The 69021-nt window shown below is 41.6% G+C and overlaps 6 protein-coding genes and 1 long non-coding RNA gene across 13 annotated transcripts; 3 read left to right on the top strand and 4 right to left on the bottom strand.

Annotated features, from left to right (window-relative positions):
* Positions 1 to 9473: 9473 nt before the first annotated feature.
* hadhb (hydroxyacyl-CoA dehydrogenase trifunctional multienzyme complex subunit beta) lies at positions 9474 to 13202 on the bottom strand. Its single transcript, XM_037244955.1, has 16 exons — positions 13098 to 13202; positions 12413 to 12485; positions 12282 to 12323; positions 12125 to 12221; positions 12017 to 12061; positions 11852 to 11951; positions 11690 to 11777; positions 11384 to 11571; positions 11070 to 11250; positions 10833 to 10954; positions 10658 to 10737; positions 10538 to 10585; positions 10362 to 10449; positions 10158 to 10232; positions 9922 to 10086; positions 9474 to 9846 (listed from the first exon to the last, which is right to left on the bottom strand). The coding sequence occupies exons 2-16, from the start codon at positions 12477 to 12479 to the stop codon at positions 9811 to 9813; spliced, it is 1422 nt and encodes a 473-aa protein (XP_037100850.1). The 5' UTR covers positions 12480 to 12485; positions 13098 to 13202; the 3' UTR covers positions 9474 to 9810.
* Positions 13203 to 13449: 247 nt separating this feature from the next.
* hadhaa (hydroxyacyl-CoA dehydrogenase trifunctional multienzyme complex subunit alpha a) lies at positions 13450 to 19268 on the top strand. Its single transcript, XM_037244954.1, has 21 exons — positions 13450 to 13547; positions 14079 to 14120; positions 14271 to 14341; positions 14412 to 14545; positions 14638 to 14776; positions 14842 to 14961; positions 15111 to 15213; positions 15402 to 15524; positions 16028 to 16146; positions 16221 to 16277; positions 16580 to 16689; positions 16750 to 16884; positions 16951 to 17122; positions 17195 to 17281; positions 17361 to 17501; positions 17603 to 17671; positions 18040 to 18153; positions 18257 to 18338; positions 18432 to 18546; positions 18617 to 18762; positions 18876 to 19268. The coding sequence occupies exons 1-21, from the start codon at positions 13481 to 13483 to the stop codon at positions 19019 to 19021; spliced, it is 2292 nt and encodes a 763-aa protein (XP_037100849.1). The 5' UTR covers positions 13450 to 13480; the 3' UTR covers positions 19022 to 19268.
* Positions 19269 to 19631: 363 nt separating this feature from the next.
* Positions 19632 to 27298, bottom strand: gareml (GRB2 associated, regulator of MAPK1-like). Its single transcript, XM_037244922.1, has 7 exons — positions 26998 to 27298; positions 25311 to 25451; positions 23632 to 23762; positions 23090 to 23255; positions 21825 to 22669; positions 20752 to 20921; positions 19632 to 20666 (listed from the first exon to the last, which is right to left on the bottom strand). The coding sequence occupies exons 1-7, from the start codon at positions 27107 to 27109 to the stop codon at positions 20084 to 20086; spliced, it is 2148 nt and encodes a 715-aa protein (XP_037100817.1). The 5' UTR covers positions 27110 to 27298; the 3' UTR covers positions 19632 to 20083.
* Positions 23677 to 25923, top strand: LOC119118142. Its single transcript, XR_005096656.1, has 3 exons — positions 23677 to 23806; positions 23880 to 23968; positions 25858 to 25923. It is a non-coding gene; the product is annotated as an uncharacterized LOC119118142 (long non-coding RNA).
* A 324-nt stretch (positions 27299 to 27622) lies between the features above and the next one.
* atp5mpl (ATP synthase membrane subunit 6.8PL) lies at positions 27623 to 29058 on the bottom strand. Its single transcript, XM_037244923.1, has 4 exons — positions 28971 to 29058; positions 28505 to 28628; positions 28210 to 28230; positions 27623 to 27931 (listed from the first exon to the last, which is right to left on the bottom strand). Exons 2-4 carry the CDS (start codon positions 28626 to 28628, stop codon positions 27918 to 27920), a joined length of 159 nt encoding a protein of 52 aa, XP_037100818.1. The 5' UTR covers positions 28971 to 29058; the 3' UTR covers positions 27623 to 27917.
* Positions 29059 to 29505: 447 nt separating this feature from the next.
* On the top strand, positions 29506 to 59218 carry LOC119117611 (nesprin-2). Of its 7 annotated transcripts, none has more exons than XM_037243931.1 (65): positions 29506 to 29607; positions 29903 to 30017; positions 30810 to 31280; positions 31415 to 31522; positions 31997 to 32152; positions 32223 to 32458; positions 32788 to 34771; positions 34847 to 35181; positions 35248 to 35392; positions 35464 to 35664; positions 35925 to 36038; positions 36126 to 36257; positions 36330 to 36512; positions 36590 to 36727; positions 36814 to 36999; positions 37083 to 37205; positions 37310 to 37492; positions 37640 to 37723; positions 37785 to 37880; positions 38463 to 38540; positions 38729 to 38823; positions 38907 to 39045; positions 39118 to 39195; positions 39271 to 39411; positions 39486 to 39671; positions 39966 to 40058; positions 40310 to 40495; positions 40576 to 40746; positions 40880 to 41011; positions 41229 to 41428; positions 41685 to 41817; positions 41929 to 42114; positions 42226 to 42375; positions 42438 to 42614; positions 42731 to 42886; positions 42974 to 43117; positions 43693 to 43863; positions 43935 to 44068; positions 44232 to 44412; positions 44919 to 45101; positions 45264 to 45377; positions 45640 to 45794; positions 45921 to 46053; positions 46136 to 46230; positions 46975 to 47185; positions 47252 to 47449; positions 47917 to 48039; positions 48521 to 48676; positions 50404 to 50562; positions 51058 to 51224; positions 52950 to 53112; positions 53277 to 53467; positions 53533 to 53683; positions 53749 to 53931; positions 54017 to 54154; positions 54276 to 54467; positions 54532 to 54820; positions 55946 to 56070; positions 56158 to 56266; positions 56342 to 56538; positions 56705 to 56881; positions 56974 to 57102; positions 57495 to 57674; positions 57761 to 57828; positions 58031 to 59218. In XM_037243931.1, the coding sequence occupies exons 3-65, from the start codon at positions 31023 to 31025 to the stop codon at positions 58236 to 58238; spliced, it is 11787 nt and encodes a 3928-aa protein (XP_037099826.1). In that variant the 5' UTR covers positions 29506 to 29607; positions 29903 to 30017; positions 30810 to 31022; the 3' UTR covers positions 58239 to 59218. The 7 variants fall into 7 exon arrangements, with proteins under 7 accessions (XP_037099826.1, XP_037099825.1, XP_037099824.1 ...); XM_037243930.1 differs by having other exon boundaries at positions 37625 to 37722; positions 37793 to 37880; XM_037243929.1 differs by having other exon boundaries at positions 37625 to 37723; positions 37788 to 37880.
* esr2a (estrogen receptor 2a) lies at positions 58992 to 68710 on the bottom strand. Its single transcript, XM_037243932.1, has 9 exons — positions 68534 to 68710; positions 64029 to 64748; positions 63377 to 63537; positions 63196 to 63312; positions 62830 to 63129; positions 62506 to 62644; positions 62232 to 62365; positions 60567 to 60750; positions 58992 to 60452 (listed from the first exon to the last, which is right to left on the bottom strand). The coding sequence occupies exons 2-9, from the start codon at positions 64424 to 64426 to the stop codon at positions 60224 to 60226; spliced, it is 1662 nt and encodes a 553-aa protein (XP_037099827.1). The 5' UTR covers positions 64427 to 64748; positions 68534 to 68710; the 3' UTR covers positions 58992 to 60223.
* Positions 68711 to 69021: the final 311 nt, after the last annotated feature.

Raw genomic sequence — 69021 nt, 5'->3', positions numbered from 1 at the left:
CCAGGGGTTATTGGTAAAATGGGTGTTAGCGAGAAAACCAAAAGTGCGCCCAACCTTACGCACGCCACAATATTTGTAGTGGGGTGATGGGCAGCATAGACACACATATATGTGGGCACCTCAGCCTCATTAAGGGAAAGTGAAGGACTCCCTGCTCATCTTTTAAAGATAAAACAAAGTGCTGTGATGTCATACCTCATCAGCCTCGGCCAAGTAGACGAGAAGCACTTTAGCAGAAAGAGCATGGTGTGTGATCGCCTGAACGCGCAGACCTCCCTCTGACTCTCTGTTGCGCTATTTCACTCGCTCTCTCACTCTCTCACAGACAAACACTCAATCGTTGTGGCGGCGAATGCTGGATGAGGGAGGCATGTTGGTTTGGGGCTAAACATGATATCTCCTTTCCCCAGGGCCAGCCAATCAGAACAGCCTGGCAGGGAAAAAACAGCAAAAGCACTCAAGACAAGGACAGGAGAAAACACACACACAAGGCACGTAAAGCTGCAAAACACACTCTTCCCAAACTTCACCGTGCGGCAAAACTCCCTCCGAGCAAACAATCCGTCATGAGAAAGAAATGCATGATACAAAAAACAAAAAAAGTCTAAATGTTACGCAACTTCTTCATTACTTGCCCTCATCAAGCACGGAGAAGTACAAGCGAGTACAAAGACAAACATCGTCCTCACCACGATATCGTTCTTAGAGTTGCACCAGTGCCTGCAGGGCTGTGCTACCTTAAGGTGGGTGCTGACGGGTGTGGGGCACAGGAAGTGAATACCTGGGGGGCAACGGAGAGGGGAAGTGCCTAGAGGTCCAGAGTCACTTGCTCTGGGCTCTGTTTAAGGGGGCATGATCGTGTTTCAAGAGGAAGTGGGAATTGTGGCAAAACAGGCAGATTGGAAGATGGAACCAGCAACATCAATTTGGTGCTGAGATGAAGAAAAGAAATCAGAGGACATTAAAAAGTAAAGAAACAACTTGGCCAGGGGAGCTTTTTGTGTGAGACTCAAAACATTGTTAGAATGTCAGAAAATTCGAAATGGTTTATTTTGTACACGCATAAGTGCAAAATTATTTTAGTATATTTATATATAATTCCACAAAATGTGTTTTAAGCGGTGCCTGGAGATGGCAATATTATTTTCTCCATAGTTGAACAACTAAAATAATTTAACTAATTAACTTGTTTGCTTAAAATGGTGCATACACATAAAAAAAAAAAACAGTAGATAACATTTATTTATTTTTTGTGAATATGGTTCCTGAACGTAATCAATGCAATTTTACTGTATTATCAAATTGTAACCAGCATGTATCATGAAACAAAACTATTTTTTGGGTATTCTTTTTTTTCTTCATTGATTACCAGCAAAGACATCAATAAAGTGGGGCTGGGTTGTTAAGGTGAGGTATTTGCCAATTGTGTGTGGATGAGGGGGCATTGGGGCAGAGAGGAGGGGTTGGACCTGTGGGGGGGGGTGATGGTTGAGTGGGGGTGAAGGCCGGGTGGGGGTGTTGGAGGCTGGTGAGCAGCGGGGGTGAGGAGGACGGTTGGCGCTGGTGGTGGTGGGTTGGGGTGGGGTATCAGTGGGGAATGGTGTCAGCTGCGGAGGCAGCAGGGAAAGCCGACATCTTAATAAAACAGCCTCGGGCTAAATCCCATTAAAGGCCTCAGAGCCTGTTACCACTGCTGGCCAGGTAGCACACACACACACACACACACACATACACACATAACATTCCTCACACACATCGGATTTGGGCTTGCGCGTGCACACATACGAATATATTATATATGGACCCATGTGTCCGTCTCGCTGTTTCTTCCTGTCTGTCCATGTGTGTCTGTAAGTGGAGGGGCGGGGGGGATTTTTCTTTTGTGTGTTTCGCCATCTCACCGTTATGGCTTTCTAGCTTCATAACGCACATCTTATCATTTGTCATCATGGAGTCAAAGGTCATGCTTAAAAAAAAAAGGTCACACTTTTCATTTCCTCGATTTGAACAGGCAGACGTCTTTTCAACCTGCTCTACAGCTTCTCCTGGTGGACGCAGGCAGGATTGTCAATGAGGGCTATAATAATAATAATAATAGGGCTATAATAATATTAGTAATAATAATAATGATAATAATAATAATATGGCTATAGTGGATTGTTTTAAAATCCACACACAGTGACCCCAGTTTGAGGCGGTACTGTACGAGGAATACTTTTTTTTTTATTGCCTTCGTATGAGGTTGGCAAGGTCAAACGGAAGCTAGTCACCATCCAGCGTCTCACGCTTGCACGAAGCAATCTCTTGTGAGCCGCATTTCTAAGAAAAATGCTTTCTTTCATGCACACAGCAGTGCAACTGTCTGCCAAAGAAACTCAACAAGAGATTTGTCAGCCATGGCAATTTCTCCACGGAGAACTACAGAGGCTCTTATGTTGAAGAGCATCTAAACTGTCCTCTGAGTTTTTTTTTAGTATGTTCTAAGATTGTAGCCCCACTGTCTATTTTTCCCTACTTGGTGTGAAACACCTGTTCACACACGTGCAAAGTGAGCACGGAGGCGGCGATCAATTTGCAAAGCGATTCCTATACGTCCCAAAGTTGAAGTTGGGCCTCGGTGTGACAGAACACACAAGTTCCTGTTGTAGTAAACTATTGTTTTGACAGAATGTCACTTCAGTTCTGCAGAGTGTGTGTGAGAGCGCTGAGCGTCGCGCGCCTCCTCTTTATCTCAGGCCTAAGGCTACTGTCACTGAGCCGGGGGGAGAGTGGGAGACCGAGGCAGACAGACAGAGGCGGCGAGAGAGAGAGAAAGAGAGGGAGGTAAAAGAGAGGAAATTGGGGTAGATAATTCACTTGTCAGCTGCCTGATGAAATGCCAATTTAACTGAAGCTGCTAATAGGAGCATTACAAGGGTTCAGCGAGCAAGAGATAACTTGCAGACTGTGTGTGTGTGTTGTGTTTTTGTGTGTAATACCCGTAACTTTTTATGTCTTTCGCTACTAAAAACCAGCTAACCTAATGGGTCAATGGTATAATTATGTTCCATAAAAATAAAAATTCCTGTCCATCACTAAAGCTTGTTCTTCAGGGCAAGAAAATAATTAAAATTAGTAAGTAGAATGATTTTTTTTTTTTCTCCGACAACTAATAGGTCTTGTAAAGTTCATAAAGTGGAATAAGAATATAAAAATGTTGAATTTATGTGTACTTTACAGTGTGTGGTTGTTTATTGTTGTGTCCTGTGATTGGCTGATGACCAGTCCAGGGTTTTTCCCCTCCTCTCACATACACTGTAATAATAATAATAATAACAATGACAATAACAGTAACTATAATAATAATAATAATAGTGATGATGATGATAATAACAATAATAATAATAATAATAATAGTAATAATAGTAATAATAGTAATAATAGTAATAATAATAATAATTATTATTATAATATAATAATAATGATGATAATAATAATTACAGGGTAGGCAGGCTCTCGCGCAAATGCTCACCTAATCAGGACAAGCGCCACAGAAAAGGGATGGATGATTATGATATGAAATTTATTAAAATAAAAAATTAATTTAGTGAATCAGCCTTTACCAAGACAATTTATCTCCAGGAATGTATTGCTTTAATATTGTTTATTTTTATGCTTGTAGTTTACCGTCTGCATGCAAGGGACAAAGTACACCTGACGCGATGCATTTCAACCACCGCAAAATGCTTCAACAATCATAACTCATTTTTTTTAAGTGTAAAGTTTTTGTCGAAAGTCAGTAGTATTTTAGTCCAAACAGGATTAGAATTCTGCTTTGGATTTCTTGCAGCTACATTTGCTGACTGATATGCAGCATCATCACAGCAAACTGTAGCAGTGTCCACCAGCATTAGCGCTTTAAAAGCAACATCTAAGGGACACACACACTCACTCACACAGAGGAAGGGTTAAGAGAGCCCTGAGGCCAAGTGATTTACGCAAGAATGGGTTTGAATACTCGCCGTCTCCTTCTGCATGCGTGTGCGCAAATGTATGTGCGTGTGAGCAGCCAAAGGCTGCATTCTCCAATTTCCATACGTTTATATAATAGATTCAAATCTTTGACTCATTTATTTTTAATTGCCCACTTTTATCTACATAAGTATGACGCACAAACATTATCATCATGCAGTTTGTGCATGTTTGAAACAGAACATTTAGAGTTTTTTACTTTAAGCTTCACAACATGCAACTATTTCTCTTTGTTTTAATGATCTCAATTTCAGTCATGAATAAATTCATTAAAAATAATAACAGAAATACAGTCTCTAATATTTGGCTTAAAAAAAAATCCAAACTCGTGTTGCTTCATTTTTATAATGATAAATAAAACGTTTATTGATGAACTTCACAAAATATGTCTTGATCAATGTCAATTTGTGGTAAATAAAAACAAAATATCTTAATGTCAAGGTCATGTACATAAAATAAAAACTCATTTATTTTGTGCTGAGTCTGAATGCCATCTAGTGGCGAAAACGAGAGGCCACGTCCCTTCTCCATCTGGCTGTTGGCAGCGTCATGACCAGAGGTCACATTCATAGCTACTTCCATGTACATAGCACCCCCTAGAGGCTTAACTTTGAACTTCATAGCTCCATTCAATATTCTTTGAGGGAGATATTGCAAGGGAATATGGAGATTTTCATTGATGGCTGAACAGGGTAAATCAAATTGTCTGGTAGTTTATTACCTATGTTTCTTGTAAAAACATAAAAAATAAGAATTAGATTGGTTTTCTAAATATTAGTGCTTTAATTGTAACACAAAAGCAATATATATATATACATATGAATGAAATAATAATAATGAAATAATTAAGAGATTTTTTTTCAGAGACTTTTATTAAGAAATTGACTATTATGAACTATTTCATTACATTTGTACCTTCATGTCCCTCCTTCACTTCATTAATACAATATACAGTCGAAAGTCAAGAAAGGAAAAAATTGCTGGACTGCAATGCTGCAGTATCTCCAACCATATTCATGTCCCAGCGGCCATCAGTATTCAGCTAGTGAGAGGAAAACAGTGACACTGGATGGGCTCCCAGTGGCTGAGTGCGGAGGAGCAGAGCAGAGGCCTATGGAGATAGACATATGCGTGCACACACACACCTGCGTGCATCCCGTGTGGCACCTAGATCTCCTAATTTAGCCTCTAGAGAGCTGAGACGTCGGGATGTCAATCTCACAGTGCAGCTCTTTTCCCCACTTAACTTTTTATCAGAGTTTTCTCCTCATCACTACCCCTTGTATTTATAGCTGCCAAGCCTGGAGCAGCCACATATTTCTCCCACTGTATGTGTGTGTGTGTGTGTGTATTTACCAACTGTTTATTCTTTTTTTTTTTTTTTTTTGCTGCGTGTGTATAGAGCTGCACAGCTGTTGATATTGCCGGGTTACGGGGGTTTGGTATTTCAGTCAATTTCCACTGAGACGAAGATGAAGCGCATAGGCAAGAGACAGAAGAGAAAGAGTGTGAATCGCTGGAGGAGGGAAAAAATGAGAGGGCTGAGGAAGAAAGAGATTGAAGGGATGGGGGTTGATAGATGGATGGATGGAGGGATGAGGCGGACTTCTGGCCGAGCGAGCTGCTCTGAGACTAATTAAGGTGAGGGCAGTGGCAGAGAGGAGGTAATGATGAAGAAAAGGATTTACTCTTGCCATCCCTGCGTCGAAAATGCACAGCACCACCTCTCCAGACACCCCCTCCGTCCATCACCCCCCCCCCCCTCCCTCCCTCCATCACCTGCTTTGCCCTCCATCCCCATTTCTTCTGGTTTGCCATCATTTTGTTCTTCCATCCGACAGTTTATACAACAAAACAGGGTCGTAGTTCGTGTTAAAGGGGCAACGGAAAGTGCAACTAAGTATCGTTTGTGAAGTCACAGGGATTTTTAAACTTTTGGACACTTTACAGGGGAGATAACATTGTCAAAGCGTCAACTTGAATCACTTTGGCTGCCATTTTGACAGGGAAAGTATTCATTTAGTATTTTCCGGGTAATCCTGCCAACTGTCTCTTCACTACTTCCTGCTGTGAAAAATGTTAAAAAGGCCATAAAACCAAGGGTGGCCTCCAAAAAGTTACTCAGTAAATTCTTAAGCAAAATGAGCTCCCGCCAAAACTTTTTTTTTTTGTCTAGGGAGTAATAGCAATTAAAAAAAAATACCCCGCTTTGGTTTGATTTAAACTGAGCTAACCTTTGACCTCTTCAGTGTTCGTCTCTCACCATGTGCACAGCGGATGTCCTCATTGGACAAGGTCATGGGACGTTTTGACCCTGTGAGATTGGAGTGCTACCACAAGATGCAGGTGAGACGGAGCAGGACTACCTGTGTGTGTGTGTGTGTGTGTGTGTGTGTGTGTGTGCGTGTGTGTGTGTGTGTGTGTGTGTGTGTGTGTGTGTGTGTGTGTGTGTGTGTGTGTGTGTAAGTAAAGTAGCAGCATGTCAGCGTGCGCTCTGTCAAGTGCTGTCAGTCACTCATCCATCCAGCTGGCTAATTGGCTCCTTACCCCTTCTCTCTCTCTTCTTCTCTGCCTCCCTTCTCTCTTTTACTCTCTACCTCCCTCTCTCCCTCCCTCCATCAGCCATTGCTCCTAACTGCGCGCCGGAGGCCAAAATGCAGATGAGGACTGCCTGGCGTCAGGGGGAGCTTCTGCTCTGCTTAATTATCCGAGTGTGTGCGCGCAAGAGCGTGCGCGCGAGAGACGGCGCTAGCTTATCGGTTTAGCGGCCCGCACGCAGGCTGAGTTTTCATTGCTGCTGTTGCTTCTATGCTAAACAGCAAAGCATCCTGGGAATTGCAGTGACAGCTCATTTTGGTTTTCTTGCAGTCTAGCTATGAAAGATGCAGAGCGACAACCTGTCCCTTTTAGAACACACACAAATGCACACCTTCACATATACACACCCCTCTCCACGGTGCTCATGGGAACAGGTCCGGGGCCTGTCACCAACCTCACCCCCCCTCCCCTTCACCCCCCCTCCCTCACCATGGCGGTGACAGGGCTTGTTGACAAACGCCAGCAGTCATCAGGGCACCATGGGAAATCTTCTGCCACCATTTTGTCAGCAGAATGACAGAAGTTGTTAATGTCTCGCCTCTCGCCCTGACACGAGACGCGGCGGCTGACACTCTGACACATGCCATACACACAACACAAACATATTCCTTAACACACACACGCATGCATGTATCCTTAAAACAATATATAGTGACCCCCCCCAATCCTTCACAGACCAGGGACTATTAATGAGAAGGTGGTGTATGGCTCCTAATAACTCAAGCAGTGTCTCCATCTAGCTCAGATCAATACACATTTACAATCCCGACAGGAAATTGAGCCCGGTCAACAAGCCTTACTGCCCCCGTTATGAGAACATGATGAACTCCAGACACGAACAACACAACCCACACACACATAGGGACAGCTTAACTGTACAGCCAATTAGCGCTCCTCAGAAACCACTCGCTCCATTTGTGTACATTTAACGTTGTACCAACAGATGCGAGTGTTTGATGCTTAGAATGACAAAATTCCCTCGAAGAATCTGCAAGGCCGCAGTTTCTTAAGTCCACAGGTCTATTACTTAAGTGAAGCTTTCTGCACTGGCTTTCTTAAAGTGCCAGTTTGTCCGTTTCTACCAAAGTTGCACACTGCAGGATGTGTGGAGGTATGATTCAATATTAAGATCCACTTGAAGCATTCTAGAAAACAACAAAAGACCATGACATTTGTGTAAATGCTACTTGGTGCATACTTGAATTGTTGTCTACAATACAGGTGTCAAACTCAAGGCCCGGGGGCCAGATACGGCCCGCCACATCATTTTATGTGGCCCGGGAAGACAAATTGTGCATCAAATTCATGTGTCATTACTAGAATTGCAAATTTTCCTCACTTTTAATATCTTTTTTTTAAAATATTTGACCAGTTTTTACTGGTCTGATTTGAAAACGAGTTGTCAGTTTGTTTTGGAGCTTTTACTGTATATAATATGAGGTGCTCATACATTTATTTGTATAATGGCCCTCCGAAAGAAGCTATGACTACAATGCGGCCCGTGAAAAAAAAAGTCTACAACAATCATCTTTATCCATTTTACATTTTGTTGTTTGCCCCCGCGACCCGCTCCGCATGAGCAGTCGAAAATGGATGGATGATTGTTTACGTTTTCAAAATTTTGCCCCACGACTGCCCCCCCAAGCGACTATACGCCCCTGCCTATGCAACCCTGCTGGTATGCGCGTGCATGTTTCGAGTGTCACGCGGAGCGCAGGTGTGCACGCGCTACCCCAAAAACACTCGATCAGGTGTCCGTGTGCGCCAGAGAGGATGAGATGAAAGCCCGAAGACTCCACCCGCCACCCCCTTGCAAGTCCCGCATCATCCCCGCATCCTCCCCACGCGCTCGCCGAGGTAGACGCGTAGATTTGTAGTGACAGCAGCGGGTGCCTCCGCCAGTCATCCCCCATAAAAGGTTGGGCGTGATCAAAGCCCCGCTGAGGCAGGGAGGCGGCCCGCCTTGTCGACGCGTGTCTGCGGTGTCTCGCAGGGTTGAGGTACTTTTTTTTTTTTTTTTTGAAGCTTTTAAAAACACAAAACCTCGCCTGTCTCTCTCCCCGCTATTTACATTTGAGCGGCGTTTTGCCTCGGCGGTAAAACATTGGTTTTATTCCCCGCGCCTGCTGCCGGTGACAGGCGCGGCTGCATAATCGACTCTGGAGTCGAGCGTGGCTTCAACTGCAAGAATTAAATCTTTAAATACATTTTAAACGCAAGTGTCTGACTGAAGTTATGTTAACAAGGCTCTTCCCAACCCGAGGTGTGTGTTGAGCAGGCTCCCAGGCGGGTGGAATAAAAAAAAAAAAAAAATGTTGATATAAATGCAGCCATCCGAGGTGAATTAGATAAACACTTGAGCGGGTGAAGCTCAGCTTTACCCCTAAATAGCTTCTCTGTAAAGTCAACTTTTTTAAGTCACCTGCCGTATGTTGTTTAAACATCACCAGAAAGGAGCATCCATTTCCCCCACCTCATTAACATCAGTCATATAGTCAAGACGCAGACAGCTATATTCACTATCAATTAATTTTGCAGGGCTGCTGACATGCATGTTTAAAAATTATTTAAAAAAAAAAAAAAAAAAAACATTTCTTTGAAACACTATAACGTGTAGTTCTTTTTGGGCCAAACTAAATTTATAAAATGAATTAGTTTAAAAAAAATAAAGCTGTTAATATATAAATTAAAATTTGTTTTCCTTGTATAAATAAATAATGCATATTAAAAATCAATTTTGTAATTATGCTGTGTAATAATTGTAATTGAATTTGCACAGCCCTACAATAAGATCACCATACATTTCTACACGTCAAGGATTGTAAAATTAATTTGAAGCAATAGGGAAAAAAAATGCACATGCATTGTCATCACATCCTTTAATTTGGACAGTTTATAAGAAAAAAAAAAACATTCTCACAAGTATAAACAGCATGATTTTAACTCCGTTAAAGGCCTTAACAGCATCATGATTGATACATTTGGCTCAAAGTGCCGACATGATGCCTCTGCCATTCCCTAAAACCAAAAGGCAACATTCCACTGCTATAAATTAACAGCCGTTTTTCCACAATCGCGTCCACACCGAGATTGACTCCTCAAGGCAGAGTGGTGCAAATATATACATTTGGGCTGTAACTAAATGTGCGTGAGTGTGTTGATCTTGTGATGAGTCTGGTTAGTGATGGTAGTTTACATGCTTTACTTGGGGTAGGCTTCAATCACCATGGCGTGACCCTGAAAAACATACATGTGTCAGCAGCAATTAAGAAAAAAAAAAGTTTTCAAAACTGGCTGCTAGCCACGACTCACCAGTCCTCCAGCAGCGCACGCTGCCACAAGTCCAAACTGTCCTCCTTCTTTCTGCAGTCTGTGTGCAACCGTGGTGACCAGTCTGCAACCGGTGGCACCGAATGGATGGCCCAAGGACAGAGAGCCTCCCCAGTTATTGAACTTCTCCATGGGAGGAGTACCCACCTTTAAGGTAAATTATATCGATTGAAGTTAGAAAAGGATTGACAGAGGAAAAAAAAAAAAAAATCATTAACCTTTGTTTTTCTGCCCATGTATGTCTGGGCAAACCAATCCGAGTCCATGGCCTTCAGATTTGCCATAATCTGACCCTGGAAAATAAAACCATAAGCAAACTGTGTTACAACGAATACCAAATAGAGAATATTGATTTCATCTGATACCAAGCAGAGCGAGGATCGTAATTATAACCTTGCGTCAATTCCTCTGTGATGACTTACTGCGAATGCCTCGTGGAATTCAAACACATCAATGTCATTCATGGTCAAGCCAGCACGTTCTAAGGCCTTGGGTGTAGCGTAAGTTGGCCTGAAAAGGGTCGGAGTAGTTCACACTTAAAAATTGGATATGCGAATATTTATAAACAGTAAAAAAAGAAAAAAAAAAATCGACTCACCCCAGAAGTAGTTGATCTTTGGGGTCCTGAGACACGTAAACAAAGTCTCTGTCATGAAGAATACAAAGGAAGCATTAATCAAGTGTTAATTGGGATGAAATGACGCCATTGTGCACTTACCTCAGGTAGGCTTTAGGCTTGTAGCCCATTGCCAGAGCTTTCTCTTCAGACATAATGAGCACAGCAGAGGCACCGTCAGTCTGAAAGCAGGAATAAGTAGAATGGCAGTTTTGGAAGAAAACTTGACTAGACCAGAGGAGCTGGAAAGTTGCGGCAGCGCTTGTGTTGGGCTTACCAAAAAGGACGAGTTGGCGGCGGTGACGGTGCCGTGAGGTTTAACAAAGGCTGCTTTCAGTTTGGCCATCTGCTCCTTGGAGGATGGACGGATGCCGTTGTCCTTGGAAACAATATCACGGCCTAAAAAGACAAACCATCGTGTAGAAAAAAATATGGCGGACCCTTGCACACTCGTGGTTGGAATATTCTTATATTCCAGAAGTGAGGTTAGATACACGTGTGATGAAATATTTACCGGGCACTTTAAAGGAGATGACATCCTGCAGCAGACCTGCATCTTGGGCTTTTTTGGCAAAAGTGTGAGATCTCAAAGCAAACTCATCCTGCTCCACTCTGGAGACTCCAAACGCTGCAGCCAGGCGGTCGGCACTGTGCCCCATTGTTTCGGCAGTAGAGAACTCGGCGACAGCGGGCAGCTTCGGGCACAAAGTAAAAGTGCGGCATTGTCATGGATGTGCTATCGTATTTTTACCATTCTGAAAAATGTTGGCAGCGTGAAATTCCTTTTTTGGTGCAACCCTATTTACAATCAATACTGTGAACACATACTTCTGGTGAGAGGTGTGGCAGACGGATGCTTCCAATTAGACCGAGCCTCTGGCCGAGGGTCTTTGCCCTGCTGAGCGACAACATCGTCTTCCTCATCTTGCGGCTGTGACGGATAGGAACGTCGGACATGAATTCGACTCCACCTGCCACTACCGCGTCACACTGCCCGGCAGCAATTAGGCCAACAGCTAGAAGGAGACAAAAACACAAGTCAGGCAGGCAACTGAAAGAGATAGCTAACTATTTATTTGATTGAATTTCAGATTGAGGTCTGGTTCTAATGCAGTCATAGTGGCTCTGACATACCCGAGGTCATGGCCTGATTGGAGGAGATACAAGCCATGGTGACTGTATGAGCGGGGATCTTGTCTGAGAAGCCTGCACCCAGCGCTGCCTGAGAACAAGGTGAAGGATAACGCTCATCAGGAGCAGCTCTTTCTATATTGATGTGTAAATGAGTGTTAATACCTCTCGAGCAACATTGCTTGTTTTAACCTCCTGAATGACTGTTCCATAAATGATGTAGTCCACAGCATCCTTGGGTAAGCCTGTTTTGTGCAGAAGACCTCTACAAAAAAAAATAAAAAATTATCCCGGATAAAATGATTTTACGCCAAGGTAACACACACTTACTGTAGAGCTGCTCTGGCCAAGTCGTGAGGCATCAGGTCAGCATAGCTGTAAACAAAGAAACATTAACGACTGAAATCACTTTTCTGACAAACTAAGAGTAATACGCACGTAGTTCCAGACATTAGGAAGGGAGTTCGCACTCCTTCCACCAGTACTATGTTCCTCACGCCAGGACGGGCTAGTGTCTTCTTGCTTTTTGTCTGAGCTGGAAAACAGTGACAGTTAGCCTCATGCTTGTGTTTATTCAAACAATGCGAGTCTGCACCTTGAGCGTTTACTTGAGTCGTCATGCTAAGGGATCGTGCGGCTGAAACACAAAGTTATTATGATTTAAATGCATATTGAAGCAAAAATGGCTCAATAAAGACAAATCTCGAAATTGTGATGATGGTTTACCATACTGCACAGCCCACGAGGGGTTGACAGGGGAGCTCCGCATTGACTTCAAGAGCATGGAAGCCATAACGTTCTGCAAAGAAAAGTGCAGTAAAAGGATATTATAGAACATCTTGCACAAAATAATGACAAGTTATACAGAATAGCTGGGAACTACTACAGTGGATGAAATGAACATACACTGAATACTCCATAGTTGACATCGTGCTTATGACGTAGCAACATCGAGTTAGTTTTTGGCCTGTTATACCTGCAAAGCCCGAGTAGCCAGTAATTGAGCAAACGTAAAAATCATTTAACTTAAATGCAGCGCACATTATATACTAGCATGACAACCCTTATGACATTTCATTGACGGTCACCCAGTTAGCCCAACCCTGTCCGACCTTTCCCCTATATTTCTTAACTTGATCACGTCAAGACCAAAACAGGATTAGATGTATTGCAAAGTTGATTGTGCAACTGCAAGTAGTTCAAGCAATGTCTTACAAACCACATGATGTAAATTCGGTTTGTATTTTACTGTACAGCGTTGAGAATGAGACTGTTAGCTTGCTGGCAGCGCTGCCTTCCTTCATCGCCTGATTTTCTATTCATTATTTCAACACATTTTTGCCTGATTACTGTGAACTCAAAATATATGATAAATTAAATCACTTGAATGATAATAAAGGTGAGATTTTACCTGTATAGTACTTCAAATATGTTCGCGTCCCTGTCAAAGGCTTTGCCGGGTACAGTACAATTGGACTACAAATCCGATTTCAGTCTTTCAGGACCCAAGTCTAAATTAGCTGGCCCGAACTATGCCAGAACGTGTTCCACGTTCGCAATGACAATATGAACCTTATATCCCTTATCAGAATTTATAATAAAGAAATATATATATTTGAAAGTAACAAATATATTTTTTGCCATGAAAATAGTAGTATTATTTTCATTACAGAGTATTTATAGCATGGCGATTTATCTTACAACTCACAGTCTCTACGTCACTCGACTGTGCAAAATGTGTTGCGCCCCCTTCAGTGCAAAAGTCTTATTTACAGTTTCCACTTTCAGTTAGACATGGCTGCGACTCTTTTTGCCAGCTGTTTTTCCAGGTTTCCTTCCATAAAATGCATCATTTTGTCAGGTAAGTGACTCAAACACATCTACTAGTTCAAATGCAGATCATCCCTGAATTTCCGATGATGCTGTTTCTTAATTCTATGAGAGCCGGGGTGAACCTTCACCTCGATCAGAGCAACACTAATTAGACGATACGCATGGGGGCGCTGTTGTAGTGGCTAATAAAATGCATTTTACAAATGTACGTGTATAATTTATTCTGTATATGCTTTGATTTGACGATTTTTTTCCCACTAATGAAAATGAAAATTATTTGAAATATTACATAAAGGTTCAACATTCAAAGTGGTTATTTGTGAACAAAAATGTTTCCCCTGTTCAGTATACAATTAAATGATTCTACGTGGATGATAATGTAATATTTGTGCAAAATAAATATTTTTTTTAGCCTAATAAAACACTATACAAATACAAGCATTGCAATTGTACTGTAAAATGAAAGCATTGGTGCAAAAATATAGTGAACAATGTTTAACAGTGACACAAAATGGGGGCAATGTAGAACCAAATTTATGTTCTGTCTCTTCTTTCATAGGCTATTCAAGACGAGTAATCTCTGTTTCCTCATCGCTGGCAGGTAGCTATCAATTTTTTTTCCAATATTTTTGCTTTTGCCTTCTTTTGCTCCCTCTCGGTTGATTTTGTCTTGTGACGCTTACATGCTCATTGGACATAATTATACAAAATGTGTCTCCATATATCTCCTTTCACTGTTTTCTCCATCAAGCACGAACACACGTCAGCTACGAGCTCAAGGATGACGTTGCGGTTATCCGACTCAATGATCCGGCATCCAAGGTGAGCATACAAATGAGACACACTCCACAGGGATTGCAACTTGATGATGATTATTCATGTGTTTGTGCAGGTGAACACATTGTCTATGCAGATGCAGTCTGAGCTGACAGAAGTGATGAGTGAGATCTGGTCAAACGGAGCCGTGAAAAGCGCTGTCCTTATCTCCAGTAAGCCTGGTTGCTTTATTGCTGGAGCAGACATCAAGTAAGCTGCACGTTTTGGACTTCCCGCACTACATGTATTTAAATGTAAAGTTAATATTTGACAATTTACTGTATGTCTCCTTTTTGTCTCAGTATGATCCAGGCCTGTAAAACCAGTGAGGAGGTTACCCATCTCTCTCAAGAAGGTCAGAAGATGTTTGAGAAGATTGAAAAATCTCCCATCCCTATTGTTGCTGCTATCAATGGCTCATGTTTAGGTGGAGGCCTTGAGGTATGTTTAAAATGATCTGTCTTAGGTGAACCCTCTAAATCCAGATTTTTGTAACTTCTCTGTAGTTTGCCATATCCTGCCAGTATCGAATCGCTACCAAAAGTCGGAAAACAATACTGGGGACACCAGAGGTCATGCTCGGACTACTGCCTGGAGCTGGTGGCACCCAGAGACTACCTCAAATGGTATACAAACACACACACGTCAATCAGTCATCACTAAGATCTGCCTCATTGTTGGGTTAGTGGCGACTGAATTACACCATGTTAAGGTCAAGCCTCTCGAGCTGCATATTAGCTGACAATATGTGTGAAATGTTTGTGTGTGTGTGTAGGTGGGTCTCCCTGGAGCTTTTGACATGATGCTGACAGGCAGGAATATCCGCGCTGATAAAGCTAAGAAGATGGGCCTAGTGCACCAGCTTGTGGATCCTCTGGGTAAGTGCTCTGCATGACTTTTTTTTTTTAACTTCTACATTTTATTGGGCTTGCTGGTTACACTCAACAGCAATGAAGGCCAATTTTCCATGAAGCATATTTATGAGTTGAGTTTATGACCCCATTTCCAAAAATGTGTTGTTAATATTATTATAATTATAATTATGGAGTATGTCCAAACATATCAGGTCCTGGTGTGAAGCCAGCAGAGGAGAGAACAATTGACTACTTGGAGGAAGTAGCGGTAAGCGTGGCCAAAGGTATCGCCAATAAGACGGTTCCACTTTCAAAAAAGAAAAGTATCATGCAAAGTAAGTGACTTGGTCATCCAAATCTCATTAGAATATAATGTTTTTTAAATATCATTTAGCTAGATTGAATCAGCAAACTGTTGAAAATACAGTGATCCCTCGCTACTTCGCGTTTCGTTTATCGCGGCTTCACTACATCGCGGATTTTTTTCCCAAATTAAAAAAACGATTTAAAAGTCAAAATAAAACTTCTAAATTGAGGAAACATGTGTCTAACCTTTAGGACAATGTAGTATTGCTCCAAATGTTCGTTTACATTCCTTTAGAAGTCGTGTTAGCACGATCGCGAATTAGCATCTTTCCGCTGACTCGTTAGCCTGCCCAGTACTTCTTGTTGGTGACCGTATTTCGCGGATTTCACTTATCGCAGGTGGTTTTTGGAACTAATTATCCACGATAAACGAGGGATTACCGTATAGACATGATTCATTGTAGAGTGTCTAAGGGTGAATGCAAAAAAAGAAAATGGCCGCCACAGACATCAACCTTCTGTGTGTGTGTAGAGCTACAGGACACAGTGATGGGTCTCGGCCCAGTGAAGAAAAAAATCTACAAGACTGTCAGTGAGAAGGTTCAGAAACAAACAAAAGGACTCTACCCCGCTCCAGCCAAAATCATTGAGGTAGGCAATGCAGAATCTAGCAAACAGCAGTTCAATTAAAACACCAATTTATGTTTGTGTGTGTGAACAAGTAGTCGGTCAAGACCGGAGTGGAGCAGGGAAGAGAAGCAGGCTATCGGGCTGAGGCTAAGGTATGTTTATTCTCATTATTATTTCAAGTAAAATAAAGAGTAGGAAGAAGATAAATTGTTGAAATAAATCCAGGCAAGAGCGGAGACGATTGCGTCATGGGACGTCCCTGAGCACCCATAACAGTCGGGTCCTAAAATATAAATGTATCAAAAAGGCAAGTCGTCTTTAATATAAAATGTGTCTGCCTCCCAGGGGAGCGAGATTCACAATGTTTCCAAGACTTCTTTCTGAAAGCATACCATAAAGAACTTGAGAAATCTCTTCAGATCGTCTTCTAAACTACTCTTCTTTTCTGACGTAGAACTTTGGTAAACTGGCTGTGACGTCAGAGTCCAAAGCTTTGATCGGCCTTTACCACGGTCAAGTGATTTGTAAGAAGAACCGATTCGGGACCCCGGAAAAGGAAGTCAAGTAAGCGCGATTGGATATTGATCTGTTGATGGCATCTCGCTGACATCTTCTGTTTGCCAGGACTCTTGCAATCCTGGGTGCAGGACTAATGGGTGCAGGTGTTGCTCAGGTGTCCGTAGACAAAGGTCTCAACACCTTACTGAAGGACACCACAGTCGAAGGCATCAGCAGAGGAGAAGATCAAGTCTACAAAGGGTACAAAATTCTTGCGCTAGGATAATCCGCAACAAGGACGGAGAGTCATCTCGATTGTCTCGTTAGTCTCAACGAGAAGGTGAAGAAGAAGACGCTGTCCTCTTTTGAGCGCGACGCTACGCTGTCCAACCTCTCAGCCCAGCTGGACTTCACAGGCTTCTCATCCGCCGACATGGTGATCGAGGCCGTGTTTGAGGATATCAACGTTAAACACAAAGTCCTCAAGGAGACAGAAGCAGTGCGTACATTCTGATCACACCAATTACATTTCTCCTTGCTATTTGTTTTCTTCTTCTCCATCTATGTACAGGTGACCCCGCCTCACTGCGTGTTTGCCTCCAACACTTCAGCACTTCCCATTAAGGATATTGCTGCTGCAAGCAAACGCCCTGAAAAGGTCACAATACACTTACTGGCTTTGCTGTATTTTTCTTTTTTTTTTACGACTACCAACATTTTGATGATGTGATGCGCAGGTGATTGGCATGCACTACTTCTCACCAGTGGACAAAATGCAACTGCTGGAGATCATCACCACTGATAAAACATCCAAGGACACGCTGGCCTTAGCTGTGAGTGTGGGCCTCAAACAAGGCAAGATCGTCATTGTTGTCGGGGTAAGACAAATCAAGCGCTGTGTAAAAAGCATTTGTACAAATTTTTATTGAACTATGTGGTTCATTTTTTTTTTTTTTGCTCCTACTAACTTGGAATATAGGATGGTCCTGGTTTTTACACCACTCGCTGCTTGGCTCCCATGCTAGCAGAAGCTGTCAGGGTGCTTCAGGTAACTAAAAAAAATTCAAATGTACCGTATTTTCCGCACTATAAGGCGCACCGGATTATAAGGCGCACCTTCAATGAATGGCCCATTTTAAAATTTTGTCCATATATAAGGTGCACCGGATTATAAGGCACACCTTCAATGAATGGCCCATTTTAAAACTTTGTCCATATATATAAATCCATATATGTGGACACGCCTGCTCAGTATTGGTCCATATATAAGGTGCACCGGATTATAAGGCGCACTGTCAGCTTTTGAGAAAATTGGAGGTTTTTAGGTGCGCCTTATAGTGCGGAAAATACGGTACACAAAGAGCATTTAATTAAATAGCCACTCATCAGTGACTTTTATTTTGATCTAAACACCAGGAGGGTGTGGGTCCAAAGAAGCTTGACAACTTGACAACCAGCTTTGGCTTTCCCGTCGGCACGGCAACACTCGCCGATGAAGTTGGGATTGACGTAGCAGCCCATGTGGCCGAGGTCTGCATGAGTCGTGTGGTTTTAGCCCAACATTGAACTCTGTTCTCCAGGAAATCCACACTTTGAAAAATCTACTTATAATCATGTATGTATTTGATTGTAGGATCTTGGCAAAGCTTTTGGTTCTCGCTTTGGAGGTGGAAACGTGGAGGTTCTTAAGACCATGGTAGAGCGAGGCTTCAAAGGTAACATTTATTGTATTTCGACCTTCAAAAGGATATTATACATTTTTATGTCTGCATCATTTTTGTGTGCTTAAACTATTTTTTTTTCTGTAGGTCGTAAATCAGGAAAAGGTTATTTCATCTACAGCAAAAGCAAAAAAAACAAGCGCGTCAATTCCAATGCCGAGGCAATTCTCAAGAAATACAAACTCACTGCCCTTCCCGCCGTGTAAGGGGTGCTTTGTTTTGACTAGGTCGTCGATTCCTCAGTCTCAAAAAGTCATCTTTGTTTGTTGCAGTTCTTCGGACTCTGACATCCAGTACCGGCTTGTGTCTCGCTTTGTGAACGAGGCCTTGTTGTGTCTTCAGGAGGGAATCCTGAAAAATCCAGTAGAGGGAGACATTGGCGCTGTGTTTGGACTTGGCTTTCCTCCCTGTCTTGGTGGTAAGGCACAAACACACATTTGCAGCCTTACCTAAAGAAATGGAATATTTTAGCCCACGCTATGTTTGCACGACTTAAAATCTGAACTGATGGGTCACATTTGATGCATTCAGGTCCATTCAGGTTTGTGGATTCTTTCGGCGCACCACGTCTTGTCAGCACCATGATGCGTTTTGAGGAAGTGTACGGAAACCAGTTCACACCGTGCCAACTCTTACTGGACCACGCTAAAGACTCCAGCAAGAAGTTCCATAATTGAACCCACCATTCATCGTCATAAAATCAGGTCAGCATCAATAAGTTGTGAAAATTGTTGGTCGTTTTTGTTTGCTCTTCGGGAGTATTTTTGCAAAGTCACAGACTTCTGAAAGACTTTTTCAAAGTCAAAGTTAGCATAAATGTGACACTGGTGAGTCGAGGTAACCCTGGCAACAACATTTTGGTTTCCAATGAGAATCCAGTACAAGAATCCCAATAAACACTTTATTTTAATGTTAAAATAATATTTATTACACGACCATACATTAATGTGATATTTAACTGTCCCGACTCAATAATGAGCTTTTTGATTTGTCCATTTTGTGTCAATCTTGCTCCGTACTGACTAAAAATGAAATAGAAGAGTATAAAAGCCTTAATATTAGTAATCCTGTTTTTGTAGCAGCTCACGAGAATGAATTTAACAGTTTGTACCTTTGACTCCACGATGGTTGCAGCTCGTAACAGGTTCTGAATTAAAAGACTTTTTGACTTTTGTACACTATTTCTACTCCCAATGGAACTGAACTGCGACTTTAATTACAATTTAGAAAGAAGAAGGAATGGACGTAAATCGACTTAAAGCTGTAACACAAAATCTAGCAGCCCAATAACCACATCATTATCTTTAATCTTAAAATAACACATTTGAGTGAGACAAAAGCATCGTGTTCAATACATCATTGCATTTGCTGATGAAGTCAAATTGTGAACATACAGTATCATCAAGCATGATTTAATTGATTTATGCGTGGCTAAATTAAGCATTTCAAAGTGATCTGAGGTACATTTTAGAAACTATCTTTTTTGAGGCAGTCAAAATTTGCACACTACAAACAGAACAAGTGTGTGTTATCCAAAGAAAGAAAGAAACAAAGATTTCTCTCATTATAAAAATGATCGCTGCAGTAAATCATTTTCAGTCCGGAATTTGGATTGGAAACAAGTCTGCATGGGGCAGCCGATGTGTCTGAGGCTGAGTTGGTGGGAGAGGTTTTCGTTCAACTCTCACCTAGTCACCGCGGAAGGCACATTTAGGATTCATGGAAGTTGTGTTTGCGAGTTAGATCTTGGGTCTCCACCCTTGTATAAACTGGGTGATCTTAGTGACGTGGAGTCGGCTCAGGTGAAAGTCATGTGACAGGATGTCCTCGGTCAGCTGAACCAAGAGGCTGCCGTCGATTCGCTCCCTCTGGAATACGGACACCGCGGCCTCCGACAGACCGATGAAGCGCAGACAGGCCGATACTTCCTCCAATGAAAGCGCAGACAAGTCAGCGGGAGGACGCCAAGTCGAGTCGGCGGGTACGGCCGAGCCTTCGTTCACCCCCGTGCTCGTCCCGCCTCCTTCCGCCCCTCTAGAGGATTCCGGACTGTCTGCCAGCTCAGGTGACGGGCAAGGTGACTGGCGGTTGAAAGGGTTCAAAGCACCAAAAGGTGCAAAACGACTTTGCGGGGGCGGAGCTCTCAGTCGAGGCCCGGCGGTGAAGCAGTCCACCCACGGCTCGGCCCAGGCGGCTTGTGCCTTCTGAGGGTCGGTCGTAGCGTCGGCGGGGATGATGGAGACCGGCTCGGGATTGGGGGCGGGGCAGTCAGCCCAGGAACATGGGTAACAGTAGAGGGAAGGATCTGGAGAGTGCGAGCAGCTGGAACCCAACAGAAAAAAACTTACATAAGCACCAGTTGGTATGAATCAAAACAATATACATGCTTAAGTGAAGGGGTGACTACCTGTCCTGCAGTCCTGAGGAGTAGAAGGAAATATTAGGTCTGGGGGAGGTGGAGGTCTTGGCGAAACGTGGAGGGACAGGAGGGCTGGGGGCCGGGCTGGAGATGGATCCCAGTTTAGAGCCGCGAGGAGGGACCGGAGGAGCAATCAAGTAGCGACACTCCTCTCGCACCTAGAGTCACGCACATACATGCACGGAAAAATGAGAAGCACAGCTGCACTTCAGTGTGTGTGTGTAGTTGGCGAACGTCAGACTTTGGTGACCTTTACACTTCCGACAAAATTCGTAACTATGCTCTTTCCACGCACATGCCTGCAACGTACACAGTTTGGCACAGTCCATTTTAAGGAATGAGGAACACAGTGTGAGCCAAGCTATAATTCACACAGCAACTTGAGATCCCACACACCTTTTCAATTTTGTTGTCAGCTATCATGATAGAAAGTGTGCAATTGAAAAAAAGAAAAAAAAAAAGTCTTCTAATGGTAAAGGGGCTTGCTGCATTGTAGTAAAATAGATCCTACCTATAAGTAGTTGGTGTGCATTAAGATTATGGAAACAAAAAGTAATTGAAAAGACATCTTTAATGAATCAAAACAAAAACTTACTATGAAGCAAAAATGTCCTTCGACTTTTCATCTTTGTCAATCAATATCATACATGAGCTGTCAGGGTCTATTTCAAGTGTATTTATTTTGGTATTGTAGAGAAGGAAGGTCAAACAATCGTTTTAGAATTGAAGTTTGATTCATTACGCAATACTTTGTGACCTATTTTTGACTCGACAAACACCCCATTAAAAACTAAGACTAAAACGAAACAAAATTAACAAACTTGTTCGAAATACTAATTAAAACCAACTAAATAATAAAAGGTGGAATCAAAATTACCTATAATGAAAAGTTAGTATTTATTTATCAGTATTTAAAACATTGTGGACATTTATGTGCTTTGAGTATATGGCAAGTGTTTTGTCTGTGTAAATGAGATTTAAAAGTGCTAATAATTCATGAGCAGCATCCTCACTCTTAAGAAGCGGATGCAAAAAGCAGCATGTGTGGAAGGGGAACTCACAGCATCAGATTTTGGAGGTACGGGCGGTGGAGCTGCCACAGTTGTCACCACGGTGCCCAAGGAGCCTTCCAGTGAGGCAGATGAATGGAAGGAAATGAGATTTGGTTCCTTTCCTAGGCCGTCCGTATTCTGATTGGTCCAAAGCTCCTCATAAGGTATCTCCTCAGTGGGCCTCATTTCAGCCTCCGTCCACTCAGGGGTCACATATTCTCTTTCCTCACCGGGTCCCTCCCCAATCTGGACCCCGAGAGAGTCCCCGCAGCGCTGCGATAGGCTGTCCGAGACCCCGCCCCCGTAGCCGCACATTGACAGCTGTTGCAGGGAGGGCGCCAACGAGTCCTGCGCCGACACACACGAGCGTCGGGGGCTCGCGCACTCCTCCGTCATACACTCCAACTCGGGACGGGTTTCCCTCACAGCTCGAGAGTAGGCGTCGGGGTCGAAGGCGTATCGTAAAAGTAGGCTCTCCAGGGCCGCCCTCTGCACGGAGGCCTCGGCCACGTCGAAGCGGGGCATGCAGCGTAGCAGCAGGAAGTGGGAGGGCGACACTTCCTGTCGGCGAAGTACCATACAGAGCACCACCGTCTTGCTAACGATATTGAGCAGCTTGAAGCGGTGGCCTTCTCGTACCGCGTGGCGATCGTAGGGGTTTCGCGGCGGGCGCGACGGTACCGACACGTTGACGGGGAGGCGGACCCTCTCGATGATGCTGCGCACCGTGTGCTCTCCGCCCAGCATGCCTTGCTCCAAAGGGGAGCGTGTGCAAAAGTGTCCACGGCAGGCAAAAGGCAAGCTGACGCTCTGATTGGTGCGATGGTTCATACAAACCAGGCAGGGAGTTTTACCTGTCCACAATCAAAAAGATGCAATTTCACTGGCGGGCGTGCACCAATAACTGCTACATGACGTGAAACTGAACCAATCAGGAAGCAGCTTGAAATTAATAGTCTCAATTGTACTATTTGACTATGATTATTTGATGTTGAAAAATCACACCCTTTGGAAGCAAAGTACCGTGTTTTCCGCATTATAAGGCGAACCTAAAAACCTCCAATTTTCTCAAAAGCCGCCTTATAATCAGGTGCACCTTATATATGGACCAAGATTGAGCCACTACAGCAGGCGTGGCCAAAGTCCGGCCCGCGGGCCAAATGTATATATCTTATATATGGACAAAGTTTTAAAATGGGCCATTCATCGAAGGTGCGCCTTATAATCCGGTGCGCCTTATAGTGCGGAAAATACGGTATATGATCCTTCCTTACTTCGGGGAGTCTTTCCCAGTCGTCTCAACAGCGCACTCAGTCCTGTCTTTTCCTTCGTTGGCGTGGCACATAGAAGCTCGGCCTTCCCCATGAGTGACAGCTCATCTCCAGCCTGCAGAGTGAAGCTGTAGGGCTCACTGTCCTCGCTGAACTCCCCTGAAACCACCTGCGTGACAAATGGGAATGAAAGCCGTTAAAAAACAAAATCAGACTGATATACCAATCCATATTTTGTAATATTCATAACTCTCTTGACACTGGGGAAAAAAAATGAGCGATTAAGGTTGTGTTGTCATAACCATGGGAGCCCCCCCAAAACAAAATCAGCAACCATATATCTTTTTCCAAAAGCCTGTTATAGATCAACGAACACATTCAATTTTATGTATCTGAGTGAGGTTGTTTGTTCCAACTTTACTCCGTAACCTTTTACAGCGTTGTAATTGTGCCTGCGTATCAAATGTTTTGGTCAGTGAGTGCACATAATGTCGAAACTGTAGTCAAGTCTGCACATTCCTAAAGAGAAGCAACGAGGCATGAACCTTGACGCTGAAAGTGATTGTTTCCATGACAAAGACTCGTTCGGGGAACACTCCAGCAACTTCTTCCACACTTGAGAAATACTGGATGGGATCCCTGATGTCTCTGTCTTCATCCAACAATTTGAACTTTCCTGCAGAAGGACATGAGCAGAGAGCGAGATAAAGAGACACAAAGGTAAGAAATGTTCTTGTTCCTTTTGAATGCCAACATTCTTCCTCTTACAAAAACACATCTGCTGCACACACAGTTTTGGGAGCACAAAGACACCTCAGCGACCTCTGACCTGGCACCAGCGTTCGAGCCAATCAACAGTCTACAGGGTTGTCATGGCAACCGGTAAAGTACCCCCATTCTCACGCAGAGCAGAGACACATCACCATGGAGACACACACACACGCACACGCACAACCCTCTGGCTTTCTTTCACTTCCTCATCCCCTTCTTCATCTTGAAATCTTTGCGACTCAGAGATGGGAAGCAGACGAGGAACGTGGTTTGTTTTGGTTTGATCGCCGCTACTTTTTCCCATCAATTTACCCGTTAAGAACATTTTAAGATTTCTTTCTGACTCTTCGATTGACGTAGAGGATAATCTGAATGCTGTGTGGATGTCGTATTGAATCCTGCAAGAGATGTGATTCTTTTTTTTTTTGGTCTAAGAGGCAGAGCAGAATACCAAACTTGAGCATCTTATTCAGCATCGAAACATCTTAGTCCCTTCCTTCACTCACCCCTAGTGCTTCCAAATTGAAAAAAATACAGTAACGTCAAAACACGTGTATTCACAATGTAAGCTTTGTTTGGAAAAGGATTACAAAAGATGAAGTCCCGCTAATCCATCTTCTCAACCGCAAAAAAAGCATTAAGGGCCAGGAATGGCTGAGGCGCCACTTACTTTCAGAGACCCATTCATGACATGGGAGCCATTCAGCTTTTCTGTCCTTTACACCTCAGTCATCACTTGAGAAGGAGGGAAGAGAGAGAGAGTAAAGGGAGAGAGAGAAGGGAGCATCCTGTTGTCTAACCCCGAGGGGAAACCTATATTGCACTCTTCCTAAGCATATTTGGACTTCCTGGATGAAGTCATCACACAGACATGAGCTCATCAGGGTGGCTTGTGAATCAGCCAGTTACCTGCCATATTTGGAAGTTCATCTAAATTGCACAACTGAATTCATGTCATCTAGCTTTTCAGTGTTCCAAAGTTAACAACTCATATGAGCACAAGTTTGCAAAAAGAAAAACAAGGTTCTTTCAATTTGTTTCAAATCAAATGCTCATCTCAGAGTACAATCATTCTCCTTCACTTGACCCCCCCCAAAATGTTCTCTCATTCTTCCAAAAAGGAGTCGGGGAAGCGGGAGTGGTGTAAGGTGACATCAGTGCTCCATCAGTAGAGGAAGCAGTGAAGAGGAGCTCCAGTTACACCGTGAATAATACAACTGGTCCAACAATCGGAAGAATGGGATTGGGGATGAGCTTCGATGAGGTCACACTGAGTAGACACAACCAGCATTACAGTCTGGAGTGAGGGGGAACTACCAGTGTTGATTTGTTGTGTGGAGAAAAGTGACTGCATCCCTCAACCTTTCCATTGTATTCTCTCATTGGACAAAAGAATGCAAAAATATCTCATTGATGTCAAAACCACTGGCAACAAAAGTCAGCATCCTCTCACCTTGGTACTGTAGAGGGATGTCAATCTTGGGCCCGATGACGTAATGACCTTCTTCTAGGCTATGAGCAGTCACTGTGGTCCACTGACGACAGGAGTGGAGCAGAACCACATCCTCCTCTGACAAACCGTCAACACATTCACCTGAGAAACATAGAAAATGGATGTCAAACTCATTTTTTTGGCGGGCCGCATTGTAGTCGTAGCTTCTTTCGGAGGGCCATTATGATAAATGTATGAGCACCTCATATTATATACAGTAAAAGCTACAAAACAAACTGACAAATAACTCCTTTTCAAATCAGACAAGTAAAAACTGGTCAAATATTCAAAAAAAAAAAAAAAAAAAGATTATTAAAAGTGAAGACAATTTGCAACTCTAGTAATGACACACAAATTTGATGCACAATTTGTCTTCGCGGGCCACATAAAATGAGAAAAACGGGCCGTATCTGGCCCCCGGGCCTTGAGTTTGACACCTGTGGATTAGGCTAAAAAAAAGTCTGTTGCCTTCCATGTCCTCATGTCCTTTGCATTTTATGAAATACAGACCCGCATGATCATCTTTGTGCTGCCTGGCTGCAGAAATAAGTGAAGTTCCGGTTGCGCAACAACAAGGTGCGTAATTCGTACATTTCGATGGAGCGTGACACGCATGAGTTGCGCGCTTTTCTAAACAACGCTAAACTGGAAATGTTCCCATCGCGGTCTTTAGTATTCAGCGCATCCACTGACACGATGCATCATTTGCATATGAAAAGAATTGAGCGGCACTTTAGCAGCACAACAGATACTTTGTGGCTTTTTCCGGACAGCTCTGGACCAGAACAAGTTGGGCAGAACACCCAAGCCGCTCGTTCCCAAAGTCAAGTCGCCCTGATGTGCAGGCTACACATTGACTTTGGAAACAAACAAAACATACAAACGAATTTCATACGTCTCCTTAAAAAGGCGCTTTAATATTAACTCGAAGAAGCAAAGAACGCTTCCTTTGTCACGTCAAAGTAGTAAAAGTGAATGATCCGAGACGGAAATGGATTTTGGTGTATTTTTTTATTGTTTTTAACTGTATGAAGTTCAATAGTTGTTTTGCATATTATAATAAATTAAAATGGGGAAAACCATGCAAAATACCGCCATATATGAAACTATTTATAAAAATAATCTGAAGTTCGTTTTATTTTGTAGGTCTTTACCGGAGACAAGAAAGATTTACGCCAACATACCATAATTAAAAAAAAAAAACTCTTACATTTTAACTTTACACTTAACCTGCATAGTTTTTCCAAAGTCAACATCATATATAGACAATTTAGTCGTTTAGTTGCAGAGTCATATTTCTAATTGCAACACATTATACTACAATAATCTGAAATTCGTTTTATTTTGTAAGTCTTTACCGGAGACAAGAAAGATTTACGCTAGCATGCCATGATTAAAAAAAAAACTCACATTTTAACTTTACACTTAACCTGCATAGTTTTTCCAAAGTCAACATCATATATAGACAATTTATTCGTTTAGTTGCAGAGTCATATTTCTAATTGCAACACATTGGTTTGCTTTCTGTCACCTGAATTGCTTGCAGGAGTCAGGCTTGATTGGCCAACGCACTTGTCAAAAAGTCGCAACAAACAAAGTGATGTTTCCAAGACCTTGCAGCACCTGCGTGGCTGTGAGATTCTCTTACCGTGGGCCAATCGGACCAGAGTGGGCAAACGGAACTTGCTGACCACCGCGTCCAAAGGCAGCGCGAGCGGGCTCCAGGAGATCTCCGACAAGCTCGCCGACAACTTCTCCATCCTCCCGGGTCATCACTGTGCCGGAGATGAGGAGGAGGATGAAGTTGGAGGCGGCGGTTGCTTGGATGAAGGTGAGGAGGATGGATGTGAAGGTGGTGGAGCCGTCGAAAAGAGTTTCGCCATGTTTGAATGAGGGAGAAAAGGAGCTGCGGAGCGTGAGCGAGAGATGAGGGAGGGCGCCAGAGATCTTTTCCCACCTCCCCCCTCACATGCATACTCAACAAGCAGCGTTTTAAATCGTAAAGCCCAGTTTAAAGCATATAATTCTAATTCATTGTAATCTCTTTGGCTTGGGAAAAATACTATTCACACAGGTGTCAATAGTACTCTCACTTTATTTCAGCATGAGTACAGATATTAGTAAACAACAACAAAACATTGATAAATGCATTAACTCCATTACTTAAAGGGGAAGTCAACTCAAAAATGTTCATTACAATAATGTGTTCTATGCAGCCTCACTAATCCAAACACAGTATTCTGATTAACATTATATTTGTGGAACTTTTTTTTCATCTCAATGAGTGGTGTTTTTTTATGGAGCAGTTTGAAGCCCAAGTTATTTTGCCAAACAAGTTTTAGAGCTATTTTGGTCCTAACCATGGTCAGTAATTGGCATTCCAGTATGATAGATTATTTCTAGTGTTTCCATGACTTACCAGTAAAGGGGAAAATATCATTCATGAAAACAAAAGGTTTGTTGGTTCACTGACAATTTTATTAGTTTCATATTAACAAGATGTCCAATGTGAATGGGGGCAACTTTACAGCGGGGGAAGGGGGGTGGGTGGCTTGAGGTGTTCAAAACTTAATGAGCAGGCTCTGCAAAAAGAAAAAAAGACGACAACTTGCTTTAGTAGTTAAAAGAATACATCAGAAAATTTACTTGCATCAAAATAATTTAAACTTTTGTGATAGTGACATCTAGCGGACAATCAACGTTACTGCACAATACTTAACTGGGAGGAATAAAAAAATAATTTAAAAAAACTAACATAAAAATAATTTTTAACATGTATATTGCACCCACATGTCACTTGCCACAAAAAACACAATATATTTTTTTCAATAAATGACAAATTAGAAGCTACTGTACTTACTGTCCTTCACCGCTTTCTTGCCTAAAATAAAATGAAACAAAATTGTTAGACAGTAAGACACAATATGCTCCATCACAGACACATTGATGGCAAAATGATCAGATTTATTACAGCTCTGGGGTCCCTGGGAGTAGTAGTTTTTGAGAAAACATTTGATCAAGTCCTAATATATTGTTTGTAAAATTGCATTTGTATGTACTCCAGTCAACAAATGACAGAAACTTGCACAGTCAGCCAAAAAGATTTCCAGGCTGTTTGTGATGCTTATTTCCCCATCAGCAAAACCTTGACTCACCTCCATAGGAGACTTTGTAGTAGAGGTATGTCATGATGCCAACACCCACCCACATTTCTTGATAGGCCTTGGTGTAGTAAGGGCCCATTTTGGCCCACCAATTTGCAAACATGCGTCCAGCCATCTGCAGGAGGAAGCAATAACAAAAAATTAAGCAAATTTAATAACCAAAGAGGAACATTTAAAATGTTTTAATTGAATTTGATTAGGATTTTATCTAGATATCTACTTTATCCGTTTAGAAAGACATCATGGAGAATCTGAGATTTAACATACATTACTTTGTTGCAAAACAATCTCACTGTTTTGCAGATGAGAAGCTAAACTAGCTTTAGGCTAACGAGACGAGCTAACAAAGCGCATTAATGGCTGTTGCACGCATTATCTAACGAGACTTTCACGTCATCGTAACTGTGAAGCACCAAGGAAATTAGCGATTATTCGAATTACAATATGCGTTTAGTACCTTCGTGTTTGTCACAGAGCAAAAGGAAGGTCAAGATAGCACAAGTGGCCCGACGTCAAAGTCGTGGTGGTAAAGCTTCTTCTACGCTAAATTACGGAGTTTACAGCTTGGGGTTGTATACAGCGCGCCACCTAACGGCCAATTCATTAACTTGAACACTTGACAACTATTTTGAATAACCAGCCATGGCACACCGTGTTAGGTTTGAACAAATTCGAGGCACAAAAGTCCCACAAAATGTATGAAAGCTGAGACAAAGACTATTTCAATTTACTCTCAAATTTAAAACAAATATTTTAGACGATTAATGAATAAAGTATTGAGGGAACCATTTCTTTAAATGGTGTTGAAACAAAATTTAAACACCATTCAAGTAACCTTTACCAGGTCACATTCTCACAAATGATAATAATGTTAAGTTGAAAAGGATTAAATTAAAAAAGAGAAGAAAGTAGTATGGCAAGTTTGACTTGTTTTTCAAATTGTGTTTGTGCCGGCCGGGCTACAAAAACTGTATTTGTGTGCCTGTGCACAATGAAGTGTGGATTTCAACATGCTCACGCTTGCAGGCTGCAGAAAAGTGTTTGGAGCAATTTTTGCATGCTGCCGTGCTCAAAGGGGAAATACACCAACAGAGGTATTTAAAAAAATATATCGGATAAATCTAATGTAATGTGCACACACAATTTGGAAAGCAACACATTGAGTAGAGAAAGCGTCTCAGGCAAGTAAGACGAGTGTGTTATTTAGTCATATATGGGTGTGTTCACACGCTATCCCTTATTTGTTTCCACTTGCTCACTAAGGAGTGTCCATTTGTTGTTTTTGAATATTTTGGACAAGCTACGTAGATCTGCAACGCAGGTGTGTTCAGCAACCGCACAAAGTGAATTTCTTTTGTCTAATAATTCATTTGCACCGATATATTTAAGGCACAACTTGAAAGATTTCTGGAGGAGATGATTTGAACCAGGAAATTCAAGACTCCCATCAGAAAACAAAGCAGAAGTGGAAGGCGGCTCTGTAGTCAGTCCAAGCTTGTCACGGGTGAGTTAGTTGAAACAGACTTGGACTGATTTACATTTCAAAAAGGTGTGTGTTCATTCTTTAATAAATCTAACATGGAGGATTTTGTGCACTACATCCATGCAACTCTGGAAGTGATGCTCACTAAACTGCTTATATTTATATTTAATAACTTCACAATCGTCTTATTGCATATTATTCAGTAACGCCTCTTTGTATTTTGACTTTACAACGAGAAGTAGCAAACAAATTAGCACGTCTGAAACCAAGTCGGCGTTTCACCTGGAAGTAAGTCCACTGCAAAACCACAAGATGGCGCTAGATACTAATGTCCAGTTTATACAGTACAATTTGGGCATACAAGAGATAGTTGCTACTTCTTAATCCTTGTAACATTCAACTGAACTATGTTATGTAATTGTAGATTTAAAGATTGTATTTTTTTCTTAGAATTGTGATGTACGGTTAAAAGATTTGCAGAATCAAATGTCTCCCAAAACAAACTTTAGAAGACAGAATTATCGAAGACCTTGACAGGCACCTCTGGTTCCAGAACCGCAGCATCTGGTTCTTCTCAGAATTGAGTAGCATCGCATTTAAAGTTTATTTTCCCTTGCATGGCTTTTCGATGCATACTCTGACTCCCCCCCCCACACACACATCCTCAAAATAATCCATATATGTGAATGCTTGTTTTTAAACGTGTCCTCTGATCAGCAAATAGCCAGTCCAGGTCTTTATCGCAGTCTTTGGAAATAGATCAGTTTTGAAGTATGAGGAGATTTATGTGTCTACCATGTGTTCTATCTGTAGACTCAAGTCATTTGGCAACGAGAGAAACAGAAGTGTGTTGACAACATGACTGATGGGGTAAAGAACCCAAATGCATTGCACAATTTGGATGCGCTGAATACTGAACAAGCTTGCACTTGAGTCCAAAAGGACAAAATCTGTGATGAGCTTGAATCAGAAGTGTCTCCTGCGTCTAGCTGGGATCCATAATCCTCATCAAGTATAAACACTACAATGTCGAAGTCCAAATCAAGTGGCAAATCATCAATCTCAGTCTTGAGAAACGGCCGGTCCTCTGATTCAAGTGGCCTCCCTGCATATTTGAATCTTTACACATATCCGCATTCTAAACAAGGAGAGATGAAAGATAACGACCACCCTAACGAGCGAACACAGCGGAATAAATATTTGATCCCCAAAAGATTCAGTGGTTCTTCTGGAGCTGAAGAGGAAAGTGAGCTACTGTCTTTGGAGGCCAAAGAGATGGCAGAAGTAAGTTTTATCATTTTTTTTCTTTCTCATCTTAATTGTTTTCAGTATTTTTAAAAGGATACAAAAACTGAACTGAAAATTTTACTTTGCAATTTCTTGTGTTCACTGTTGACATTTCTTTTTTGTGCATTTAGATCAGAGAAGAGATGAGGTTGGAAAAACCCGCATGTGAACATAGCTCCTCAATGCAGGAGCTTTTATCTGAGGTCCAGGGCATGGTAGAGAGAAACAACATTATCAATGTGAGTATTAACTTTTATATACAACATTATCTCAAATAACTTTTATATAACCTCGGTAAGATTTTAATTTGAGATTCTTGTGGTTACTCGGATGATCGCAGTGTAAAAGTACATAACTCAAAGTGGAAGAGTTTAATTAGCGTCACGGAACAGTGAGCAGATAAGACCTTTTGATGGTTGTTTGTTCCCATCGTTATCGGACGATGCACTGGTTTTCCTGGTGCTTCCCAAGAGTGAAAAAGTGGGGAATGTTTTTGCTTCAATTCTGTGACATTGGTCAACCTGTAATTTGTTCATAATCCAAAACGATTTTGCCATAAGGGATAATGTGAATACAAATAATTTGTTCCAGGGTTACACTGTCATCATTAAATTATATTCAATTGCTCAGGATGTAACTGTTTAGAAACGACAAAACTCATCATGTATAGAAACTATTTATGGAGCTAGTTGCATTTCAATTTTATGTTCTAGAGGACAACACACATGGATTTGAACTGGTACCTTCAGTCGTCACCAAGTGAAGCAGAAATAAGACTGGTTCGAGCAGTTCAAAATGTGCTGGCATGTCGATATCTTCCAGCACAACTGGATGTCGCTGCTATGTCCAAACAATTGGAGAAGGCAGAGGTATGTCATTTCACATCGTATTTGTCTACCAATTCATCTTGGATGCCAGCAATTGTCTGTTCTACTGCAGGATTATAATCGTTGTGTGCTGGATCAAGTTACTACGATGAAAAGTTCTTCTCAATGTTGTGATCCAAATGTCTTGAAAAGACTGGAAGCCCAATGGAGTACAGCACTGCTGGATGCTTCTGCCACAGTGCAAGTTAAAAGCGCTCAACTGGATGAAGTCAAACAGTATCACAAACAGCTGGAGAAAGTTAAAGCGTTCCTGGAAGACGTCGATGCAGAGAAGAAGAAAATTAAGTTGTGAGTAACTCCGTGGACGCAATGTCATCTATGCATCTCAGTTGTTCCCACCAATGGGATTTTATAGCATGTGATTTATTTATTTATTTATTGGATTCATTTATTTATTCCCACCAATGGGATTTTATAGCATGGGATTTATTAATTTTATTGCATTTATTTCATTTATTTATTTATTGCATTTATTGCATTTATTTATTTATTGTATTCATTTATTTATTCCCACCAATGGGATTTTATAGCATGTGATTTATTAATTTTATTGCATTTATTTATTTATTTATTTATTGTATTCATTTATTGATTTAATTTGTTTGCTTCATTTTTAGAAGCACCTTGGGAAGCAGCGCTCTCCAAGCTGAAAAACTCCGCGTCTTGCTGCAAACTTTAAAAGAAAGCGAAGAAATGTGGCAAGAGCTCCGCGCATTAAGTCGCCAGTTGGCCGTTCACTTGAGCGATGCGGAAAGCTCAGGTGCTCTTCTCGCTCAGCTTGGAGATGTCCAAGATGAGTGGAGACTTTTGAGTGGAAGTATCAGGAGAGCATTGTATCAGGCAGCTAACTCTTCCTGTCAATCATTTGCCCTCATGAAAGAAGCTCAACATCTTAAAAACAAGATTGAGGTTATCCGGGAATCCAAACCCAAAAGCACTTTAGAGCTTTTATGTTTGAGCGAAGACCTAAAAATGTGTAACCAGCTGCATGTGCATCTCCAGTCCTTCTCAGATGCTCTTTCCTGTATTGGCCAGAAGGAGAAGAACAGCATTAAACATGATCTTGAAGAATTGCGGACCTTACTGGCAACAACCAAAAACAAAGCTTCTCTCTTTAGCACTGATGCTAATAAGCAATTCCAAGAATGGATCACATGGGCAAAACAGATGGAATACTCCATCATCATTGGAAAAAAGATGTCTCTTTTTCCAGAAGAAGCTCGTATCCAGATTGACAAAATGAGGAAATATCAGACAGATATCAGGATCAGGTCCAAGATACAACGAGAAGAAATGAGAGAAGAAAAGGCCGACATGGACAATGTGGACTACGCCCAAGCATTAAACATAATCAAAGATCTGTATGAAACTCTCGCTAAAAGCTTGGAGAACATTCTAGACACCATGCAGAAGAATCTAGAGAAGATAGAGGAACTGTTGGACCACCTTGATAGCATTGATAGGTGGCTAGTAGAAACAAAAGCAAACAGAGACTCCCGTGCTTACGTTGAGAATGTTTCAAGAGTTGACATCGGCTCACTTGAGAGCAACCTAAAACATCACCAAGAAGTTGCTGATGATATCGAGAGTCATCTAAGTCTGGTAGATTCTTTAGAGAAGAAGTGTAAGGAAGTAGGAGAAGATCTGAGCCCCGGAGAGAGTCGTCATCTCGTCAACAGACTCTCGGCCATCCGGACGGAATTTGATGGCCTGCTAGCACAGGCGAGTGCAACCGGTTGGCATTTGGAGGAGCTGATTCATGAGCGAACGTCTTCTGGTGAAGAGTTGTCTACCATCGAGGATAGCCTGAAGGACATATCTTCTTGTTTGGACCGACATCATTTCCCCATGACGCAAGAAACCATTTTAGCAATTTCACTTGTGAAGCACATGCTAATGGAACATCAGTGTCAAGTTCAAGAGATTCAACACTGCCAGGAGATGGAGCGAAGCTCTCTGCTGTGCACCATCGGGGAACTGCAAGACAGGTGCAAAGTTCTGAGTTTTCATGCTTTGGAGCAAGATAAATATCTGCAACTGAAGAAGCAAATGGAGGATTCAAGGGATGTTTCTGAAAAGCAAATCCAGCAGGCTAATGATAGAACAAGAAGTTTGGGCGAGAGATTCAAACTTTGCCAGGCACTCTCGGTTGACCTACCACTGATGAAGACGCAGTGTCAAGAAGCGGCGGACCAATTAGAGGTGATTGCTCAAGAGCTCAACCCAACAGAGTTGGAAGTCGAGAAGCAAAGTATTCACAGCATTGTGGAGATGTTCGTTTCTTGGGAGCACACCGCTACACATGAGATGAAACATTTAGAGGGAAGGCTTCTTCTGGGATTGAGCTTCTCCTCTGAGCTTCCTGCCTTGATGGAGTTCTTTCAAAGAACAGCACAAGAGTTGCAGGGGATGCTACCGGTCAGGCCAGATGAAAGATCCATAGATGTCGAATTGCAAAGACGATGGGCGATGTGGAGAAACACCGAGTCCGGAATGCGAGTCTTGCACGCTTTGGCTTGGAAGGAGAACATCGACTGGAAGAGTCACACTGATTTGCAGTTACTTCGAGATTCTATCATGCAGGAATGTCATTCACAGATGGTGTGTAGACAATCATTTTTTTTTTGGAGCGGATTGTGCACTTAAACCGATTATTCTCGAATTTCTATTCAACAGGAACGTTTATCCAAAACTCGAGAATCCTTGAAAGATTACCAATGGGCTGCTCAAGGAGCTATTAACTTCCTCCACAATGCCCAACTAACATTTTTATCAGCTCCTGGTGGCTTTCTCGACTGTACGGAGGAACAAACTCAAACCCAACAAGCCATGGAAGCTCTCGAAGAAGGATTCGGCGCCCACATCCAGCATCTTGTTGAATTGGTGCCCCGACAAGTCTGCCTTTCCCGTTCAAAAACTCAAGATCTGCACATTGGTATTCTGAGCCAGTTGTTAGTGGGAAGAGCCATCCTGGAAGCTCAGGCTCATCTCAGATTGGAGTCCTTGCAGAGGTACTGGCTTTTGTTTTCTTGTTTGGATGTATTATTTTTTTACAAGTAACAACAACTGTGTTTTAGATGTGAGCTTCGCCAACAGAGCCATCGGGTTTGTCACCAAGATGTACAAAAGCGTCTTATTGAATTTGAAACAAAGCTTTCAACTTGTGCAGCAAAAGAAGTGACCTCCTATGATAAGTGTGTTGCGCAACACAGCCAATCCAAGGTAAGGCGAAATAAAATATATTAATTGCCCCTTTAAAGACACTCAAAGATTCTTTATTCTCTCCATAAAAGGATTTATTGGAGGGTGTCTTCGATCTCGCCAGACAGATTGAAGATTTAAGAGAAAGATGCCCCATGCAGGGATGCGGTATTGGAAAGGATGGGGAGCTTGGCGCCCTCTGGCGGCGTTGGGTGTCACTGCGGCGCCGTGTCGGTCTGCTGATGGCACAAGCCGATCAAAGAGTCGAAGAATGGAAGGATATCACAGTTATTGTAAGTTGTCGAGATTCCAGGCCGAGGCTTCTGGCTGTTTCTAGTAAAATTAATTTGGTTATTTTGCCACATGAGAAGACAAAATATTTTTTTATTTTTTTACACAATATCTGTTCTCAATCTCATCACGTCATCCAAGTCCTTAACACAGACTCATCCTGTTCCATTATTCGACAAAAAGTGCTTGCAGGAATTCAATTTAGACCTCTTTTTTTTTTTTTTCTTGGCCTCCATTTTCTCTTTTATCTTCACTCTGAAAGGAGCTCACAAAGGATCTGTCCAATCAGAAGGTTGTGCTAAAGGGTATCCAGGACAGCGTGCTGGAGAAATCTACTGAGAGTCCAGCTGAGTCTGTTGAGGAAACTGAAAAGAAGGTAATGGATCACATTGAAGAGCATCCTCAATCATGTCATCATTTCTTACAATATTTCTGTAATCATCTAAATTTGGCTTCATCGCAGTTAATGGAGCAGAATGTGTCCGTTCAAAAAGTGGCTTGTCAAGTCACAGAGTTGATTTCTGGCCTGGAGCAAGTCAAATTATGCCTGGAGCAAAAAAGCTGGACTCTCACTGAAGCACAACAGGTTCTTAAGGTGAGCCAGTGAGGACATTTGTGGTATTGGCGCAACTACAATGCAAGATCAAATTGTTCCTCTGTTCTCCAGCACGTGTGGGACAAGTTGGACTCGTATCACAGTCGCTTGATGCTCCTAGAGAGTGAGGTGCAGGATCTTGTGGAGAAACAATCGGACCAAGCTCACCTATTCATGGACCAACTGACACGACCACTGCGGCTTTACCAAGATGCCGTGCAGATGGCAGAGCATCGTACAGCTTTCCTGAACAAGGTCTCTTCTGGAAAGACTCTCAACCAAATTTCCGAGCGTGGGAATTTGCATTCATTTGTGTCTCATTTGTGTTGTAGATCCCCGCCTCCCTTCAAGAATTCGAAGATCTCTTGTGCGGCGCCACCTGTTGGTTCCACGAGGCCCAGGCATGGCTGAGTACTCCGTGCTCTTTCCCGACATCCAAAGACCTCCAGAATCATGCAAAGTCACTACAGGTTAATGACGTCAAGCATTTATAAAAACAAAAACTAACTTTTGTTTCCCTTTTCAAAAACATATTTTCTTTCTTTTCTATCTCCAGCTGGTCCTGGATGACTCGGCAAGAATCAGGAGCACACTGAAAGATTTCCGGCATGTGTTAGCTGAGATTTGCATTGTGTGTGATCTCAGTGCACAGGAGGAGAGGATGGACAACACGGACCTCCAGGTTCAAAAGATGCAAAAGAGCATCCAGGAGCTGATGGTGCAGCTCAAGCGGGCTGTTGAGGTATCCATCGTAAGCTTTGGTGGTTAAGATACCATACTTGGTTTCCAATGACCAGACAATCAAATCTTAATAATCTTTTCTAGGTAGTGGAGGCCTTGGAAGAGGAGCTTAATACCTTAGAGGCGAACATCCCAAAAATCAGAACTATTTTATCCTCCATGGACAATTCCAGCATCACAGTGAACGAGCATCTTCGAAACCAACAGGTGACGTTTTTATTTATATATATATATATATATATATATATATATATATATATATAATTTTTTTCTTACATTCCACTTTTTCATTTTTTATTCGGATCGTAAAGGTCATCCTGGACAATGTCCACTCAATGCAGAAGACATTAGAGGACATGGACAACTACAAAGAAGATTTAAGTCTCCCGCAGGAAACAAAGGAGAGTCTTGTGGTGTTCTCTGGAATAAAAGTTCTCCTGCAGGTGCTGGGGGACTTGGAAACTCTTACCCAACAACAAGCCGTTCTTCTGGAGGTAAATCATAAATGCTATATTTAAAAAAAATAAAAAACTGGATTGTTGGATTTACTGCTGGAAATATTTGGACCTAAGTTTGTCTGAAAGTATTTTCAATCTTAATGTGTTGGTCAATTTTTTTCCCCCCAGACTAACATTTTGAAGAAAACTTCAAGTGAGGGTCTTGGCCTCAAACCCTGTGTAGATGTATCAAACTTGGATGGAGCTCAACAAAGATACTTAATCAAGGTAAAACTGATTAAGGCATGATTGTGTTGTATTCAATTCACTTTGCTCTTATCACTTAAAGCAGGAGGCTTTTGAGGAGTCGAGTTCAGAAGACGATCTGGATGATGAGAGCTGTCACTCGTCGTCATCTGACACGCTAACATCCAGTATTCCTGAGGTAAACCTCCAACAGATGTTTTCATTCCAAAATAACACATTTGATGAATTCAACTACAGTACCGTATTTTCCGCACTATAAGGCGCACCTAAAAACCAAAAGTTTTCTCAAAAGCCGACAGTGCGCCTTATAGTCCGGTGCGCCTTATATATGGACCAAATTCCTAAATTTAAACTGATCCGAAGCATTGTGTCATGAAATCAATCATAAGTGGCCCCCTGAAGCCTATGACTCATGAATCAAAAAGACTATGGATCATTATTTTGTGATTATAAAGTCATTTGTTGCGTCTGAAGTTGAAATAAAAAAGATAAAATGGAGAATAATTTGATTTGGATTAAAAATCGGACATGGTGCGCCTTATAGTCCGGTGCGCCTTATATAAGGACAAAGTTTTAAAATGGGCCGTTCATTGAAGGTGCGCCTTATAGTCCGGAAAATACGGTACATGTTGAGATCAGGCTGTGTGAGATTTGTCTATTGTACTGTCACATACAGCTGCTTTGAATGGACCACTTCTCAGTACGCACACACACACACACACATGCGCGTGTGCAAATAAATAAAATGATTGTGTGTTAGGACCCAGATGACACATTGTATGCTTCTGAGGTGCCAAGTGATGACATCATCGTTAAGGAATCACTGTCTGATGCTAAGGTAAATAATCTTTTGATTGTGAATAAAATTTTTGTTCGAGATAGAAACATATCACTTCACTAAGTTATGTTTTTTTATTTTTACAAAATATATTACCACATTTTGCAGTGATTTTTGTTTTATGAAAAACTACCAGCAACTCCTCGCAAAGAGATACATTTTTATTTTATTTTATTTTTTTTTTCAAGGTCTTCGCCCAAATTTCTGAGCCAGTTTCTGAAGGGGAGAAAAGTACCGAGTCGTCTGAGCTTGATTCCAAGAAATTTCCTTCAATGTCTATCATGTACAATCACCATTACATTTTATAAACACATTGCATTCTAAAGTACAATACATGTTTGAATGAATCCATCATCTCCATGTAAGATTGGCGCGGTCCAGCAAAGATGACACGGAGCAGCAACGGTGGAGCCTGCTTCAATATGACATTTTTCAGAAACTGGAAACCCTCCAAAAACTTCAGGAGGAGCATCAGAATCTGAAAACCTACTCCAAAGTTGCAAAGGTGAGCACGAAAACCAAACAATTTCATTTGAAAGGAATCCCAATTATTTTTTGATATCTATATTTTCGATAGGTTCTGGAGGGAAAACCTGATTCAGCTTCAGATGTTCTCCAGCATGCAAATGAGTCTGTCGCCACGCTGAGTAAAATAGTATGTCAGACTTTTAAAAATGTCTTTGCAAAGATACCAATTGTTTAATCATGTTTATCATGTGATATCTTTTAGATGATCTCCACAGATGATCCAGAGAAATTATATTTGGCTACCCAGCAAGTTCTTCAGTGCATGGATGCTTTGACAGACCTTCTGTTGACTCCCGGAAGTGTCGAGGATGAAGAAAGCCAGCTAAGAATATTAAAGCATGATGTGAATAAGATCATTTTATTTTCATGATTTTGCAGGAACCTCTCGAATGGTCTCCTTTGTTCATTTCTGTGTAGTGTGTATCAATGGCGCTGGTGAGTCTATCTGGCCTGCTGCATGATGTTGAGGTGAAGATCAGTCCCGAAGCAGACGTTCTGTGCTGTTTAACGTCGCTGCAGGAATGTCTGAAAACTGCCCAGTTAGTCATCTCCGATTTCAACGAGCTCTCATTTGACTCTCTCATTCTCGAAAGCCAACGTCAGGTAATGCTTCACAGATCTTAATGTTTTTTTTTTTTTTTTTTTAAAGTACTCGTGACCTTTAACTGATAATTACCAACTTGGTGGGCCTAAAATTGAAATTTTTCCTACCATACTTTGTGGTTGTTCTATTAAAATGTCAAATGAGTTTAGATTGACATTTAAAAAGATTGTATTGTAGAAAGTTCAATTTGAATCCTCCATGAGTGTATTACATTTTGATGTTCTGAAGATTTTTGTGATTTTTGTGATGCAATATATTATGATCATTTCTTTACTATATTTACTCACACTCAGGAGCTCTTCTCAAACCACTTATGTTTTATGGAGGAACTTCAGCTTGGTCATCGTGAAATTTTCCCAAGTCAAAACGAAAATCCCACTCTGGAGGTAATTGAATGTGATTTTGTATTATTTATTGTCCATGATGGGCCATTTATTATCTTATAATGGATTTTGTGATACGGTTTGCTTTTGAACTACGAATAAATATAACAGTAAAGTGACCAAAATTATTTCATAATAGCTCATGTAGGTGTAACTTTTCTAAAATAAAATTAAATAAATAAATGAATGAATAAATAAATAAATAAATAAATAGAAAAATAAATAAATATAAATAAAGATTCTTTGTTCCTTAGGAATGTGTCCTTGGCAGACATGTAAGCGGAAGTTCAGGAGAAAAGGCCATGATCCAGAAAGCGACTCACTCCTTTCTTCATGGAATAAGGATCCTACTGGATCTAGGTGAAGAATGCATAGCTGAAGGGCAGAAGAGACCCGTTCAAAATATTAACCAACTCCACATTAGTCGCCAAAGAAACCAGGTCCTTGCCTCCTTCATTACATTATATTGTCATGTTTGACTAATGACGTTATATTGACTCTTTTCCATTACTTCATCTAGAAGTTCCAGCAGGTTCTCGGAGCTCAGCTGACTTTTCTGCAACATCTATTCCATCGAAAGCCAGAAGCAATGCGGGGTCAAGAGGACGAGCAAGCACAGCTAGATGTCCGGGGCAAAGATTTGCTACAGCAGTCGCTCCAGCAGGAAGTGGCATTTCAGTGGAGGCTTCAGGTCTGTTATTCCAAAACCATCCAAAGTCCCACCTAAGCCAATTCCGGGATACAAATGAAGTGAAATTTGAGCTATTCAGAGATGCCTGTTGTCTGTTTTCTATTTATCAACATAAATATCGGACCTTCTGCAGGAGTGGAACCGCTGGGAGGATAATTGCGCTCGACTGGGAAGTCTGCTGGACAAGCTTGAAGTCCGCATCAGCAGTACAGACGCAGAAGATGACGAAGAGTCCCACGTACAACGTCGTCTACATACCTGTCAGGTAAGTGAGCTTCCAAAATGTCTTAAGGTGAAGAATGTTGATGCTGTCTACATGGATTGCATTGCAGTTCTTTTCCTTTTTTTACACATCATTTAGTAATTACAATTTACTACCGCTGCTGCCCAGTGGTCCTGCTGTTTTATAACCAAATAACAGTTTGAATTCTGGCATAGAAACTACTAGCCAAGAGCAATGTTGATTCTCGCTTTCCGTGCAGCAAACTTTGGTCCAATTGGAAACTAACAGAGGTGCCTTGGGACAACTCTTGGATCAGAAATGTGAGCTGCGGACAGATCCTTCATTTGGACGCTCAATCAGACAGACAGGGGGTGCTCTGGAGCTGCGATGGCGAAGCATCTGCATCCGCATGGAACAGGAGGTCCGGCGCTGGAGTAACATCTTGGACGGCTGGGTCAGGTGGGCTAGCTTACAATTCCAGGATATCCTGTTATATTGTTTTTAAAATGATCGTCTTACCTCCACTATGGTGTTTGATCCATTTCGGGATTGTAACTCACACCGCACTGTATCTAGCGGATTTATCTGGAACATGCATGATATCACGCAGAGTTAAAAGAAAGTTCTCTTGTCATTATTGGACCTCTCCTCCCACTTAAGAGGGAAGAGTCATGTTCTGCTTCACGAAGTGAACGGTCTTATGTCCTCCCCACAGATTCCAGACGGACTTTTCTTCTGTCAGTAAATGGCTCCTTGATGCTAACAAACACCTGAAGATTTGGTCAGAGCTCACTGATAGCTCTCATGTGAGCCAGGAGAGTGTTTGCAGGGCTTTGATTGGGTTGTTGGTAAGATTCTTATTGCGATTAAATCCATGAATTCATATGCATTTTGTCCATCTTAATAAAAATAATCAATAATGAGCGTTTTATAACAAAAGGTTCAAACTCATCCTGCAGGATTTCTCAGTAGAGATGGAGGTCATGTCGGCGTCTCATAAGGAAGCGGCCTCCAGGGAAGCTGCACGACTGCTCCGTCTGAGGGAAACGGAATGTCCTGGCTTGAGAAGGTGCCTCACAAAGATGGAGGAAAGCTGGTGCAAGATCACATTCAACCTGACAAATGCACAAGAGCAGTTACACAAGGTAAAAAGTGGCAATTTAGCAAAAAAATGTTAGATGATTTTGTTCAGCTCAGGGAGTGAAAATCACTTCGTCATCATTTGATTCAATGCTTAAGTTTGTGTTGCTAATCAGAAGCTGCTTCTGATGTGGCCACCGATGAAGCTGCTGACTGATTTGGAGAATTGGCTCAAGAAGCTGGAGGTCCAAGTGGAGCAGGAGCAAGAACAAGTCCACAAGGCCACAGACGCTGCTCAGATCAGTAGAATCCTGCAGCGCTACAAGGTACTCATAACATCTCAAGCCTCCATCCTTATTCGAACTACTGTATTCTAATTTTGTTTCAGGCATTAAAGGTCACTCTGGTTAACGGGCAGCAACTTCTGGAATTCCTCTCCCAAACCCGTCGTCAGGTGATGGGAATGGACGTCCAGGCTCATCTTCTTGAGCGAACAATGTACGAGGAGAAGCTTGGTGCCCTCAGACAGCCGTGGCTTCACCTCCAAGGGGCGCTGGAGAAGCAGGTCACTTTCTTTCTGGATGCTTATTTGGCGTAACTATTTATTTGTGTATGTATGTATCATTTTTGTTCACCGTATTAAATGATTTATTTGATTTTTTTTTTTTTTTTTTTGTGCAGATACATGAAGCTCAAGAGCTCCAGCACTCCTGTGCTACCAGAGAAAAGCTGCTGCAGCATCTCCATCAGTCACTTGAACAGCAGAAAAAACATCTCAATCAGTGGAAATGTCCGACTTGTCAAACACAAACTCAAAAGGTTCTGCATGAGTGGGAGGTATACAAACAAGATGCAAGTCCCAAAATTATTCGTGCCTCGCTTTCTCACTGATCGAATATTTTTGATTTCTTTTTTTTCTTCCAGACTGTTGTCGGAAGAATAAAGGAGGTGGCTGCAGCTCTGCAGGGGGCGAATTCCACACATGTTGAAAAGGAGCATCCGTGTGATGTCGTTTTTTGTGACCAGGCTGAGGCTGTCAGTCTTGCTTGTGAGGATCTCAGTCTGCAGGTAGGAAGAACATTAATGATGAGGTTCAAGGTTGAAATATACAGTATTTTTGAACAAAAGATATCCTGGCACAGCAGTATATTCACTTTGCATTATTTGCAAGATTGTAGAAAATTAATTAATATCTGTCATTGGCCTAAATTAATAATAATAACAATAATAATAATAATAATAAATTGAGGCAAAAGGGATGAATGGCTGAATTGAAAACAATCCATTTTATATGTCTAATAATTATTAAATAATAATAATGTATAATAAAATTAATAATAATAATAATGATAAATTGAGGGAAACGGGATGGATGGCTGAATTCAAAACAATCCATTTTACATGTATAATAATAAATTAACACATTTCTGTGATAAAGTCAGAAAAATGAGACCAAAACATTTCCAAACACAGGGAGGGAAAAAAAAACAAAATGACTGCTACTTAATTCATATTTATGAATCCCACTGAGTCATTACTTAGTGACCTGATTGCGCACTCAAAGACCAAAACCACAGTTGGCAAAATAGAAATTGAAATAACAGAAATATAGCTACTCAGTTTGGCTTTGTGCTGATTCTCAGATCCGAGCTTTGGAACCAACTTTACAGCAAAGTGTCAAGGAATGGGCGTGTCTGGAGAAGAATCTGCGGGAGGTTTCTCTGCAAACCAGCAGGGTTCACTCTACCATGAAGCTTTATGGAGCACTTTTGTTTTCACTGAAGCAGACAGAAGCTTATCTGGAGCTTCTGCAGGTGATGTCATGACTCACAGATTATCTTTCCATGAAGACAATTTTAAATATTTTGGGATGCATGTGGCACAGCAACTCCAGAAGATGTGCAGTCAAGGGCAGAAGCTTTGGGCAGACATCAACAAATCCCTTCAGATTCTTTTGAAGACTCTTGATGGTGGAGCAGCCCAGTTACTGAATGATCGAATAGAACAAGAACAAAAGCGGTCAGTAATATGGACTCTTAATAACAAAAACAAATGCCTGCCTTTGGCGACCATTTTTTTTCGAACAGAAAGGTATCAACGTTTTTTTTTTTTTTCTCCACATCCGCAGGATGAAGGAGTTGACTTGAAGTTATAAATTCAAACTGACTTTGTTTTGTTCCAGATGGGAGGACATGTTGGAAAAGTTGAATGAGGAACTCCAGAAGACTGACGAGACTCTTCCCCTCTGGCAAAAGTATAATCAAGCCTTTGATAATGGCTCCCTTCAGCTGGAACACCTTCGAAGTCAGTTCTCCTCCTTTTCACCTCGACAGGAACCACAGGTCGCCGTCCACTCAGCCGAGGTCAGTTCATATTAATCGTCAAATTAAATGAAGAATTTTAAGTGGGGGTTTTCAATTGAACAAACAAGTTGGATTATTTCTATTGGCTAACAGGTGGACGGTTCCTGAGTGCAATCAATTTATTTGAATTATTAGAACCTTTTTTCTTTTTTTTTTTCCATTCAGTTCCAAAGAATGATTGAATAACATGCTTGACTCATCATGCACTCACGCTGGTTCAGAGCATGAACTCATGGCTGTTATGGTCTAATTTTGCTGCGCTCCATCGATTCAACCTCATTTCGTACCGTCCACGCGCTGCATTAGAGGTTGTTTTGAAAAACAAGCTTGAGAGACATGCGCTTCCAAACGTTCACATTTTCCATAATCGCAATATTTCAACGAATGGAATTAAAACAGATATGAACATTTAGTTTCTAAATGTGCCCCCTGTCAATAGTGTCATCAAAATGTTTAACTCCTCTGTTTACTGTTGATTGTGTTTACTTTGTATCATCAATGAAAAGAAATTGCTGAATTTTGCTGAGGACCTGCAAAACCATGTGGCAGATGTATTGGCTTTATCTAAGCCTCTCATTGGATGTCTCAAACCACCGGTCCAGAAACTGGTCCAATCAGAGAGCACTGGGCTGTCACTTGAGGTCCAACTGCTAAACCGGGCCATGTCCGACACCAAGAAAAGTCTTCAGGTATTGTCCGAAGAACTGAATGGAAGTAGAAAATACGTATTTGAGAACTTTCCATGATCCATTCACACTCAAATTGGATGATAGGGAGTTTTTTTCCAATTAAGATCATATGCACATTTCCTGAAAAACTGAGACTAACTCTAATCCCGTTTCTTCCTGCAGGAAGGTTTAGACAACTACAAACTATTTCACAAGCAGCTAGAAGCCCTTGAGCAGCAGACACAAAACCTTCTGCATGGAGAGAAATCTAACCTGAATGACAAAGACATTGTGAAGGTTGGTTTGATTACCGTAATTTTCGGACTATAAGTCGCACCGGAGTATAAGTCGCACCAGCCATAAAATGCCCAAAAAAGTGAAAAAAAAACATATATATGTATATAAGTCGCTCCTGAGTATAAGTCGCCCCCCCACCCAAACTATGAAAAAAAACCGCGACTTATAGTCCGAAAATTACGGTACTTGCTTTTTAAAGTTTTAATCCACGAGATGTTTTTCATCACCGGCTATTAAAACGTTTTATTTCTTGGCTGAGCAGCAGGAGCTGTTGAGACTTCTCGAACTTCTGCCATCGCTAGTTGATGTTAGCGAATTGAGTGGTGATGTGACTTTAAACAAGCAAGAGAAAGACAGACTGCACATGCTCAGCAAAAAATGGACCCATGGTGTGAATCACATGTGTTTTTTGTACAGGTGAGAAAGTTTAATCAGCGTGACAATGAAGTGAGGGAGAATAGGAGGATGGAATTCAATGCTCCAAAATAGCTTTTGGGGCAAAAGTATCTTTTTTTTTTATTTGTGTGAATGCCGTTTTATCAGAACTCTGCAACGTGAGCATCAGCACTCTCAAGACTTTCATCAAAAGTATCAGGAGGTAATATTCATCCTGGAGGAGCTGGAGTCAGAACTTCCAAGTGGCTTCAACCACCAAGAGATACTTGCTGTCCATCAGGTACAAGGTTGCGCAAACGGTGCCCAGATTGTCAAGAAGACATTTTACAGTTGTTGTCATTTTTTGTCTCTCACCCATAAAGAGGCGTCAGATTAAAATAATTACTGGACACGAGCTTCTCCAGAGTCTGCTCTGTAATGCAATCAAGTCCCTGGAAAAGGAAAAATCAGAAGAAAGGTAGGTCAGAACAATAATATATATATATATCTTATATATATATATATATATATATATATATATATATATATATATATATATATATATGTGTATATATATATATATGTGTGTACATATATAATATAAAAATATAAATATAAAAGAAATATATAAATAAATAAAAATATTTTATTTATTTATATATATCTATTTATTTATTATGTACACATATATAATTATGTTTGTGGGGTCCGACACCATTATCAATAAAATGAAGCGATCTGCCATTTCCAGCTGCATTTGATTTTTTGCTCAATGGGTATAAGACACTGGATACGACCAAATTGTCGTAACTTGCAGATGTTTCCGGTCTTGGAAGAGCTCAATGTCCCTCTCCTTGATCCTTCTATAAATCCTGCTTGTGGTCTCTTGATATTTGGACAGCCCAAAGATTATCAGTGAGGTCTAAAGGAAAGTTTTTTTTTTTTTCTTTTCCTCTGCATGTTGGAAGTGCCAAAGGCTGTTAACAGTCGTAAAATCCAACCGGTTTTATGCTCATTTGGGGATTGGTTGAAGGAAATATGACTAATGTGCATGTTGTTTCTTGCTGTTTTATTAGTGTTTTTATGTTTAAGTCCTAAACTATTGATTCTAAAACCCTGATATCCGTTTTTACTCAATAATGCGACTAAATTCGGGATATGTAAACCATTGCAATGTTTTTGTTTTGGGGGTTCCGTACCACAACTTTGACTTCTACTCCAGATCTGAGCTCTTGACGCAAGCGGTCCATCTGCGAGAGAGGTGGTTCGGGTTTTTGATGCTGGCTGGCCAGCACCGGGCCTCAATGAGAGAACAAATCTCCCAGTGGACGATCTTTAAACGTGGCATGAAGCTTCTGAGGAACACACTGAGAGTTGTTGACACCCTGCTGTCAATCACTACATTACCCGCCACATCACAACATCATTGCCAGGTTAGTTAGTTCGAAAGTGTTAATTAACTAACCCCTAAAGTTGACATTCAACATTTCTCTCTCAAGTGTATAAAGGAAGCTCTGGAGCACCACTCAACCATACTCACGGCGACATTGGAAACTGGCAGACGTTTATGTGAGGTAACGTCGGACTCAGACAGTCGAAGTCGACTGGAGTCGGATATTCAAGCCGTAGAAGGGGCCTGGAAACACACGAACTCGTTGGTCCAAAAAAGAAGGAGCCTCGTCAGCGCTACACTTGAGGTAATTCCATAAGTAACACAATCCTTCCATGGTGTCATTTGCATTCAGTTAATGATGTGACGGTGATTGTTTAAAAGACCCGAGAGTCATGTGGGGAAGTTGGAAGAGCACGCACAGAAGTTTTATAAGAATAGATGCAAGCTCTGGACTAATGGACATACAGTCATGAGCAAGGGTTAGTGTAGTAGGAGGGGTGGGGTCAGCTTTGCATGACCCATATCCAGGCTCCTGATCCCATCATAAACACACACAAATGCAGACACACACACACATGCAGGCATGGCGTGAGTCCGAGCACAAAGCTCCTGCCGAGAGGGATCAAAGTACAGCGCAAATCTATCCGTGATCCACATCCCGAGACAGCTGGGTCCTTTCATTCCATCACAGTGGCTCGTGAAAAATGCAAAATAGCAATGTGACAAAACGGAACAAACTATTTTAATTCGAGTCGTGCATCTCTGTCGTAGAACTGGTCACGGTGTCAGGACGACATCGACGGAAGAATGTGTGAAGTGGATGAGCTGAGGACCCAGTTGAAGAGGCCGATGCCTGTGAAGATGGACGAGTCTGAGGAAGAGGAGCTCATACAGGTGATTGAAGTATTGATACACTCATCGGAATGGAATGCAAATAGTTGGTTTGATCATCTGAGTTGCTGCAGTAAAAAATATTTTTTGCTCAGGGGCTCCCTCTAAATAAATTATTTCACGTAGTGGTAGGTCATATGTAAGGACTTTTGAACTAAAGCATTACTAAGTATTCAATTATGATTAGAAATAAAAATACATCCAGAGTGGTGGTGCAATTTCTTTCCCCCCTGTGCTCAACCTCCCCCGAATTAAACTGCCAGAGTACTTTTGAGTTTACTCCCCTTCCCCTTGTTAAATGCCCTCATGGCTTTGCTCCCCTCCCCCTTTTAGCCCTCGACCCCCGTTACCCTCCCCCCCTGTCCCATCCATAGCCCTTTTAATCCGGATGGTCACAGCAAGAACAGGAGCCAGAAAGTGTGTATGTACATTTTTATGGCCGCATGACTTTTTTTTCTTTACCTGTCGTATTTGTGCCATGCAGAAGACAGACGTCTCTTTGCGCCATCTAGCCGGTGGATTGAAAGACTTGACCTCCATGAAGACTGACCTGTCCCAGTACGTGGCGGCGGCGGATTCTGCTCTGCTGGAACAGCAACTTGAACAACTTCACATCCAGTGGGAGGAACTGTGCGCCAAGGTGAGGAAAAAGCAAAAGATGACAGGACAGTGTTGGTGCAGTGAGAGGAGGAAAGGAAAATTGTTTTAATGCCTCACACACCCATTTATGTGATCAGAGTGTGTGAAAGGGAAAAAAAGTTTCAGTAAGCTTGTAGTTTTCAGCTTAAAACTTTAGATGACTTTTCTGTACAATCAGATGCAATAAAAATGTTGACTGACAGGTTTTGCCATCAAAATGAAAACCTACCCTATCTTTTTAGTTTTTCCCCCTTGGCAACTTTTACAATGAAAGTTTTTGCAGCTCATTTAAATGTTTTCAAAAAAGTTGCCTGGCAATTTCATCCATTCCCTGGTCAGCATAAAAAATGTAATGTTTGGTTTTTTTCCCCCCACACCACAGCAGTTGCCAGGAAAAAGGCTGACTATTTTTTTTGTTGTTGTCCGATCCAAATTTTCAGCATTTAACAAGCTCAACCTGCTTGCTGACTAATCACATGGAGCGTAGCTGATCCTGCACATGCCGTGAAACTTGCTCTACTGCAGTCTGGGTCAAATTCCTACATTTAAATCTTCTGGCTCCAACACAAACATGCGCTTGTTCTTGAAAAACCGTTATGTCATCCCGTCAATGAACCAAGATCATTGCGCAATGACTTACTCTACTTAAAAATGGATCCCGTCACCTTGGCAGCAGTAATGAGACTTGATTCTAAGCCATCTAGTTAACAGGTTGCATGTTGGGGGAAGCCACTGGAATGGCTCCGACAACCAGATGGCATAAAGTGATTCAGGGGGCAGCGTCCATTGTTTTCATTGGGAAGCATAAACAACAACTCTGAATGCCTCCTTAATACTCAAGGGTCCAGGAGACCCACAAATCATGTGTTAAAACAGAACCGGGGCTTATTTAAATCAAATAAATGCCACCAAACGGTAAAATATAGCCCCTTTCAAATAACCTAACAAAAGACCATCACCGCCTCTGCTGTGCCAATATGATGTTTTTCGTGACCTTAAGCTGTCATGAGGAAAATGGACCTTGTTAATCAGACAGACCCGAGCGAAGATTTTTTTCCCCGTTCGGGATTAATGAGAGATTAAATGATTAACAGGAAAGACAGTTTTATATTATATACCAAAAACAATAATGGAACATTTTTGTTTTGAAAATTGGTGATGGATATCTCAAATGTATTTCAGGAACGACAAATAACATTCATTGTGCTAAAACTGTGTTGCTTTTTGTTTCTCATTTTAATTGATTGACCAAAACATCAGTCCAGAGTTTCAATTCTTTTTTTTTCATTTAAACATGTAAAGGCAGACCAATCAAAGATCATAGACACAAAAGCAATGATGCAGCGATGATGTCACGGCATCGCCTCCCAACACAAACTGAACATCCAGTCGCTTTAGAATGATGTCATCCCTAATCTAATCACAGTCACAGCGGGGCATGATTTCAAAGTATGTTTGGATCGCTGTCATACGATTAGTGTTATTTACAATCCTCCAGCATTTGGTTTGACATTTCGGTTTGGTGACATCATCTCATCATTCATCTGAGTTAGTTATGTTTATGTAATCAATTTCAGACTTGAGCAATATTTGTTCAAGCTGTGTGCAACTACTTCTTAGCATTGCATATCCTAATAGACAAGTTGACATCTTTTGAAATGAAATATTTGACCATGCAGTATTTTAGCTACGCATGATCTCACCATCATTACATTTCCCAATTCTCAGGTGTCCTTACGCAGGCAGGAAATTGCTGACCGCCTCAACGCCTGGACAATATTTAATGACAAAAACAAAGAGTTCTGCGATTGGCTCACCCAGATTGAGAACAAGGTGTGCTACAGCGCAGATCTCAGCATTGAGGAAATGGTGGAAAAGCTGAAAAAGGTAATTTGGAGACATTTAGACGGTACATTTCGTCCTTTTTGAGTTTGAATGTGGGGAAAAAAACACAAGCTTTTTTTTTTCGTCTGTCATTTTTACGAAGTCTTTCAATTAGGTCATAGAACAAAAGCTGATCAGTCTGGTCAAAACTGTAAATGCACATTGCTGGCATCCGTATATATGCAACATGCTCGCTCGATGGTGATTGGAACAGATGGCGGACTGGAATGGAATGGCTTTGTTCACGCACGACAGTTGTCCTTTCAGTGGCTCACTGAGCCTTTTGTACCTTTGTGTCTCATCACCGGGCGTGTTCATTCCGTTTACAAAATGTGGAAAATTCAAGGTGTGTCGTTTCGGATTGCCGGGGAGAAGGAAATTAGCACCGTTTGAAAGTTTCTTACTCAATCCTCTTGAAGGAGCTTTTTAATTTGTTCTTTCATTAAAGGAAATGGATTAACCCTTTTATTCAGGACCGTTTTTATAACTTTTCTGTAGGATTGTATGGAGGAAATCAATTTGTTCAGTGAGAATAAAAGCCACTTGAAGCACCTGGGAGAGCAGCTGCTATTAGCCAGCGACGAAGCCAAGCAGACTCAAGTGTGCGGCTCCCTGCAAGAAGTTAACCAAAGATGGCACAACCTCTTCAGCCACATCGAGGCCAGGTGAGTGCTCGACCTGGATGTCCGAGATTCACCATTGACTCCAATGGCTTGAGCAGCAGGAAAATAGGAGTGAAAATGCAATTGACGTGCTAATTTCAACAAGGCTGCAAAAAAAATGGTCGTCCATCCACCTGCTGTTGCTCGCCCTGCTCTGCAGCTGTCAGGAAAACATGACTTGTAATGGTCACAAAGTAGGTTAGACCCCCACCTTATCATAAAGGAGACCCCCGCAAGACATTGTCTGCAAGAGCAGCTGCTTGAATCAGCCCAGCCACACCAACAAGACAAAAACTTCTAGCTGGAATCTCAGACAGGGCCATATGTCCATCTCTTTTTCTGTGAGGGGAGGGTGGGCGAAGGGGCGTGGCCTGTCAGCATCAATTATATCAGTGATCCTGATAGCATGATTGCAAAAGAGCATTCTAGGGCACACCCTTAGCAAATTATGAATGGTAACAATGCTGTATTGTTTAGAATTCGCTCACCGAAGAACAGAAAGTATTCAAAATATTCCTTAGCATTATCACCAACCGGGGATAGCTGTCCATAAATTCTTTTTAAAATGCTAGAGTATTATTTGTTTATGTTTGGCACCTCGTTAAATACAATGTTTCATCCAATAGTACCAGCAATAAGATTGATAGTAAAATATAATTGATTTCATCTTTTGTATAATGCTGTTTAAATTGCAAACAAGTCGGATTGACCGGATTAGCATTACCAAAGGAGTTCTCGCTAAAATGGAATTTTGTGTAAAAAAAAAAAAATAATTATGTTAGAGAAAATTCAGACTGGCCTTTTTTTTTTTTTTTTTAAATCGCGTATACTTTAACACAATGCTCAAGCCCTCCTGCAAACTTGTTCTACTTTGTCCACCAACCTGATCTTACAGCTTTCCCCTCGAGCCATCCTGCTCCTCAAACCTCTTCTCAGATGGACCCCTGACCGGGTTTTGTCTCTTTGTTCAGCCAGCGCATTAAGCTTCTGGCTTTTGTTGAGCTGTCTAAGGTCATAGAGGAGCAAATGAGAGCAAGGAACAATTTAGTAGACCGTGATGGTGCTGCAGAGGGGGAATTTACACCTACTATACTGTCTTCAGTATTTCACCACCATTAAACCTGAATGTCAAGTCGAGGCAGTGTGTGCATTGTCATTCAAGATCATATTTCAAGAGCAAAATGTTGTTTTTGTTGTTATTCGATCCTCGGCTTCCCTGTGAACACGTCAAAGTTTCCTCAACCTATTTTCTCCCATATGTAAATGAGATATCACTTGTTGCTATAGCGACAATATTCATTCATCATTGTGTGAAAATAGTACTTTGACATACTCCACAAGGGAAACCCAGCTTGGTTGAGGTTTCATGCTTGAAGCTCAGCACGTGTTAGGACCCTTCTCCCTATTCCGAGTTGTTTTTAGTGTTCATTAATTGAGCTGAAAGCATTTCCAGCTCCACATCGACTTAATGGTCCTCAACACGAGAGAAAGGATCAAATGGGGGAATTTACTCCAAAACTCCTGAATGGGGCACACTTCAGTCCCGGGGGAGAGCTTCTATTGTCCAGAGCGTTACTATGACACCAGTCAGGGGGTCTGTTGCCATGGAGACTGCTATGGTAATGGAAGACACCTGAGAATCCAAAATGAAAAGCCGCTTTCAACTTTTTTTTCTTTAGGCGTGTCAAAGAAATGGAGAAACTTGAGGTTCCATGTGTGTGTGTTTAGAGTGACAAAGTTGAAGGAGACTCTGTTGCGAGTGCAGCAACTGGATAAAAACATGAGTAACCTGCGTTCCTGGCTTTCACGTGTGGAGTCTGAACTCTCCAGACCCATTACCTATAGTGTGTGTCATCATCAGGAAATACAGAGAAGGTTGGCTGAGCAGCAGGTAGGACACACTTTGAATTGATCCCTTTATTTCGACACTCTCATCTTTTTGTTTAAGTATTCATTGTGATCTCGCCATTGTTTAATTATGGGAGCGGTTGCTTCATGCAGCTGTCTTTCTTCTGCGTGTTTGTGGACTCGTCTGCCGCCCGTGTGTTTGCTCAGGAGCTGCAACGGGACATAGAGCAGCATACGGAAGGCGTAACGTCCGTCCTGAACCTGTGCGACCTTTTGCTGAGGGACGAAGATGCCGCAGGTATCGGCGACGTGGAAAGCGACTCCCTGCAGGAAACTAGTCATAGCCTCGACCAGCGCTGGAGGACCATTTGTGCTATGGCTCTAGACAGGCGGCTCAGGTAGGAACTCAGAGATCACCTGGTTTCGATGCATAACCCAACTTCTATCTCATGCCTCCTTGTAGGATTGAGGAAACATGGAGATTGTGGTGCAAGTTCCTGGAGGATTATTCACAGTTTGAGGATTGGCTTAAAATGGCTGAGAAGTCTGCTGCCAATCCTAAAACGGGAGATGTTCTTTACACAGTTGCCAAGGAAGAGCTGAAGAAGTTTGAGGTAAGTTGAGACTTGTTTGACTAAAAAAAAACGACCTCCTCAATCCAAATTCGTGTGTCTTTTAGGGTTTCCAAAGGCAGGTACATGAGCGTCTGACCCAGTTAGAACTTGTCAACAACCAATACCGCCGTCTGACCCGGGAGAATCGTACGGACCGCGCCAGCCAGCTCAAAGCTATGGTGCACGAAGGCAACCGGCGCTGGGACGTTCTGCACCGACGAGTGGCTGTCATCCTCCGCAGGCTCAAGGTACAAGTTCAGGAACAGGGACGGACGGGATGGATGAATATCTGGAAAACAGATCTGGAAGTTTCCTCTTTTCTTCTTGTTCCAGCATTTCACCAGTCAGAGAGAAGAATTTGAAAGCACTCGGGAGAGCATGTTGGTGTGGCTGACAGAACTGGACCTGCAGCTCACCAACGTCGAGCACTTTTCTGAGAGCGACGTTCATCACAAGATACAGCAGCTTAGCGTGAGGGTTCCGTTACAATACCTTAGCTTGCATCACGTTTCGGTATTTTTCCGACATGTTCATTTTTTACAGTGTGGTATTTTATCCAGTGTGGTATTTTCATGCATCTTCCTTCACGCAGAGTTTCCAGAAGGAGATCATCTTCAACACGGAGCAGATTGATGGGCTGATAGTATTTGGCGAAAGTCTCATCCAGAAGAGTTCACCTCAGGATGCTGCGTTGATAGAGGAAGAACTGGAGGAGCTTCACTCCTACTGCCAGGAAGTTTTCAGCCGACTGGTTCGCTTCCATCAACGTCTCAGCCAGCCTCCGGTGAGGTCGATTTTTATGATTTATCAAATTGTCCCGTATTAGAGAAATGTATTTTTCAACTCAGATCATCGCAGAAGAACCAGAGACCTTTGGCAACACTTTTTCCTTGGAGTCCAGCTTAGAGCTGATTGGACGGCCCTGGCTTGGGCGGAGCCAAGGAAGCCTCCCGGCCACACCTTCGCACCTGCTGACCTTTCCGCTGGAGCAATCGGGGCGGGAGACACCTGTGAGTGTCGACTCCCTGCCATTAGAGTGGGACCATACCGGAGATGTCGGAGGGTCGTCCTCCCATGAGGATGACGAAGATGACGGAAGACACGATGAAGAGGGAATTTACTTCAGTGCGTTGTCAGGTGGGAAAATAAAAAGATTTTTATGATGTAGCCCTCCACGATATCAGGTGATGCTTTAATATATGATGTAATCTTGGCATATTTCTATTTTTTTTTTTTTTTTTTTTTTTTTTTTTTTTGCATATGGTTGCATTTTTTCTCTCTCGGTGAGATACAATCATTTCCTTCATTTCTGATTTTCTGATTTTATTTGCTCAGATGCCGCAAAAAAGTGAATTAGATTAGGATTGAAGAGTGTGCACATCTGTTGCAGGCTGCTTCCCGAAAGATGTTGCTTCTTTATTAGACTCATATTTTATTTTTTTTTATCCCAACAAATATTTTCTGGCTCATTTGCGTCTGCTGTCTCTTTGCTTCTTGTGGCCGCTTGAAAAGCCAAGTAACATTTTCACTCTCATTTTTCTATTCTGTGACACATTCTTGATTGAAAAAGTAGCACGAACCGGGTCAACGTGACGCTTTTATATCCTTTCACTAACTATAAACTTGTTTTTCATAATTCCTGATGAGGTTTCCTACATGTTCCTTCTAAATTGATTTTCGCTCCACCTCTCTCTTAGCTGCCAGTACTCGTGAGCTTTTATACTTCTGAGTCCTCCCTCTCTGTCAAAGTCAAAGTCAAAGTCAGCTTTATTGTCAATCCCTTCATATGTCAAGACACACAAAGAAAACCGAAATTCCGTTTCCTCCATCCCACGGTGACGAGACATACAAGTAGGCGACACAAAACGAAAACAAGAAGGCACAAACCATAAATAATAAATAATAAATAAAATAAAATGAGCGATGAATAAATAACAGACCAATAACCCATTAAATAAGGTAATGATAATAATTATTGAACAGCATCAGCCTCCATTTACTGTCCCCTTTTGTTGTCTTTTTCCGCAAGCTAATGTGCCCACTTTAGTTTTACAAATGTCATTTGTCTATTTTACTCAGTTTAATTTTTTCAGCTGCAACTTCACAGGCCATATTTGTTAACACTAATGAGACAAAAGCTTGAATAAAAAATGGTTGACAGAAAGGTATTAATTTTGTTTTTAAAAGAGGTAAAGATATTTTATCTAAATGGACTCAAGTGTATTATTTTCTATGGGTTCACTCTAAATGATTGTGTTTCAGTATCAAGCAGGTCGATGGGCGCCTATGAGTCTCCGATATGGCGATCACCAGAAGATGAAGAAACTGACGTTGGTGTAGGCAACGTTGAGGCTCCACCCACTCTCACCAGCACCCCTATAAACCAGGTCTATTCACAGATATTTTCCCACTAGGGCCAAATATGACTTTGTCGTGTATGGACGCTTGAAGATTTTGTTTTATCTTCATTACAGCAAATGTTCCAGTGTGGTGACAACATTCATAGAGTTTCTCTGATGCTAGATGAAGAGAAGCAGCCAAAGATTGGCTTGACTAACTTGGATGTCTCAGACAGTCAGTCGGGTGAGCAAAGCCTGCAAAGGATTAAACGACAACCCCCCCCCCCTCTCCTCTCAACTGATGTATCTGCTCTCCCAGGGGTGATTGAACGCTGGGAACTTCTCCAGGCTCAGTCCAGGAACGAGCAAGACAACGACCCCCAGCAAAATGTCACATCTGACCTCAATGATGTCATTTCCTGGTTAGACAATATTCATCCGGAACTAGACCGCCTCCACCAGTCGCATCCAAGCAACGGGATTGTTGACATGGCAACCAGAGCTAAAGAGATGAAGGTAAAATGTGAGGTCCAAAATGAAATAATTGCAAGCACGGCATCATGGAAATTGCAGACCTGGATCGTTAATTTAAGTTTATTTGTCGAGCCACATTGTGGTTTCTGCAATTAGTATTTTTAAAAGCAATGCTTTCATGGTTTTGTATTTCCTTTTTTTTTTTTAGGAGATGCAGAAAATGTTCACACACTACAAACCTATCATGCTGTCCGTCAATCTGCGTGCTCTGCAAGTCCCAGAGCAGCAGGAGAAGCTCGTTGATTTAAACCAAGCCTGGAGTCGAGCTTCTACACTTCTTCACCAGTGGGAGAACAATTTGAGAAGGACTCTGATGCGCTGCCAGGTGAGAAGTAGAAATTAGTTTTAATATGTTATCTTAATAGTCGATCAATAAAAGGCAAACTACTCCAAATTTAAAAACAATCCCTCATGCAGGAGTTTCATGAGAGCCTCCATTCTCTGCTGCTATGGCTGCCATGTGCCGAGAACAGACGCTACGAAGTGGACATCCTGGATCCAGAGACACCTGTCCAAATTCTTAAACCGCACCATCGCTCCCTCACGGTAAGTACATCGGTTACTCTCTGGAAAATGGACGTAAATAGACTGCTTTAAGATTTTATGCTTTAGCTTTCACTGAATTGAAGACTAATAGATAAAGTCAAGGACATAAAATTGTAAAATGAGATCAAGACGTGTAGCATTCCATCAACATAGAGTAGATATGCCAATTTGAATTATGCTTTGGACCATCATATGAAATGTTGCCGTTAGTTGTTGGCAGGATTCTTGGTAGTATAGTCCAAGTGACCTTAAAGGAACTGTTTTGTAAGTAGGTTTAGCTTCCCGTGACCCTGAACAGAATAAAGCTGGATGGAAATAGATAGCAATAAAAATTCTGTCCAACAAAATGTGTTTGTAATTTTAGTCAGATGTTGAACACTTGTGCTCTTCAGGCTCTGGTGGAGGAGCTTCTGGAGAGGCAGACCCAGCAGGCCTCCTTGCATACTCTGTGGTCTCAACTCCAACCAGAAGATGGGGACGAGGCTCAAGAGAAGCTCCACGTGACAGGCAGCAAATTGAAGTCGCTCCTAAATGATGTGACCAAAGACCTGAGGATCCTACAACACCGCCTGGTTAGCCAATTCCAACATCTTTTCGATTTGATTCGAATATGGTTATTTCTTCTGACATCTGAAAATATTTATCCATTTAAATGCAGGAGTGTGAGACTTACAGAGGTCAAAATATTCCTAGGGATTCTTCTGAGGATGTCAAACAAACAAAGAGGTACGAAAGTATCTCCTCGATGAGTGTTTGTCGTATGAGATTTTGAAATTGTTAATTAATGTGGGAAACATGTTTGAGCATATTGTTAGCATTTAACTTTTTAACTCTTGTAAAGTGACCTGAAAGGCGCTTCTAAATTAAATGTATTATTATTATTACAGTTTGTTAAATTCATTCCTATGTTTTGGTGTGTGCCACCCAGAGGGAAGAGAGACTCATCGCCACCTCGATCCTTTTTCTGTCGGGTCCTGCAAGCTGCTGTCCCGTTTCACCTCCTTCTCCTCTTCCTGCTGTTCCTCCCATGTTTGGTCCCCCGGACCGAGAGAGACTCGAGCTGCACCGTCGCCAACAACTTTGCCCGATCTTTTCATCCCATGTTACACTACACAAACGGACCCCCGCCCACCTGACTACTTTTAGAAGGAACAAAGGTAACGTTTTCCTAACACTGGCATCATCATAGTGATGAAGGGGTAGTTTTACAATGAAAAATATCCAAATATATATTTTTATGTATTTATTCTTGAAAAGACACACGGATTAAGTAGGAACAGAAGTATTGGGTCATCAAATACTTCACAGAATCATTTTTCAGTGATTTCTGCAACATTATTGGCATTAAATCTATCAAGTCCTAATTGTACTAGTTTAGAACATATTGTCTAAATTAATTGAATTAGACTTAAAATGTTTGCTAAAACTAAGTACAGAAATAATATAATGGTCTTGCATTTCTATGATTAACTTTTTGTTATGTCTATATATTTCGGTATATTAAAGAGCTTTAAGAGTTGTAAAAGGATTTTTTTAAATTATTGTCTGCATAATGAAGCAAACTCGGGAAGCTTACAATAAACTGATGTTTTTGCCAATGACACAATCATTTATTGTTGAAGTGTACTCTATGCGCATTTCAAAACAGACATGTTTACATTTATGAACATTTACGAAGCATGACTAGTATCTGTGTAACCTTTGACTTTTAAAAGCCGATCATATTGAAAACAAGCACTCTCCTCGCTGCTTACAGATATGAGTACTGTGTTTGTGAGATGATTCATGATTAACACATCGCCCAGCAGTCTTTTCACTAGAAATGTTACTAAGCAAGGTGGTCAAATAAGTAACCGCCAGATATAAAGCACTGATTATTCATGTTAAAATAGCACAAAGCAGACAGGCTGAACTGGTACATATTTTCAACCATGGCATTTTTTTTTTTTCTTTTCACTAAACATTCCGTGAACGTTTCATTATTTTTAACAGTGCATACAACAGCAATAGCCACATATAAAAATAATTGTGTTTTTTTTTTTTTTTTCCCTTAATCAAAATTCTAACAGGTAAGTGCAACTTTGTCAGAAATACAGTAGTGGTTATAAACTTAACCAAAAAAAAAAAAGTGAAGAAAATGCATTGAGCAAACTGGCAGAATTTTGATGGAAATTCTTTTTGAAATTTGTTCAGGCGGTTTTGTTTCTTTTATCACCTATGTAATAAAAGCTGAAAAAAAGATGTCTGAAGGACTGAGCTCTCTGCTACCGTGCACAATTTGGCATGTCATTGTAAACATTAAATGATAATTGAATGAGTGGTAATTTCAACCTATTGCATATTGCAATTAATGAGGTCGCCCTCTGCTGGCCATTTGGACAATCCTCCAGTTTTAAGGCACTTTGCATATTGGCTGATATTTGTCACTTAACTACATTTTGTGGGTTCTATCTAAATTGTCTTGGGCTTTATATTCAGGCAGACTCAATAAAAATCATCACGATTTCTTCTATTTTGTGTATCTGGTCCCAAATTATTTTATATAAAACAAATGGGTCGTCCAATTTTTAAGATTGTCTGAATTCATAGTTAAGGCAAATGTTAGTCATTCTTTTATTCCGTTTATCGAAATAGCAGGATTTAAGGCACTACCTTCAGTTTTATATAAAAGGGTCCTATTAGAATGTTCTTTAGAGGTAAACACGAAAGCACAGCAGCAGGAAAGATCGATCAAGACTAACAACATGGCCCAGAATAAAAGCGTCTCCAAGATGATCCCTGCACAGACCAATTGTGAGTTAAATAAACCGTCTTGTTATTTTTGTCTTGCACTGTGTATCGTGACTGAAATTTGATTATCTTTCCACAATAGAACCAGTTGTCATCTAATTAAGAACAAAGGTGGTATTTAATGGACTCGATGCGGTAAGGCAATAAATACAGGACTGCATGAGTTACATTTTGGATGATGTGCAAAGAAAATCATGAGATTGTACATTCAATGACTGAATCTGACTTCAGTCTTTTTTTTTTTTTCTTCTCTCTTTAAACCAGATTTTAGGCCAAGTGATGCAAATCATTGCATGTGAATGCGTTATAAAGCCAACTGGTGACTGAATGGCTACTGGGCATCACTGTTGTTGGTAGTGCAGCAATTTGAGGAGGCGCTTGTGGAACCTTCGTGATTGTTGGGAACCTCCTCCTGCTGCTCCGTGGCCTCCTGCTGCGAACCCCTCGTGGGCAGCCGGGAGCTGTGCACGATGTGGGCGTCCAACATCTCCAGCAGCAAGTCGTACAAAGGCACCATGTTCTTCATTTTCATGCAGTGGAGATGGTCCATCCCCTTGTTGCTGCGAGGTAAGACACAAATCATGGTTGGACACTTTGCATTCACACCCACCGATACTAAGAACCGATACTTGATGATGCTATTATGTATTTATCTCAGGTGTTTAATGGCTCACCTGACATGGCGGATATGTGAGAGCAGCATGAGCAGGTGAGCCAGACGGGTGTACTGCTGGCGGAACGTGAGGCCGGTTTTGGCGATAGCCCACACGAGGGCGTCCGTCACGGTATCGAGAAGACGCAGCAGCTTGGAGCGGCTCTGCAGCTCATCGCTGCCCTCAGAAGAGGTGAGGCACATGTCTGGGAACAAAAAAACACGTGTGACGGGAACGATTTTATTTCCGAATGGATGCTTTCTCCAGATCATTCCGAAAGGTATGACTCCGTGGTCCACCATAACAACATCGCTGATTAGATGTGAGGAGCGCTGTTTAAATATAGAGCAGTGCAAAAAAGGGATTTGGACTATTTGACCTTGATCGCGAGAGTGCTGATAAGCAACAAGCACTAATACCACAGCCATCTTGCAGCAGCTATCATTTTTAAAATGGATGGGATCGATTCAAGATCACATGACAAAGATGATTCCATTTATATTTGGCCAAGAGAAAATAGCCCACCTTTTTAACCTAATTTGAACCTGAGTAGCAAAGGTTAAATATTGCCTCTAAACAGCTTCAACCCATTTGATTTTTATGTCCACATGGAGATTCGTTCAAGCCCAACATCTGTTTTTGGTCTCTGTTAAAACTCCCGCGGGAACACTTCCATCCTTTCAGCAGCAAAATACATCAGAGGGTCTTCAGTCAGTCAGTCGATAGCTACCTGAACTCTTTTACTGTTTCATGGTGAGTGAGAACATTTAGCGCGTTTCCTCTGCTTTTAGCGTCAACAGATATGAATACAATCTTTTTAGCACTTTTTTTGATCACACAATATTTGTGTCAAATCATTTTGATGATTATTTACAACTTGGAAGGATCTGGAGTTATTTTTTATTTCTTCCCCGCTCGCAGCACTGAAACACATTAAACAGTAACTATAAAATGAAAACAGCCCGTTTAATGACTTCTTTGGGCTTGTAAAATAAAATGTTGAAACCAAGAATCTCATAAACTGTGACTTTTGATAAATTGTTTTCCATAAAAAAAAGCCTTCACTGAAATCTCTTGTCATTCAGAAGTTGTATAAATGTCTCTCTTTCAAGAATCGGATTTCATACGCTTGAAAATTGACTTTTTATTTGTGTACAAAAGTTGGGTCTCTGGCTTGGCTGCCAAGTCATCAAGGGGTAAAATAAAACAAGCGCATAAATCTTTTTACGTGCCTATTTCTGAAAATGTGTAATTGAGCGAGCTGTTCTGCTGCTCCATGGGCGGAAGTATTTTATCTGAACATTTTCTCATCACCTCCAAGAAGACCCGTATTGTTCGCCCGCTGGGCTGATTCTCCGAGAGCTCTTTCAAATTAGTCCAGATATATTCATGAAATCTTTTTTTTTTTTTCGACGTAGCACTACATGTGCTTTCCAGTAACACAAATTCATTTTATTTTCTGACTCACAGCTAATACACCAATGATGAGAAATTATGAAGCTGTGCTGGGGGAAGATGGTGCAAAAAAAAAAACACAAAGCCTGTTCAGGTTTGTGAGTTGAGGCACCTCAGAGCTTGTTGTAACTTGACCACATCACACATAAAAACATTCGGCGAGGGTACGGCTGGACACGTATGTAGCAGCGCCAGTGTGTGTGTGTGTGTCTGGCTTTTGTGTTGACTCACTGGAGTTAAGGAGGATCATGGCCTTGAGGCAGACATACTCCTCCCTCTGCAGCTTGAGTTCTCTCACCCTGGATGTGGCGGCGAGGAGCATGTCAAAGATCTCCACAAAGCCCTGGACGCAGCTGCCCTCTTCTCTGCCGCACAAACACAATCATTGTTATTTCCGCTTAATAGGAAAGTAAAAACTTTTTGGGGGAACAGACAGTAAACGTATTGTAAGCATTCAAATATTTCCGTGGAGCTTGTTATTTGGTGAGAACTTGGAACAAAATACCTGCTCAGACTGAGGTCAGGTGAGAAGATGAGTTTCCCTGGATGGTTGACTGACCTCCACATCAGTCCTATCATTAGCACCTCCAGCCAGCAGCACTCCAACATGTGCACCTGGTCCAGAAGACTGAGCTCCACAAACCCTGAAGAGGTCACAGTGGAGCATGTGTGTAACGCTGACATGCCGAACATCTGATGAGGGCCATTTTTTCGGATATGGGAAGTCAAACAACTGCATGAGCATATCATTTTTAATTTCTCTCTAAGGATTGGTGCTCGACTATCCAAAACATCTGTTCTGGTTCCCGACAGATCCAGACACACCTACCTGGGATCTTCTTGGCCCAGCTGATCATGTGAACCAGCTCCTTATCAGCGAGGTTAGTCAGAGACATCATGACGTTGGCTTCGGTGAGTGGTCTCCTTATATCCTTCATCAGGTAAATCTCAGGTGGCTCCGCCTCCATTATTTGCTGTATTAGCTGCTCCGGGGTCAAAGCGGGTGGGTTGAGCTCGGTAATGGCCGCCGGTTCCGTTAACGCCGGTGCTCCGTTAGTCTTGCTGTGCGAGGACAAGCTCACGCGCCGCCTCTGCTGGTTCCTGTAGTTTCCACGCTCTTTGCGCATGCCTGACAACACAAGATAAAAAAAAAATGAGAAAAATGTGATATAAAAGATGTTCAAATGTGGCTTACCACATTTGGTCATGCCAGCTTCATAGCACTTGCGAAGACGACACGCCTGACAGCTCTTACGACGGTTCTTGTCGATGGTACACTGATTGGTTGCCGGGCAGATGTAGTCGTTATGGCCTGAATCGGAGATGAAAGTCAAGTCCAATATTCCATGACTGACAAGTGTTTCTGTTTGCTTCACCTTGAATGCTCCTCTTAAAGAAGGCCTTACATCCTTCACAAGACCAGACGCCGTAATGGTAGCCTGAGGCATAGTCCTGGCAAACAGCACAGAAGTGGAGGTCTGCTTTCCCGCCCGATGACACCACGACTTCCTCGCTCTCCTGGGAACGCCGGCGCTTGCTAACAAACGATAAAAGCTTACTGTGGTGTACACTACAGGAGACATGCAAATCAGGTCAGAGTTCAAAATGAATATTCTCCACGATTAGAGAGTTGATCTTGGTAGGCACTTGTTGCAAAGCTCAGTAGGACATAGTGGCAATTTTGGGATGATAAGAAACCTGTTGTTTAAAAATACGACCTGAAGAAGAGAATTGTGAACAGTACTGTGTTGAATTCTTGGATTGGATACCGTTTAAAATCATCTGAATTCTTGCTCTGGTGGAGATTGATCCAACATTGTGATGTTTATAGACCTGACAAAGTACATATGCAGATTGGACCTTGGACAGAAGCTATCTCAATCACTTCAGAATGGAAACTATCTTAGTATCAAATCAATAGTCCAAAGTTAAAATCAATATATATAATTATACATATATGCATCGTATTCTATATATTTATCAGGAAGGGTAATTGGTGACAGAACAACAAATGATGTCATGTCCTACCTGGCAGTCAACTCACAGTCACCTGGTGATAACTCCACCCATGGACTTTGACCAGGCTGGCTCTGCTGTGGCCGTGCCTGGGAAGGGTGCAGCGGTCCGGGCGGGCCCATATGCCCGTGACCTGGCCAGAATAAGGAGGGCCTTAGGGACTGGTGCACAGGTGAGCAGTCTGAAAGCCCTGGCCCAGTGTAGAAGATAGTTGGACTGTAGAAAGGGATGGTGGTAAAGTCATGGCTGAGGTCGGTGTAAGGGGAGGGAATACAGATGGGCTGGCTGGTTTCGATGGACAGACCCGGCGGGGAGGAGGCGTTGTGGATGGGGGAGAGGATGCGGCAGCCCACTCGGCTGGAGTCCACCTCCTGGAGCTGAAGGAGGGGCTGACCCTTGTCTGTGGCCATCCCAACTACAAGAATGTCTTTCTAAGAATGGAAATCCTACATCATCCATGTAGGATAATACAATCTAGGATGCAATGCCGCTCTAATGTAAATCTCCTTTACTGGTTAACTTGACAGACTAATTCTAGTTGTCCAGTGACTTGGTTGGTCTTAACTATAATCACTGCGGACTTCCACTGTTAGGATGCAGCCTATACATAATGAAGATGTGTAGCTTGGGTTGATAATCCATAACATCCGGGAATTAAGAGAATGCCGTAGGAGGGACCATGTTTAATGCTTAGACCAGCCATGAAGACTCACAGAGGCAGAAGGGGCATCCCTGCAAGAAAAACAAACTTGTTTAAAAAAAAAAAAGCCATGAGAGCGTGTTGTAGCAGAACATGTCACAGCACAGTTGACCTTTTGTACCAAACGGATAACCAATGCAATTTTTAAACTTGTGAGCCATTGTCCTCAAGTGCCCCAAGGGACTGTAAATATATTTCTCGTTGCGTTGCGTATTGTAAACAATATTTTGCACACGCTGTCAAATACAAACTGCTCATTTCTCAAAGTCTTAACACTGTTGACAATACATTAAAAAAAAGCGCACCTTATTTGTTTAACCCTACTCTTGACTTTTCCTTTGGAATTTTTTGTCTTTGTTAAATCCTAGTCCTAGCTTTATGTGAGGAGGAACTTGAAAGTAAGGAAATTGATTCCAAAGTGTAACCACTTTGTGGGTTTTTTTTTGTTAGTGAATAAGCATTAAATACACCCAACACTTTGAGGTCTCTCAATGAAAAACGATACAGTCTCCGGACCAAGTTTAATGGGGCCCTCCTAAGCCTACTTTACAACAAAAAACAGTAAAATTGTAATATAATTATTATTAATAATATTAAAAGCTGCATTTTCTTTGCTGTAGAATCCTTTTCTGTGTATTCAAATCCATTTCAAAGCCACAAGCAATCTTATCAAAGTGACTATTGTTAAAGGTCAAACATCTTTTCTGCTCTAATGTTCAATTTGCTTGCTACTTTGCATATTTTACTCGTCATTAGCCAGAAGAGGAAATATGATTTATAATGTACTTTAGACAAACACCTGTTAGATCGATATGCAACACACACACATAGCGGATCCCAGGAAAGTAACGAACATGTTCGTTTGCTTTTACAACATCTGATACAGCAATACCCGGCAGAGTTAATCATTCCTGGCTGGCAGCTGTCTCGTCTTCACTCCCGGTTGGAGAACATTCTTTGCTCCTTTTTGGCATGGCTTTCATTTATTGTCAGTTTATTCCCACTCGTGTGAAGGTTAACCACGTACTGAGGAGTGATCTATCTATTCGAACTTCACACCATGTCAGTATCGTCATTTGATAAAATGTTCAAATCTATTATACATTGACGTTAAGCGAGAGAACGTTCCCAGAACACGGTGACCCTGTGAAGTGTTCACCGATTAGTAGTAAGGAACACTTCTTCAAAGTTGCAACAACAAAACGAAACAATGGGAAAGACAATGAACCAGCTTCAGGTTAGAATTATAATTTCAATTTATTGTTCTTATTTCAGATGTGCATTTGTTCTCCCATAATATAAATAACAAAGAAAACAACATTTTGCAGACATCAATCTTATATATTGTATTAGTTATTATTTGTCAGGATTCCACTTTGAATGTAAATTTACTGTGCCTTTGTTTCTGCAGTATTTTTTAGACTTGTGTACTGTACACACATGTAAACAGAGTGATATCTGATACAAGTCACATGAAAGTTCACAAAAGAGAGCCAACAGGAGACAAACACGACAGACTGCATAGTCTGCAGGCTTAACACTCCCCCCATTACATATGTAGAACCTTATAAGCTTGGATTTTTTTTCATTGGGGCGTAAATATATTTTTGCTGTGTGTATTTCAAAATAAAACTCTAATTTTGGTGATGATCATGTGATCATTTCATACGACAGTGATCCAGTGGCGGGGGGTCAACAACATTTACTTTGAAAACGATCCAATTATGGTAGACGGATCAAAGTGAGCCGGTTCAACTTTACCTCAGTCACCAGGGAGTTTATCAAGTCACCAAACAAAGTGAAAGAAGTACGCGGAGTTTGAAATTTAACACCGACTAACAGCGAACTAATTTAACCGACGTTGGTCTGATCGCAGAAGTAATTCAATACCAAAGCTTTTTGCTGTCATTGACTTTCCTGTGCGTTTGCACAAACAATAAGTTCACAAAAACCGCAGTCTTGTTCCATTACGTTTCGAATAAACTTAAGTCTGATTCCAACTAAGTGACTACTAAATCAAATGAGTCACACTAGACGAACAACAAAATAAAAAAATAAAAAACCACGGCAGGACTGTGCTTCTTAAATCACCATTTGGGGGTAAACGCAGATGTGGAGTTTACCCGCCTTTGCTAGAAGCTTTGACCTTGACTTTAAAGCTGCCTCCCCTCTTGACAAACATGCATTGTGTGTCTGGGGGGAGGGGGGGGGCATGTTTGTACTAAACTGTTTATAGGCAAATAATGATAAATATTAAAAAGCTAAAGTTGCAAATTCACTGGTATCTAAATGGGGGCTCATTCCAAAGTTTTAATTAAATATAATATATCAAACTTGAACACCTGCATGCTACATTAATTACATTTGCAAATATTTCACAGACGCGCTCACTCCCACCCTTTGCACAAAAGGTCAGCGCCAAATAAAGTCAAACTATAAATGACATGCCTTTTCCCAGCCATTAAAGACAAGTCCATGCTTTGAAGACAAAAGCTCAAGGCCGATGCCGTTTCCCATCCATCCCTCCCAGATAAAACCTCCCCGCCTCCTTAATATAGCGGATATGAAACGGCTGTGCACCAAGAAGCTGCACCTTCCTCCGTTAAGGAGTGAATGGTGGTCCGTGCCAGCCAGTGGGAGTAAATAGTGGGAGAATTTTAATAAAAAAAAATAACTGCCGTGTTGATAACCCACACAGAAAGTGGAGCTTGACGCTATTCCCCCGTTATTTGTTACTGTTGCCAACTTTGTATGATTTGGGTCATGTTTTTGAAATCTTCTCAAACCCCCAACCCAAATGTAGATGTGGATTTTAGAAGGGTCCTGGCTGGTTCAGCAATAGCAGTTGAGTTCATCTGGGGACTAAATAAATGCATTATTACAAGATAATAATGGGATTCTATTTTATTAAGTATTTATTAAGGGATTTTATTAAGTCTTTTAATGACAGATGGTGGCTTTCGATTACAAGACAGGATTGATTTGTTGTACGCGCAGGGCGCTACTAATTCTTTAAACGATGATGACAATCATTAAATTTCAGCAAACTGAGATTACGGAAAGTACATTTACCTTTGTACCAGCTGTCAGTCCCAAATAATAATTTCCAAACTGTTAGAATTAATGATAAGACAAACTATCACGTGACATCAATTTCCTGCGGAGTAAGGGGCCGTGAGAATAATATCTGCATCAGCGAGACATCGGGGAAAAAAAATCAAACAACCACAGTCGTGCAAAATGCCCACCCTCCCAAAAAAATGCATGAATAGATGCATCATGACAGTTCCAACAAAGAGAACAAAAATATGAATTATCTCCCCAGCGTGCTTGAGTGATATCAGGCTGCAGTTTACACTCGATAAGTCCTGATTGAAATGTTCTCATAAGGCTTGTTTAATTTTAATGACCCCCACACCTTCCGATTGTTATTGCACTCAAGAAGAACCACGTGTGCAGTAAACAAACGTTTTTCAAACGCGACTATGTGGCACTCCTTGCACTCAGACGACAACATTATTAAGGTGATAAAGACCAGAACACCTCATAAAGTATTATTACTGTTAACTCTGAAAGATTCTCTGCTCGCACTGGTGAGCTCTTGCAGGACTGTTATCTATCTGTCACCTGTTTAACCAAAGAGTGGCGTTTAAGTGTCATCGGAATAATCACGAACGCTCCGGGCCTTCATTTGTTGCGTGAGCAGAAAATGTTTGACATGCAGTGGCTGTAGATTCCCCGGGACTTGAGCGGAACCTTGCCCGTGCAAGGCGGAATTGTAATGTATATTAAAAATAATAATAATAGCAACACTCACCTCCGCTGCCAGATGGGGCAGCTGCATAAAGTTGTTGCGACAAGCTTGACCACGACAAGTCACTCCGCAAAATACTCAAGTATGAGATAACATGAGCACTCGCCGAATGATTGCGTTCAAAACAACCAACTGGCAAATCCAGCCCGAAACCAGAGGGACTTCACTGGAACCTGGTCAAAGGAACCATAGTAAGTTGCGCAAGATCCGGTTCGTCCCTCCAAAATAAGGTGATTATTTTGTTTTGTCAAGTGGTCCTAACTAATTTGGTTTGTGTGTGGATTCGTTTTGGATACAAAAAAGAACACATCTCAAATGAGCGTGCTTATTTTCTTAACTGTAAGGTTTCTTTATTAGTTGCTCTTTCTATGACCACGAAACCTCTGAAGTAGACCACTGCAAGATAACCATTTATTTTAACCCCACAAATTTAAAGAAAAATTTAAAAAGCCTGCTACCTAAAAACACATCCAGTCTTCCTGATATTTGCA

This window comes from Syngnathus acus, chromosome 24 (assembly GCF_901709675.1).
Source record: "Syngnathus acus chromosome 24, fSynAcu1.2, whole genome shotgun sequence".
Classification (NCBI taxonomy): Eukaryota; Metazoa; Chordata; class Actinopteri; order Syngnathiformes; family Syngnathidae; genus Syngnathus; species Syngnathus acus.
Note: the sequence above shows the minus strand (reverse complement) of the source record. Positions and strands in the feature narration are given on the sequence as shown.

Coding starts and splice junctions, on each gene's coding strand:
- atp5mpl (XM_037244923.1), bottom strand. CDS start 28,628: ATGGCTGGACGCATGTTTGCAAATTGGTGGGCCAAAATGGGCCCTTAC. Junction 28,231..28,504: donor CTACAAAGTCTCCTATGGAG/GTGAGTCAAGGT, acceptor ATTTTATTTTAG/GCAAGAAAGCGGTGAAGGAC.
- gareml (XM_037244922.1), bottom strand. CDS start 27,109: ATGGAGAAGTTGTCGGCGAGCTTGTCGGAGATCTCCTGGAGCCCGCTC. Junction 22,670..23,089: donor ACTGGGAAAGACTCCCCGAA/GTAAGGAAGGAT, acceptor GATTGTGGACAG/GTAAAACTCCCTGCCTGGTT. Junction 20,922..21,824: donor TACCTCCAAAATCTGATGCT/GTGAGTTCCCCT, acceptor GCGTGACTCTAG/GTGCGAGAGGAGTGTCGCTA.
- LOC119117611 (XM_037243925.1), top strand. CDS start 31,023: ATGTCGAAGTCCAAATCAAGTGGCAAATCATCAATCTCAGTCTTGAGA. Junction 44,413..44,918: donor TCGCCGTCCACTCAGCCGAG/GTCAGTTCATAT, acceptor ATCAATGAAAAG/AAATTGCTGAATTTTGCTGA. Junction 54,821..55,945: donor TTACTTCAGTGCGTTGTCAG/GTGGGAAAATAA, acceptor ATTGTGTTTCAG/TATCAAGCAGGTCGATGGGC.
- hadhb (XM_037244955.1), bottom strand. CDS start 12,479: ATGGCTTCCATGCTCTTGAAGTCAATGCGGAGCTCCCCTGTCAACCCC. Junction 10,955..11,069: donor CATCTCCTTTAAAGTGCCCG/GTAAATATTTCA, acceptor TTGTCTTTTTAG/GCCGTGATATTGTTTCCAAG. Junction 10,738..10,832: donor CCGCCAACTCGTCCTTTTTG/GTAAGCCCAACA, acceptor TCCTGCTTTCAG/ACTGACGGTGCCTCTGCTGT.
- esr2a (XM_037243932.1), bottom strand. CDS start 64,426: ATGGCCACAGACAAGGGTCAGCCCCTCCTTCAGCTCCAGGAGGTGGAC. Junction 62,645..62,829: donor CTGGGCCAAGAAGATCCCAG/GTAGGTGTGTCT, acceptor TGACCTCTTCAG/GGTTTGTGGAGCTCAGTCTT. Junction 62,366..62,505: donor CCTGACCTCAGTCTGAGCAG/GTATTTTGTTCC, acceptor TTTGTGCGGCAG/AGAAGAGGGCAGCTGCGTCC.
- hadhaa (XM_037244954.1), top strand. CDS start 13,481: ATGGCTGCGACTCTTTTTGCCAGCTGTTTTTCCAGGTTTCCTTCCATA. Junction 13,548..14,078: donor AAAATGCATCATTTTGTCAG/GTAAGTGACTCA, acceptor CTTCTTTCATAG/GCTATTCAAGACGAGTAATC. Junction 16,147..16,220: donor CTCCAGCCAAAATCATTGAG/GTAGGCAATGCA, acceptor GTGAACAAGTAG/TCGGTCAAGACCGGAGTGGA.